The following is a 72,089-nucleotide window of genomic DNA, read 5'->3' as shown; positions in this document are numbered from 1 at the left end:
ACACTTTCCCCCAGCCCAACTTTATAAAGGCTTTACTAGAGGAGCAATTTTCAACTTTAATGTGCATGTGGATATCTTGGGGGATGAAGATACAATGCAGATCCTGATACAGTAAGTTTGCATATACCCTGGAAAGATTCTCCAGTTCTAGGAGGCTCTGATGCTGATGACCCCTGGGCTGGCTGCATTTTGAGTAGCAAGGCACCAATTTGACTATCCAAATTGACTAGCATTTTCTTTTTTTCTGGGCCATTGAATGATTGAGTGCTTCGGCTTCATCGCATTAGTGCAAACTAAGGTATTGGTAAGGAATGACACCTTAAAATGGGACCAAGTCAGGGAGTAATTTTACATCTAAAGAAGACTGATCCAAAGAAGGAAAAATGTGAGGCTGGAAATTTTGGGCCTTGACATATGTAGGGAAAAGATACTTTGTTAGCTGCCCTGATATTACTAGATAGGCAGTTTGCAATGTCAAGTGGTCCAATGGCAAGTTGTGAATGGTGAATACAGGAAAATATGTTTGCCATCATTTCTGGCAGAATTCATGTCCACTCAGAGCCTTATGTGAAAACAGGGTCTTTGCAGATGTAATTAGTTAAATTGAGGCAATATTGGAAGAGAGAAGGCTCTAATCCTATAAATGGTGTCTTTATAAGAAGTGACACACAGAATCACAGAGAGACAGACGCAGAAAGGAGTAGATGGTGAGAAGACACAGAAAGAAGGCCCAGTGACAATGGAGGCAGAGATTGAAGTTAAGCTTCACAAGCTAGGAGTACCAAGGATTGATGGCAAGCTTGGATGAGAGAGACATGGAACAGATCTTCCCTCTGAGACTCCAAGAAGAAATTAATCCTGCTGACACCTCATTTTTGGACTTCTGATTTCCTGAACTGTGAGAGAATAAATTTCTGTCATTTAACCACCTCGTTGGTTATAAAATTTGTTATGGCATCCCTAGGAAACTAATACATCATCTGTGAGGAGTCAAGGTCAACTCAGGTGCCAAGTGATTCCCTGGAACCTAACGTTTAAAGGACATCTGTCATTTTCATCTCTGGCAGCTGAGCTGGCACTGAAGTCATTCACTGAATATATGAGAATAGTGCCATGATGGGCATCCTGGCCTCCTTTGTGCCCTTTGGTCAATAGGGACAGAGGGAGGAGAAGGAGTAACCTATTCCCATTTGGTTCAAGGACTAGTCCCTTCAGAGTAAAGACAATTGAATTCTCCTAAAAGAGGATTCAACCAGTCATTCCATTTCTCATCTAGCCAAACTCCCTAAACACAAACCCCTTGCATGTGGCAAGGTCTTGGGTGAGGCAGATAGCAAAGAGAAATCAGTAGTGGAAGATGCATTGGATGGATAGCCTCCCGGGAATTATTTCCTGGGACATGATCTAACAGACAGTGGTGAGAGATGTTCAGGAGCTAGGCGAAAGGAGCTAGGGAGGATGTGGTTAGTGAAAAGAATGAAAGTGGTCCAATCTGTCAATGCTATTTTAACCTCCTTGCAGGCATACTTGCTCTGTGTTTTTTGTCTCACATGGGCACCAAGTCTTGCCTCCTAGGTTTTCACAACCTCAGACAATTTGGAAATTTTTGCTTTGACTAGTTAGGAGCCTGAGATCCACATTTATATCAAGAAAACATATTCAATTAAGGAAAACATACTCCCCACCCATGATTATTCTATATTCAGTAACACTGGTTAAACATAGGCCTCCTGCCAAAAAGAATCTTCAGTCTGTTTAAACAGAATGAGGAAAATGCCTAAAATTATTCTTTTCCCATTTCCAGCCCAGTGCATTCATATCTTCTTTATTCCAGTCCATGGTTTAATGTAGTATGATACATTCAGAAAGCACACTTTATTTACAGAAATTAAAAGATCCTATTGAGATGCTCTAAACACATTTCTAATCCACTAGATTGGATGAAAAGTATATCACCAAATGTTTAATGGAATTGTCAAGTTCTGAGGAAATTCAAGTCCCAAGCTCTCTATCTAATGTTGACAATAGCACCAGATTTGGAGTTGAAATAACTTTTTTTTGTTCAAGATCTGCCTGTTACAAGGAACCTTGAGAACATATCTTCAAAATTTCTGAGCCTCAAGGTGTTATACATAAAATTACCCTCAAGTTTGCAGAAAAGTTTTAATAATAGATTTATAGGTCATATTGTGTCTGGAGTTGGTTCCTGCTGGTGGGTTTGTTGTCTCACTGGCTTCAAGAATGAAGCCGTGGACCTTTGTGGTGAGTGTTACAGCTCTTAAAGATGGCATGGATCCAAAGAGTGAGCAGTAGCAAGGTTTATTGTGAAGAGCTAAAGGACAAAGCTTCCACAGCATGGAAGGGGACCCGAGTGGGTTGCCACTGCTGGCTGGGTTGGCCATCTTTTATTCCCTTATTGTCCCCTCCCATGTTCCATTTCTGTCCTATCAGAATGCCCTTTTTTTCAATCCTCCCCACGATTGGCTACTTTTAGAATCCTTCTGATTGGTGCTTTTTATAGAGTGCTGATTGATGCATTTTACAGAGCGCTGATTGGAGTGTTTTACAATCTTCTTGTAAGACAGGAAAGTTCCGCAATTCCCCACTCAGCCCAGGAAGTCCAGCTGGCCTCAATTCTCAATGTCCCCTCTAAACAGGGCACCCCAACTGCTGTTGGGAATTGGGCGATGACCACTCTATCTGCTTCCTGCTGGTTGGGGTGAAGAAGGGGCCCTGCAGTTGTAGTCTCTTCCCATGGGGAACTCTCTAGGCCAGTCAAAGGGCCAGTGGGTGGGTCTAGGATTCCTCAGTAGAAGTGGTGAAGTTGAGCTCATTTGTGGTTCCATTTGTAAGACCATCTGTAGCTTGGTGGCCTGGATCCTGGAGGAAACAATATTGACAAGGAAGCTAAAAATACAGGGCCCAAAGGTGAATAATCGCAAGATGGCTCTCACAGGACCTAGAAAGGGGAGTTGTCATCCAACTCCAGAGGTTGGTATAAGAGTTTGAAAGGCATTATCTGATTTCAGAAGCCTTTTCCTGTAAATGCTGGGTGGCGTCTCATACTATCTCTGATTGGTTAGTGTAAAAGCAACACTCTTCCCCTAAGAAGGTGCAGAGTCCTCCTTTCTCAGCAATGAGGAGGTCTAGGCCTCAGCAGTTTTGGAGAGTCACTGCTGCCAAGGAGCCTATTTGGGATTGTAGATAAGGATAGATTTTGTTATTTCTTGCCAACTGTCTGAGAAATCCTTTTAGAGTGTGTGGTAGTAGGATAGTGAAGTAGATAAACTGGCTATTCCAGTTCCTGTAGCAGTGGCCGTTCCTAATCCTATAAGTAGGGGTATTAGTTGTATGGCCATGCACTGATGGACTTGAGCTTTGAGGGGCACTGATAGTGTCTGATTTCTTGGGGCAATGTCAATGTCGGGACTTAGGAAGACTAAGGTGCAGGTGCCTGTCCTAGTTGGTGGGGAGGCAGATATAGGTTGAAGTTCCACATAAGAAGAATATGCCTTCACTGGGTAGACAGAACTGGTTGTGTATGTTAAAAAGGTGTGTGAGTTTGTTGTTTTCATTTTCCCATACTCCTAGAATACTTACCAAGATTGCTCTGGTGAACGGCTGCAAAGGGGTGTTGGGAGCAAACTGAGTGGCTCCCTGTGTTCTATTTTCCCATTGGAGAAAAACCATTTTGTATCTACTAGGAACCATTCAAGACAGTAATTGAAAGAGGGGATGAGAAGGCATTCACTAGTGGTGGGTGTGCTGCTGCAGGGGGTCTGGGGTAAATGGTCATACAGGGAGTATGTTTGCCATTACAAAGGACTTTAACCACTTCCTGAGCCTTCTCTGTCTTGCAGGCAGGGGAAGGCTTCAGTCCAATTTGTAAAGGTATCAACACAGACCAACGAGTATTAAAATCCCCTTGACTTAGGCATATGGGTGAAGTCTAACTACCAGTCCTCTCCAGGATAGTGCCCTATTCTTTTTTCCCCCAGAGGGGCCTTACGATGGACCAAGGTATTATTCCTTTGGCACACCTCACAGGCCTTGACTACTTGTCAGATGGTCTGGAGGAGATCTGGCCCTGTAAATAGGGATTTGGCCGTTTGATGAGTGTTCGCAATACCCATATGAAAGGTTTGTTGGAGGGTCTTAAGTATTTTGTACTGGCTGGCTTTAGGTATGAGTACCTTTCCCTCTTTTGTCATTAACCACCCCAAGGGAAGAAAACTATGCCCCTGTGAAAGTCTCCATTCTGTTTCAGTCAGGGAATACTGGGGTTTAATCTCTTGTAGAGGGTTGTTCCATACCAAGGGTCCTTCCATAGGTATTTCTAATGGGAGGTTCTGCCTGGCGGCAATTTTGGCCTCAGCATCTGACTGACGGTTTCCTTCTGCCTTTTCTCCTTCACCTTTTTGATGGCTTTGGCAGTGTAAGACTGCCACCTGCTTGGGTTTTTGCACTGTGTGCAATAACTCCATGATTCCCTTGTGGTATTTAATGGGGATTGTTCTCCCAGAGGTTAGAATGAAGCCCCCCTAATGGGGCTTATCTCCCTTTCTTTCCATATTGCAGCATGGGCATGTAGGATTAGATAAGTGTACTTGCTATCCATATACACATTTATTCTTTTTTCCTTTCCCAGTTCTAAGGCTCGGGTAAGTGCCACTAGTTCTGCTAACTGGGCACTGGTCCCTGGGGGAAGAGGCTTACTTTCCAGTACTGTTACATCACTAACTATGGCATAACCTGCCCTTTGTATCCCATTCTCCACAAATGAACTTCCATTGGTATATAGGTTAAGGTCAGGATTAATTAAGGGGACTTCTAAGAGATCCTTTTGGGTGGAACAAGTCTGGGCTACAACTTGTTGGCAGTCATGATCGATTGGTTCCCCATCCTCTGGAGAAAAGTCACATGTGTGTATTTGAAGCCACTGGTTCCTCAAGGAGTAGCGCCTGGTATCTAAGCAGGCAATTGTCTGATAGCCATAAATGTCCTTTGGCCTAGTATGTCATTTACATCATGAGTAGTCCAGATGGTGAGATCCTTTCCTTGTATTATTTTGATAGCCTCTGATACTAAAATGGCCACCACCTCAACTACCCATAAACAGTGAGGCCAGCCTTTTGCTGCTACATCAGTTTCTTTACTTAGGTAGGCCACTGGTTGTGGGGTTGTCCCATGAGTCTGAGTAAGGACTCCAAGGGCTATTCCCACTCTCTCTGTGAAGTATAAATAGAAGTTTTGTCCTGTGGGAAGGCTTAAGACTGGAGCTTGTACTACGGCCTGCTTGAAGGTTTTGAAGGCTGTTTCTGCCTTTAGTTCCCATTCTATTAGATGAGTATTTGCCCTCTGGGTCTCCTTGATTATAGAGTGACCTTGGCCATCTCACTGTATCTGGGGATCCATAGTCGGCAAAAGCTGATGATCCCAAGGATCCCTCACAACTGTTTTAATGTCTTAGGGTGAGGACAAGCCAGTATAGGCTTGTTTGCTATACTGTTCTTTGCTGAGGGCCCTGGTTCCTCTGGCTAAGATTAGGCCTTGATGTTTGCCTTGTTATAAGCAGAGCTGGGCCTTTGATTTAAACACCTTGTACCCTTGATTAGCTAGAAAGTTCAAGAGATCTAGAGTAGCCTGCTGGCATGAGCCTTTCTGAACTGGTAGCCAAAAGTAAATCATCCACATACTGAAGGACCAGAGTGCCTGGACTTGAGAAGTGGCCTAGATTTTGGGCCAGTGCCTGACCAAACAGATGAGGGCTATCCATAAACCCTTGAGGCAAGACCGTCCATGTAAGTTGGGATGTGTCATCTGTGGGATCCTCAAAGGCAAAGGGAAACTGGGAGTCAGAGTGCAGGGGAATACAGAAGAAGGCATCCTTGAGGTCCAGAACAGTGAACCATTCTGCTTTCTCTGGTATTTGAGAGAGCAGGGCATAGGGCTTGGGTACAGCTGGATATAGAGGAATTACTGCCTCATTGATGAGTCTAAGATCTTGCACTAGTCTTCACTGACTGTTCAGTTTATGTACTCCTAGAATTGGGGTGTTGCAGGGACTGCTGCATTTTCTTACTGAGCCTTGAACTTTTAAATGTCTAATAATATCATGTAATCCTTCATGAGCTTCAGGCTTTAAGGGATATTGCCTTTGATAAGGAAAAGTGGTGAGGTCTTTTAGCCGGATTTGGACTGGGTGGGCATTTTTTGCCCTTCTGAATTGTCCTTCCAATGCCCAGACTTCAGGGTTGATTCCTTCCTCAAGTAGGGGACAACAAATGGGTAACTTGTTTCCCATATTCATATGGATAATAGCTTCAGCTGTGGCTAATATGTCCCTCCCTAATAAGGGTGTGGGACTTTCAGGCATAACAAGAAAGGCATGTGAAAAGAGCAAAGTCTCCCAATTACAACTAAGCAGATGGGAGAAATACCTGATTATAGGCTGCCCCAGGATTCCTTGGATGGTAACAGACCTTGGGGACAGCCATCTGGGGCAGGAGATTAACACTGAGAAGGTGGTCACACCAGTGTCTAGGAGGAAGTCAATTTCCTGGCCCTCAGTGGTTAAACTTACCTGGGGCTCAGTGAGGGTGATGACATGAGCTGGTGCTTGCCCTGGGGACCCTCAGTCCTATTGTTGGATCATCTGGTTGGAGGCTTCTGGCCCAGAGAACCTTTGGCCTCTGGGGCAGTGTGCCTTCCAGTGATTGCCTTGGCATAGTGGACACGGGCGAGGGGGCAGCTTGTTTCTCATTGGACGATCTTTTTTAAAGTGTCCTTTCAAACCACACTGATAACAAGCCCTACGAGGTGATTGGCCTGCTCTGTTTTCTGTCCTCTCTGAACCACCAAGGTTTGTTTGTCTGAGGGCCATGACTAAGGCTGCAGCCTTTCTTTTATCTTGCTTTTCCTTTTCGGCCTGTTCCTCTTAGTCCCTATTATAGAACACTGAGGTTGCCAGGTTTAATAATGCCTCCAAATTTTGTTCAAGGCCCAGAGCTAGCTTTTGGAGCTTTCTCCTGGTATCTGCAGCTGATTGGGTAATAAACTTGTCTTTTAGGATCAATTGACATACAAGCGAGTCGGGCAACAGGGGAGTATATTTTCTTAAGGCCTCTCATAGTTGCTTGAGGAAGGTGGTAGGATTTTCTTCCTTTCCCTGAGTTATGGTGGACATCATTGAATAATTCATGGACATTTTCCTAATTCTCCTTAGTCCTTCTAGAACACAGGTCAACATGTTTGTGACTCTAGTCCCCATGATCTGAGTCTAGGTCCCAGTGGGGATCCATACTGGGGATGGATTGCTGACCGGTAGGGAATTTGTCCCTTTCTTCAGCTGTCATTCTATCATTTACTTGACTAAGATACCAGGTATCTCTAAACTCTCAGGCTGCAGCTAAAGCCACATTGTTTTCATCAAAGGCCAGGGTTTGATCTAACAAAAGCATGACATCTTTCCAAGTGAGGTCAAAGGTTTGCCCTAGACCCTGTAGGACATCTATACACCTATCAGGATCATCTGAAAACTTCCCCATGTCTACCTTGATCTGCTTTAAATCAGAGAGGAAGAACAAGATATGTGCCCGGGTTGGGCCAAATTCCCCTCCCCTTACAGCTTGAAAGGGACATAACCAATAGCCCAGGTTGTTGGGGGAAGTGGTTTGTGGTCCCTTGGAGATTTCTTTGCTTGTTTCCTTCTGGGTAGGGGAGATTAGAAGAGGCTTATCATTAATAGGAAGGGGAGCTGTAGGGAGGCTAGGATATGGGGGTAAACTGAGAGAGAGGTCCTCCTGTGGAATGTAGATTGTGAGCTTTGCATAGTTGTGGATTATCCTTCAATGAAAAGAAAGATTGAACTTAAAGTATTTCACTCCATTTGCCTTTCCTCTTATAGAAAAGGTCAAGCTACAGGATGGTATTGTAATTTATACTTCCCTTAGTTGGTCATTTTTCCCCATTAGAGAGAGAATATTGGGGCCAGGCCACAGTACAGAAAAAAAGAAGCTGCTTCTTTTTCAGGGTTTGTGGGTCAAATCAGTCCCGCTAGCTTAGGATGCATTTCAAGGGTAAGCTTGTTGATGCCTGAGTGTTTCCCATCTGAAAGAAAAAAATGCCTATGGTTTTGGTCTGTTTCCATCCCCATCGCCCAAGCCCAAGAATCCACAACAATCCCTGGACCCTGCTGATCTGAATAGTCGCACTCACCAAAGGAGCAGTGGAAACATTGTTTTCCTCCTTGACCACAAAGAGGACTGAGGAAGGTTGGATTTAGTGGCCCTTACCAACGCATTCTCGAAAACCTGTTAGAGTCCTGACACCTGTTGGTATTGGCATCTTACCCTTGTCCTATAAAGATGATATGTCTTCAAATAGAGTGGAGGGCCATACCCTGAGGTAGGGAAGGGATCTCTAGGGTTGGAAGAGTGAAGCCTTTTGTCCTCACTTCTCATCAAATGAGTAGGAAGGATATCCCCCCAATTTTAGAGTCTATAATTTCTGAGGCTCCCCATATCCTAGCTTCAGGAATAGCCTTTGTTAGGCCTGCTAGTCTGAGGAGGAATCCTAAAATTCCAGATGGTCCCCCCAATGACAGGGCTTCAGGCAAAAATTATGTGCCCCAGGGCGCCTATTTCCCATTGAAGAATTTGGCTCTTTCTGATTGGTGAGCCTGGGTGCCTAAGGAAGGGAACAGAGTCTCAAAATTTATATTAGAAATCACTCTTATAGGAGAAACTAGAAGAGCATCAGGGACAGGGAGTGGTTTTTAGAAGCAGGACTAGCCTTGGAGAAGAAGGGTGGGAGGAAGTTTGTCTGACAGGCATTAGGACCCAGAAGGCAAGGGTCAGGATAGATAGGACTGATGGGCGAGTCTCACTTGGGCGAAGTAACTTTGAGAGCTCTGCTTATGGCTGCAGGGTCAACCAACTTTTGTTGGGACCCTGGAGCTGAATGGCTGTCTTCTCTGTCGACCCTTGGCTCAGCCTGGAAGTGCAGTAAAAGCAGAAGCTGATTCAAGGCAAACCAACCCTCCCAACTCTGAAGAGTAGGGTGTTGTTAGAGAGCCCTTTCCCAGAAAGCCTGACACCCATGTCTTTAATCCAGTGGCCACATTAGTCACTTTTAACTGGCCAACAGGTGCCTTCTGTTTAGCCCCCAAATTCTAAAGAAAATTAGGACAGAATAGCAGTGAAAGGGGTCCAATGGTACTCACTGCATGGCAAGATCCCAGATAAACCCCCAAGATGTGTCTGGAGTTGGTTCCTGACGGTGGGTTCGTGGTCTTCCTGACTTCAAGAATGAAGGTGCGGACCTTCATGGTGAGTGTTACAGCCCTTAAAGATGGCACGGACACAAAGAGTAAGCGGTAGCAAGGTTTATTGTGAAGAGTGAAAGAACAAAGCTTCCACAGCATGGAAGGGGACCCGAGCGGGTTGCCACTGCTGGCTGGGATGGCCAGCTTTCATTCCCTATTGTCCACTCCCATGTTCCATTTCTGTCCTATCAGAATGCCCTTTTTTTCAATCCTCCCCATGATTGGCTACTTTTAGAATCCTTCTGATTGGTGTGTTTTACAATCCTCTTGTAAGACAGGAAAGTTCCCCAAGTCCCCACTCAACCGAAGAAGTTCAGCTGGTCTCAGCTCTCAATATAATATGTGGTTAGGCAATAAATCGTTCATATTTATTGTCTGAATGCACAGCTGAAGAATGTCACAATGAGCAGCATCCTCATCACATTGTCTTATGAAACGATATTCCTTTCTGTATTAATTCCTCCTCGGATTATTGATGTTGCCTAAGCTTTATTTATATGGCATAAGCCCACCTGACTTTTTACCAAATATGCCCTTACTTACAACATTCCTGATACCTGTCATCTGGATTTTGCATATCTCTCAAATTCTGTGCTTACCTTTGACTCTAACTAGTTAGACAATCAGGAAACTTGGGAGTCTTCATTTCAGGAGATTGTGGTGTTGCTGGAGTTTGAAATGCTGCCTGAGCTTTCTGTGGTGATTCACACTGACCCACTGCTTGTGTGTTCATTCCCGTGATAGGCTCAACTCTCCCACGTGTTCCAATCATCTCAGGAATGGTCTATAAGGTGAATTATCACTCAACTACATGAAGTAGAACAATAAAAACAAAATATTTTCATTGTTATATAGATAAAATGAGATATTATATTTGAATATTTATTTAAAAATGCTAAAGTTCCACAGAAATGTATTCAAGATGGAATGTTTTCTTCATTTAATAAAAAGTTTTTAAGCAATAGAACTTGACTGCGAACTCCTGTGGCTTTTCAACCTTCTGGGTTTATCTTCAGCACTTCCATTTTATGGAAGACTGTGTCTTCAGGGCACTGAAGATGTGTCTATCTATTCCTTCAATAAATGTTTTTGACGACTTACTATGTAACTAGTACTCTTCTAAGCACTGGTTGTGTCCCTAGCAAGCAGACTGAGAAAATAAATAAACACATAAATAGGCACTGATTGTAACAGAAATAAGTAAGAAAGAATCTTCACCCTCATAAAACTTTTATTCTAGTGTTAAAGACCAACAATAAACAATTAAACTAATATAATCACTCTAAATTGGATTCGTGTTACGAAAAAGGTCATAAACAATAACAAACAAGAGAAGAGCAACTTTAAATGGTCAGTCTGAGAAGGCCTCTCTGAAGAGGGACATTTAAGTTGAGACCAAAGGATGAAAAGGAGTCCTGTGTGTGAGTGAAGCCTGAGTGGAAGAACTTTCTAGAAAAACTTGTCTGTGGTGTGAAATAGCAGCTGAAGGAAGAGAAGTGCAGCTGCAGTGATGCAGGGAGGATAAAGAAGAGGAACCAGATCCTACAGGACCCTGCAGGGGCCAACTGTCTGGATTTTATTCCAAAACAGCAAGCCATTGAAGGAAGTTAAGCACAAGAGTGGCGTGATTTGATATATATGTTAAAGGATGACTTGAGTTTTGGTAGGAAAATTAGTTGGAAGGGGACAAGAATAAAAACAGGAAAGCAGTTGCAGCATGGTTGTAGTGCACCAGGCAAAAGGTGATGTTGGCAGCAGAAGAAAATGGAGAAAAGCAGATAGAGTTGAAATATTTTAGAGTTACACTAAACAGGACTCATCAAGGGATTAGATGGAAGTGGGGATGAAAAGAGGGAAGAATAAGGACTTGTCCATTTTTACAGCCCCAGCCCTTAGCACAATGCCTAGCACATAGTAAATGCTCAATATTTAGAGTTGATTTTATTTTTTTCCCCCCCATAAAAGCTAGGTCTTCCAAATTGATGATCAGGGAAAGAACAGAGTAGTGTCAAAAAAATTAAATAAGTAAAAGGAGACTCTAAAGAATGCATAAAGGGGGAAAACAGACAAAGCCTTCGTTTTGGAGAAGCTGGTTAATGACTTTACTGTCAGTCAATCAAGGTTAAAGTCTTTATGTCTTTTCTTTCAGGCAGATTTCCAATAAATGTCTAAGGAAGTCCTAGGCCAGCAGAGGCAGAATTGAATATTGCATGGTGAATCCAGGATGGCGCCGTATATGGAAAAGATATTTTTAAAGTGATCTTGTGATTTAGGAAATAATTTTTCATCGTCTCCTTGGCTGACTTTGAAGAGAGAGCTTAAGAATAAAGAAAAGACTATGAAGCATATAGCCCCAAAATTATAGAGCTAAGCAATTCTGTCTTGGTACATTGATTCAGATATTACAGAGGGCATTTTGTTAGCACTCTGTTTTAGCATTAATATCTCATACACATACAGACACATTCTTTTTCAATACGGAAATAGACAACATAATCTTTGCAAAATTTTAAATAGGAGGTACAAATATTTCTGTGCTTTAGATTGGTGAGGTTAGGCAAAAATAAATGAGGGCTATACATTTTAAATATTAAAACAAGTGATTACAGACAACCATACTTGAACTGGCACCTCTTGTTAAATTCAAGACCTTTTAGAAATTCTGACATTCTTGAAAAGGGATTTCAGGCCCCCTTAGTCTTTCTTTCAAGATTCAATTTATGGACCACTTTTAAAAAACCCTGCTGCTCCTTACATAGTTTTGAGTGGTGCCTTCTAAATTCCCTGTAAGTGAACTTAGAAATAAAATACACTTGCCTTTATGTTAATACTATTTCAAGTCTAAAAATGGCATTCACAAGTTTCGTCTTGCTCTTTCTACCCTTTTTGCAGTATGTAGTCTCCAGAATATGATTGATGGATGGGCTACTCCAGGAAGGAACACATCACACACACCTCAATTCCATTCTATTAGTACAGTGATGTTTTCGGGTTCTATTTATTCTCTGTCCCTAACCATGCCTCCTTCACTACCCTTGCAGCCAAATGTTAACTGAAATATCAACAGCTTCAAAAAAATATGTTTATTAACAGATGACCCAGTTATTGCGGGAATGAAAGAAAAGAATAATGGCTTTTAAAGGGAAAGAGAATAATTCGAAAGCAGTGGCAAATCACACCAACAAACACTAACATATAGGCTGAAGGGTCTTTTGGAGGGTCTCTCAGATCAGGTGTCTGGCTTTCTCTTCTCTTTATGTTATGGTCAGCTCTGAACCTCAGATCTTCTCCAGAGGTGCATTGACTTCATAGATAAGCACAGTGTGGGAAACACGTCCTCTGCAGGATACACAAGAGCCAACCCACTGTTCCCAGTGGTAAGATTTCTAGAGAGGCACTGAGCTTCTTACTTTATTTTGCAACTGCTCTCTCTCTCCCAACCTGAAATGGAAGGATTAAATAGCTTACATAGCCCGTTTATTTGGTGGGAATCCTGTAACAGATATTTCAACTATTTTGAAAGTTTATTCTAACTCCCCATCCCTTCTTTAAATGGAATTCATGGCTCCGTCCTTTGGCTCACTCAGCACCTATTCTTATTCCCTTACCCTCCTGAACACAATACTTTATTATACTTAATCATATACTATGTTGTCTGTTTCCCCCCACTAGTCTCCTTGAGAGAAGGGACTTGCTTTATTTATACTTGTATTCCTGAATGCATGACAGAGGTGTTATTTCAGTGTCCTACCTAAACGGAAAGATCAGGAAAGCATTTCCACTGTATTAATCCCTCCTCCCTCAGGGCACCATAAAGTAGTGATTCAAAAAGCAAAACAGGTGTTCAAACACATCCATTCCTTGCTGGATGTGTTCAGGTCATCAAGAGAAGTGTGGAAGGAGGTTTAATGGAACCACACATAACACACAATACTCATCCATGCCACGTAGTACCAGTAGTGGAGAAAAAAGGAGAAATGTGACTGGGTTTGGGGCCATTTTCTCCCAAGCTTCTGGCTTAGGAGGAAAACACTATTGAAATTCTGCACAGTCAGACACCCTGGACACAACTCAAGGCTGTGCAAGTGACTACTTGTCTATTATTATTATTGTCACTGTCAGGTAACACCTTATCTTAGCATTCCTACATCTGCAGCCTTAGAGCAGAGGAGCCACTGGATTTCATTGATCTTAAAAGAACTTTCTTGAGTTCAACCAATACTGTTCATAAATTTTAAACAGGAAACTCAGAAACCTAGAAGTCAATGCTATCATTTCAAAAGAATGGTCTTAGTCAATTCAGCTTATCACCCTTGAATGTTCAATCCCTGAAAATGCAGCATACAAACCTTCCCTTCAGGCTCCCTTGTTGTATTACCAGGGCTACTAATATAACCTTCTATTCTAGTCAACATTACAAAGTCTTTGGCCAGGAACCAAGTGTACTTAATAAAATAAACTTTCTGGTACCACTGAAGATGATGCCCAATGAATGTTTGGTGAATTAATAAATGAACTAATGAATGACATTTAAACTGGCTCAATTTCCCTTCTTCCACCCAGTATTCTTCATAATCACTTCCCTTGACGTCATGTGCGAGACACCAGTATCACAATGTGAGTTTAGTTCTGGAAGATGACAAATGTAAAGAAGCAACTTGGCTACCAGTGTCACAAAAATGCATCAGAAAAGTTATAGATGACTCCCAAAAGGAGACGTGGTAAAGTTACTACTTTTTTTAATCAACAGAGCCATAAATTCCAAAGACTAAGCATTGATAGGAGTTACATAGAGTCCCTGTTCCTCAAGAGTATCAAAATAGATTGAGAGAAAGTCATAACACCAAATATATTTTTAAATTTACCTTTCTCCATAATTTCAAAAGATGTAATTAGGAGAAACCTATGAATGATTTCTAAATAGATCATTTCAGTCATGGTACTATCTGCAACTTTTGTCATGATGTAATTAATTTCTCTCTACAAATCTTTCCCTCCTTCCTTCCCTCCTTCCTTCCTTCCTTCCTTCCTTCCTTCCTTCCTTCCTTCCTTCCTTCCTTCCTTCCTTCCTAGTACCAGATGTTGTTCCAAGTGCTTCGCATGTGCTATCTCAGTTAATCTCCACAGCAACCCTGAGAGGAAGGTACTATTATAGCTTCATATTATAGCTGGGGAAACTCAGGCACAGAGAGATTAAGCAACTGGCTACTGTTACAGGGCTGGTGAGAGGAAGAACAAGACTTGAGCCTCGGGGGTAGATTCCAGAGCCCATTATTCTCTCAGGCATTGGCTAAATTATCTCTCTTAGGATGTCCTATCTGCCCACTCCTGGCATCCTTCTCCTTGAAGCATGCCTCCTCATAAGTTTTTGTGAAATTATTTGTTTTTGTCTATCTTTCCTACTATAATCTCTATGAGAGTTCAATCACAACCCCTGTATCTAGCACTGTGCCTGGAATGTAACAGGTGACCAATAGATATTTGAAGAGTAAAAATTAGAAGGTCAAAGAGAGGGACAGATAGAGGAGCAGATGGTCTTTACTGGTGTATGCCTTTAAAAAATGGTGCCAGTCCATCTTGGCTGCTGAGCTTTATTTGCACACAAAAAAGAACCCTGTCCCTGGGTCAGCAATATTATCATTGTTTACAAAGAGCAGGGTGCTTAGGGCTACATATTTTGGACAGACCAGGTCTTGGCCCACCTTAATTTGATTTTTTCAACAGGAAGTACTACTGTTGCAGGATGCCCCAGACCTAACCAAACTTTTAAGAGGTGAAGAGGTCAACAATAAAACTGGTATGGAGCAGAGGAGTGGAATAAAATGGTATAGTATTTTTAAGCTGAAAGAGACCATACACATAGCCAGTGCAGCTTCATGCTGCAGTAGTTGATGTAGCAATGATTCTTAGTCGCTTGAGCCATATTTCTTCAACCATATCTTCATCTGTTTTTGGTATAGGCTAAGGAATTCAGGAGTGTTCTGACAGTGCCCTCCTATCTGGTGTGCTCTGCTGCTGTCAGACAAACATAAGATGCGGGACATTTTAGCAAATCCATGTGACTGTGATGCCAACCCTTTTGTCCAGTCTATGAATGAGACAGTGACTGATAATACCTTCAGAAACATCCTCCACTTACCAAATGTCTAAATTCAAACACAAATCGACAGTCTTAAGGCATAAAGCAGTTCTTTCACAGAAGTGTGAGGTTTGAACACAGGCTACTGAGGAAACAGCAAAGGTTTCATATTTGAAAATTGCAAGGCAGTTTTGGTGAAGATCAAAGGCTGACTTCAAAGAACAGACCTTCCTGAATATTTTTCTTCATTCTGGTATCTAACCTACCTAGAAGTACAACTCCAAACCCAAAGGTTGCATACAAAATAATTCTTGGAGCACAGATATGTAATGAGAAAACTGCCCTCTTGCTAGCTGTGACCTTGGGCAACTCAGTCGACCTCTCAGAGTCTCAGTGTTCTCATCTGCAAAACGAAGTGAGTTCTTCAACCAACACCTGGATAATGACTTCTGTGTGCAATGTATTGTAAATGATGGGAGAGCTATCATTTCTCAAGTGCATACCATGTTTTGGGGGCCTTACCTCTATTATCTAACTCCATTCACAACAAAGCCCTTTAGTGGAAATATTGGAAACCAAGGCTTAGAGAGGTAAGCAACACAGTGAGTGGAAAAGCCAGGATCCAAATTCGAGTCTGGACCCCAAAACCTTTGCTCCTTTTGCTCAGCTTCACACAAGCCCATTGTGGGAAGGGGCTCTGAGAACTGGAAGGGCAAGATATTGATCACTATATGTATATGATCACAACATATCATTTATATGTAGTTTTAAATGGATTTATGCTCTCCTCCTAAATTCTTTTGTCTCCCATTGTTAGAGTGAAGCAAAATCCTTGGGGAAACTTTATTTACCCCATGGAATGCCATAGAAAAATGTAATGGGGCTTGCAGTAGATTTGCCTGCCTGCCTGTGGCTCAGCCTAACCTCCATATTTTACGGGGTAGGAGAGTGGTTGTGATGAATTCTCTAGAGACCCCACAGGCTGGGGCAAGGGACCCAGACCTCCTTTCCTTCCTCTTTTCCGAAGCATCAGAGCATCTACATGCAAGATCCCTTCAGCCCCCAGCATAAGTGTACACTTGGGGAGCACTTATTCTCTTGAAGATGATTTATCTGTAAAGGCTTCGAATGACGGAAGTGTTGGTAAACTCAGATGCTATTGTCTCATGCTCTTTTTTCACTTCTGCAGCTGCTGTTTGGTTTGAAGAGAGGGTTAGTGCTCCCAACAGCAATGGCCGGCATTGGGTCAATATTCAGCGGCCAGGAGACGAACTGGGTTACTACTCATGCTGCTTTGTTGTGAACTGGAATTGGCATCATGTCTCCAACATTCTGAAGCCAAGGCTGAGGGTGTACAAGGTCTAGAATCATTAAGGGTGTGATAAAGTGCTGAAAAACACAGGAGAATGCGTTGTTTAGTGAATGAAAATTGAAAAGAGAGATGGAGACAGATAAAGAAAAAGACTGAATAATTGAATAGCTGATTTTTTTAAACCCTCAGGATGTTTTCTCCTCCTTGGATGGACACAATTGTGGTGTTACATGATAGTATTGCCTGGGGTGACCATACAATTTACCAACCGACACAGGAGATTTTGAGAGTAACTGGAAGTGTTAATCGTATTCCCATACTCCAACTGCCTTGAGCAAGCCTGGAATGTCAGTCTCCCCAGTATTGCCCAATAAATTTATTTTGCTAGCCAGGATCTGTCTTCAGAGATGTGTTTCTGATGAGGTGTGATGCATCCTGGCCTGCACACTTGGCCTAATGCATAATTGCTGCTCATTAAATTATGGTTCCGCTTTCATCCCAACCCTGCTAGGCTCCTCATTAAGCTACATTTTCTCAAATGTGAAGATCAAGACTAGAGCTCTGCAGTCAAACAGACTTGGGTTTGAACTCGAGCTTTGTCAATTTCCAGCTGTGGGATTTGGGTAAGTTACTTAAACATTTGCAATTCTCCAATTCTTCATCTGTGAGGAGGGGAAAACAATAGTACCTGACTCCTATGGTCATTGTAAGGATGAAATGAAGTAATGCAGGAAAAGTGACTGACAGCACCTGTCACATAGCAAGTGTTCAATAAATGTTTGGTATAATGATTAGCTATTATTCATTATTAATGAAAAGACAGGGATGATATAACTCCTGATGTTTAACTCCCCAAGGGCAATAAATACCTAGAACAACATCCTTCTGCCCTCCCCATAAAATTAATTCCTTTTCCCATTTGACTCATACTCTTACACTCCTGGTGTAAAGTTGATAGTGCATTATGGCCAACATGAAATGTACTTCCATCTGTATTTCCTCCCATTCTTTTCTTCTTTGTATCACTGGGTGCCTGGCGCTGCCCAGCACCTGGTATATGCTCAGTAAATTTTTATTTATTTATTTTTATTTTGAGATGGAGTCTTGCTTTTGTCACCCAAGCTGGAGTGCAGTGGCACGATCTCGGCTTACTGCAACCCCTGCCTCCCAGGTTCAAGCTATTCTCTTGCCTCAGTCTCTTGAGTAGCTGGGATTACAGGCACCTGCTACCACGCCCGGCTAATTTTTGTACTTTTAGTAGAGACAGGGTTTCATCATGTTGGTCTCAAACTCCTGACCTCAGAAGATCTGCCTGTCTCAGCCTCCCAAAGTGTTGGGCTTACAGGCATGAGCCACTGTGCCCGGCCAGTAAATATTTATTGAATTCAATTGAGAGTGTACATGTTAGGCTGTTCTTGCACTGCTATAAGAAAATACCTGAAACTGGGTAATTTATAAGGAAAAGAGATTTAATTGGCTCACAGTTCTTCAGGCTGTATAAGCATGGCACCAACATCTGCTCAGGTTCTGGAGAGGCTTCAGGGAGCTTTAACTAATGGCAGAAGATAAAGTTGGAGCAGGTGTGTCACATGGCAAAAGCAGGAGCAAGGTGGGGGCACTGCCATACACTTTTAAATGACCATGCCTCATGAGAATTCACTCACTATGGCGAGGACAGCACCAAGCCATGAGGGATCTGCCCCGGACCCAAACACCTCCCACCAGGTCCCACCACCAGCAATGGGGATTACAATGAAACATGAGATTTGGCGGGGACATATATTCAAACTATATCAGGATAGTTTGAAAAAGGCTGTTCAAATTCTTTTCAACTTAGTAAGTGTATTGTTTTGCATCATGTATGAAACAACCCATTTGCTCTTTCTGATGGGGAAGTATGCACTTTATTTTTTTTATTTTATTTTATTTTTTATTTCTTTTGAGACGGAGTCTTGCTCTGTCGCCCGAGCTGGAGTGCAGTGGCCGGATCTCAGCTCACTGCAAGCTCCGCCTCCCGGGTTTTACGCCATTCTCCTGCCTCAGCCTCTCGAGTAGCTGGGACTACAGGCGCCCGCCATCTCGACCGGCTAGGTTTTTTTTTTTTTTTTTTTTTTTTTGTATTTTTAGTAGAGACGGGGTTTTCACCGTGTTAGCCAGGATGGTCTCGATCTCCTGACCTCGTGATCCGCCCGTCTCGGCCTCCCAAAGTGCTGGGATTACAGGCTTGAGCCACCGCGCCCGGCCAGTATGCACTTTAAATTGAAGTTCCCAGCCGGGCGCAGAGGCTCATGTCTGTACTCCCAGCACTTTGGGAGACCAATGCAGGAGGATCACTTGAGGTCAGGAGTTTGAGACCAGCCTGGCCAACCTGGTGAAACCCTGTCTCTACTAAAAATACAAAAATTCGCCTCATGTGGTGGTGGTTGCCTGTAATCCCAGTTACTCAGGAGGCTGAGACAGGAGAATTGCTTGAGCCTGGGAGGTGGAGGTGCAGTGAGCCGAGATCATGCCACTGCACTCTAGCCTGGGTGACAGAGTGAGACTCTGTCTCAAAAATAAATAAAATAAAATAAAATAAAATAAAATAAAATTAAATAAATAAATAAATAAATAAATTGCAGGTCCCCAGAATAGAGGTGTAGTTTTCACCTGAGGTTTGGGAGCTAGGTCAGCAGACTTGTGGTTTGTTGTGCTGGGCCTGGGTGGACTCAAAGCCACCGAAAGCGGAAAGAATGGTGGCTTGAGAGACAAACAAACCTGGATTACATCCTGGCGTGACCACTAACTTGGAGGTTTGAGGTAACTTTCCATCATTCATTGAGCCTCAGCTTCCTCAGCTGAGGAGTGGAAATAATAACAACTGTAATATGTGTCAAGTGTGTTACATAAGTGGGAGCCCCCCAAAAAAATGATGAATATTTGGGCATCCGGACATAAGTCCAGTTATCCAGATAAGAATTTCCTGCAGGGCTGAGAAGATCGATTTAGAAGGTCAATAGAAAAATCACTTAGAAAGAGTCAGAAGACAGGAGAGGGGAGCTTGTGTTAAAAGTTGCCCAGGCTCTGGGTAAGGGGCAGATTTCTGCTGTAAAATAGGCCCAAATCCTCAGCCAAATATGGGAGCGCAAGTCAATTTAAGTTTTTGCCTTATGTTTTTATGTTTTGCCTTATGACCCTAAGTAGCATCAGCAGCACCTGGAAACTGGTTAGAAATACAGACCATCAGGCCCCATGACTAAATCAGAATCTGAATTTTACCAAGACACCTGGGTGATTCACTTGGCCATCAAAGTTGAAAGAGTACTGACGTACCGGAACTAAGACATACCAGACTGAATTTTCTTTCAAATAAAATCTGCTTAAGTTCAATATGCCAGGAGTCCTGAATTCTCTCCTGGCTTTCCAGGGTCTGAGGCAGAGTAATCTTCCTGTCCACGTCCCCAACTCTTAAGGCCACTGACTTGTCAATGTCACATTAGCCCTCATGGGAAATAAGGGTCCTTTGCTGGGAACCTGAGGCTCTCTTTCTTTGGAAACCTAGAGTTCCATGGAGATGGGGCCAGGTTCTCACAGAAGAATCTTTTATCTGCAGCTTTAAAATCATCTATTTTTCCTGCCACTTCCCTGTAAGATTGCCCAGCTCCTGTCTAGCCAATTTTCTCAATCTTCCTGAAGCATCTACCTCTCATTTATTTGTTCCACATCTTTTGCTTGGGTACCTTCCCACACTGCCCCAATTATCCAAATTTGTCCAAACCTTCATCCTTCTTTAAACCAGTGGTTCTGAACCTTCGCTAGATGTTAAAATCATCTAGGTCCAATCTGCTGATGAGATTTTTGAAAAAGAAAGAAAGAAAAACAACAAACAACAAAAAACAATGCTCTGGCCTTACTTTTGACCAATTCTAAATATTTAGAGGTAGTTTCCACGCATTAGAATGTTTTTAAAGCTTCCTGGTTTATTCCAACATGTAGACAAGGGTGAGAACCACTACCTTCAGCTTTTGGCATTTTCTTTACTTCTAATCTGTCTACAGTTTTCAATGCACAAGAAAACTTAACTATGTTTATTTTATGCTGTTCTCTTATTTGTCAATCGTCCCTCCAAATTAATTGTTAGCCCTTACCAGTGGTGCTGGGGGTAGGCTCCTATAGGCTTATGAAAGACAATTGTCATGTGGAAACATGTTTTATAAGGTGGGCTACTCTGCATCTCTTCCCAGCTCCACCTTTAGTGAAATTACGTTGACAGCTTGGAAGTGGTTGTGCTGGGAGTATTTACCACACAGAAAGTTGGCATGTACATCAGGGTGTTTTAAATTTATTTATTTGTTCCATAATAACCAATCTTTGGCAAACTAGAAATTTCCAAAATTTATAAACTTTAAGGAATATCCACAAAAAATCAGATTTTAAGGTGAAATAGAAACATTTTTCTTGAAATAAAAAACAAAACGAAGAGGCTCACTCTTACTGCTTCATTTAGCATTGGTACTGAGGATCCTAGACAGTGCAATAGAATAAGAAAAAATAAAAGTAGGCTGGCACGGTGGTGCATGCCTGTAATCCAGCACTTTGGGAGGTTGAGGCAGACCGATCACACATGCCCAAGAGTTTGAGACCAGCCTGGCCAACATGGCGAAACTCTGTCTCTACTAAATACAAAAAAATTAGCTGGGCATGGTGGCACATGCCTGTGGTCCCAGCTACTTGGGAGGCTGAAGTGTGATAATGGTTTGGACCCAGGAGGTGGAGATTGCAGTGAGCAGAGATCATGTCACTGCATTCCACAGACTCTGTCTCAAAAAAAGAAAAAAGAAAAAAGGGAAGTATACATATTGGAGTGAAGTAAGTAAATCTTTCATTATTCCCAGATGACATACAATTATATATGTTGAAAATCTACGCAAATTATTTGTATATAGACTATTAGAATTAATACGTAAGCAAAGATTTCTTTTTAATTAATTAATTGATTAATTTTTTTTCCAGAGAGCCAGCTGTTAAATATTTACCAGCCTACCACTGCTCTTCTCTTTTTAATTTTCCCATATTGAGCCCAGTGCTAGAACTGGGGTAGATATTTAATAGGTTATTACTGGGGCAGCAGTTTTCAGGGCAAGATTTGTTGAGCCTAGAATGAAAAGGAAGGTAGAGACAGGGATAGCGAGGGAGGGAGGCAAGACTGTGTAGAAGAGAAGGGTGCTGAGGGAAAGGGTGGTGTGGGCTCAAGGGAGAAGCTGATACAGATGTGCTTTAACAAGCAGTTATTTTAGGGAACATCTTGTCAGCAGAGAGTCCAGGTGCCACCCATGATGAAACTTGAACAGAGACTTCATAGAAGAATATATGTCAGTGACCAATAATGATGCTCAACATCATGGTTCTCAGGAAAATTAAACCCACAATGAGAGGCCATTTCACTCCCAGCAAATGACTAAAATCAAAAGACTGATGAGGCCAAATGTTAGAAAGAATGTGAAGTAACTGGAACTCCCATACATTGCTGGTGCGGGTGTAAAATGAAACAAACTCTTTCAAAACATCTTTGTCAGTTTCTTATAATGTTAGATGTGTATTTATAATATTATCCAGGATTTCTGTTCCTAGGTATTTACTCTGGTGAACTGAGAACTTATGTCTGCGAAAAGACTTGTGCAATGATGGCAGCCTTGTTTATAACAAATATAAATCAGAAACAACCCAAATGTCTATCAACAGGAGTATGAATAAACACATCATGGTATATTCATAAAATAGGATACTAATCAGCAATAAACTTAAAAGGATAAAATTACTGATATATACAATAACTCAGTTAAATCTCAAAAACATTATGGTGAGCTGGACACAAAACAGTACATACTGGATGATCCACTTATGTGAAGTTCAAAAATAGGCTAAACTACAATGATAGTAACCAAAATGGTGGGTTTTTTTTTTTCTGATAGGAGAGAAGAGTATGAATTAGTTGGAAAAGGAGACAAGGGAGTTTTCTGGGTGATGGAAATATTGTATGTCTTTTTTGAGTAATGGTTACACGTTTGTATACAATGATCAAAGCTCACAGAATTGAACCCTCCAGATCTGTGTGTTTTATCTTACGTGAATTACACTAAAAAAAAAAACATAGACATAGATACTGTATCAGTTGTCTATTGTTCATAACAAATTACTCCAAAACTTAAAGTTTAAGTCAGCAAATATTCATCATCTCACACAGTTTCTGAGCATCAGAGATTCAAGAATAGTTTAGCTAGGTGGCTCTGGCTCACGAAGTTGCAGTCAAGCTCTCAGCCAGGACTGCAATCCAAAGACTTGATAGGAGCTGAATGATTTACTTCCAAGCTCACTTGCATGGCTGTTGGAAGGAGGTTTCATCTTTCTTCCACATGGGCTGTCAATGACTGCTGCAGGGTGAGTGCTCCTAGAGACAGAACAATCAAGGCAGAAGCCATAATCTCTTACAACTAAGCAAGGCATCTGTCACTTCTGGAGTCTTGCACTGGCCATGCAGACCAATCCCACTACAATGTGGAAGGGTACTACACAAGGGTGTAGCCAGGAGGTGAGGATCATTGAGGGCCATCTTCAGATCTGGGCCCCTTATATATATATATTGTAAGAAACACTTAAGCAGCGCCTGGCACATAGCAGCAGTCCAACGAATATCAGTGGTCATTACGTGGTGTCCCAGACATATTGGAAGAAAGGTCACACCACATGCATGAATCTTGAGTATGAGCAGGTCTCAGTAAAATCAGTTTTAGCTGAGTGAGGTGCGGAAGGCAGGGAAGAGCACACCTTTCACTACCTATAAAGGTGCTGAGGATTTAGTTTGCCAAGAAAAGAACAAAGCAGTAAAAACTTTGGCCATGCAGGGAAGAGGAGAACTGGGCAAAGGGTTGACATGAAGCAGAGACAATGGATGATATTTGGGGGATAGGAAGATTTGAGCATATTTACTAGCTATCATGATACTTTCTTGGTTCTCCTCTTCCTTCTCTGACTGAACTTTCTGGGACTTTTTGACTGGCTCATTCTTCTTTCATCCTGGAATGACCTTCTCCCCTCCATCTAACACCCATCAACACTACCTCTTCTTAGCAGAGGCTCCTTCTCTGCCCTCATAGTGCATCCTTTGTACATGTGTCTTAGCTCTTATTTTATTTCGGTTGACTTTATTGCTAGTCGTTCACCTCTATCTCTGACACTGTATTTTGAGTTTCCTGAGAACAAGGACTGTGGCTTATCTGTTTTCATACTTTCCGCAGTGTCTTTTACATAGTAGGTACTCTATAAATGTTGGTTGACATGTGGCATGTGGCAGTGATTTGAATTCTGTGTCCTCTAGCCCAAAATATATAAAGCCTCATATTATCTCTATTAACCACCCAATTAATTAGCAACCTCCAATAGGAAAGAATGACTCACCCTCTTCACATACACATTTCATTTCATTTTTGAAGCCCATGACCAAGTGGGTGTAAGGCAGTCTTCATAACTTTGTCCATGACAGTGACAATGGATATTGAAATTGAAAAGAGCACAGAGGAACCGATTACCTCAATAGACAAAGAAGAAGCCTGGTTCAAAAGGAGAATATCCCAGACAGCTGTGGGCAATTCAGCAGCTGAACCGAACATTCCACGGATTTTTGCTTACAGGTTCCAGTTCTTGCACTTTTCCTATTCATACATCCAAAGCAACGTGCTTCTAATACTCTCTAAGTCCCCTTTTTCATCGCTGTTTCTGGTCATTTCCTAATTAAAACTCCATCATAATATTCGATCTTTTTTTGTTGTTGTTGTTCTAGAAAGAGGATTTTACCTGAAGTAAATACATTTCTATTACACACTTGCAGTTAGTAATTTGATATCCTTGTCTGCTTCAAGGACCATCTGAGTCTCAGGTACTTCTGTTAAGTGTGGGTCCAGTCATGGGCAGGTATCACATGGTACAGCTTTAAGAGCTACAGGGGTTTTCTAGGTTAGAAGAAAAAACCATAATGATCTCACTCTCAGAAGCACAATTAGGCTAAGCATCCCAGCAGAGCCCACCAACAGGACACAATTCAGTATTTGCTGGCCCTAATCTGTCTCATCACTGAGGTCCATGTCCTGGGACTCAAACCAGCCCAATTTGTGAGTCAATCTTGACCTAAGTCAGATGTACAGGGCTCTGGGCTCTACCCATGGGTGGACTCTGGAATTAATTAGTCTTGGCTGCTTCTCCTGGACATATCCATCTGCCCTGAGTCAAGCCCTTTCCCCAAAACCAGCAGGGCATTTTACTGGCGTCATTTAGCATGAGTAAGAAACTAGGTATGAGGGTGGGACTTTGTGCTACTGTTTTCTCAGTCAGTCCTTTAGTTGGGTCCAGTGAAGTGTGGGGAGAAGCAATGTGATTTGTTTAATAATAATATCCCCAAATCTGAAATCAAGCTAACCTAGATTATTTTTCTTGGTTCCATTTCTTATTAGCTATTTGGTCATGGGCAAATTACACAATGTCTTTTCCCATTTGGGAAATGGGGGAAATAATACTTGTGTTACAAGTTTGTTTCAATAATTAAATGAGCAGAAGGTGTGAAAGCTTTAGCATGTAGTAAGTGCCCAATAATGTTATTTCTGTTTCCATCTTCCCTTAGACTGGAGTTCTGCCTTTCCGGCCCAATGAGTTTATTTCAAGCATCAGCCCAAAGATTCTATACTCTGCTGTGATGTCCACACACCAACCTAGTTCCTTGGAAGTGACATCAGTTCAAATCAAACACAAGGTTATTGTGTTCCTTTGGATTTGCCATACTGGATTGGTGGTTGCTTCCCTTGGAGTACAACTTGGCAGCTGATTCAGTTTTCCCTGTCTTGACCTTACCTGTTCACAGACCTTCCCATCCCTATATCTGATGCCAGTAACACAGAGGTAAGCAGAGTGGAATAGTGTTTAAGTGCATAGGCTTTCACATTGGACAACCTGAGTTTAAATCCCATCGCTATTACTTCCCTGCTGTGTTACCTTAGGCAAGCTACTTAACTTCCCTAAAGCTTCAGTCCTTTTCCAAGACAATGGAGAGGATCACATGAGATCATACATATGAAGCTCTTAGCAAACTACTTGGTACATAAGGAATGCTCAGCTAATATTGGCTATGATTTTATGCTTTGCAGCTGAACCTAATCATGCAAGGATGCTATGCACTAATCATTAAGTAATGGTTGTGTCTTGAATACCATTCACCTGTCAGTAGTTGGCATCAGGCCACAACTGTTCTTGCCAAATTAGGCAGTTCCAGTTTTTGTGTGATGAACTTTGGGTAAAAGAGGCTGAGTGGTTCATTAGCCACAGGTGTATTTGATCATATTTTTATTTGCTTTATCTTATTTATTCACAAGTAGCCTCAGAATCTGGGTCTGAAAGAGGGAGAAAATGATTCTTCACTCACCTATGTGTATTCCTGAGCCACAAGGAGAAACTGAGTCTAGAAGAAATGAGGCTACACCTATAATCCAATTGAGAATCTCTAAAGGCCTGAGCCAATAAGAGGTATATGAGAATAAAAGTCCCCATGAATTCCAAGCCCTAGAGTGTCCTGCATATAGCAAACCCAGAAACGCTACATTTATCAGCGAACACACGGAGGCCTCTACGACTTGGAGTCTTGTACTCGGAGCCATCACAGCATTACTGAAATCCTACAACATTCACTTCTGTTGTGCACACCATTCAGGCCCCAGGGAGATACTTCTCCAAATCAGTTGACCTATGTCCTAAGAACAACAACAAAAAGCTACATCCACATGCCATGAAGATTTGTGGATTGAGCTTCTGCTAATGTGGAAGTCAGAAACCGCTTAAGAAGAGAGGGAGCATTTGAATGACAGGCACATTTAGATAAAGAAAATAAAAACAAATTAACTTGTCCAATTCTTCCTTTGTAAAGCAGGTGTGCAGAAAGATATTGGTTCTTTACATTGGTAACTAAATGTACATTGCCCTGTGGAATTGTGATTAGTTTAAGTTTTATAAACATATTTAATGACATTTAATTACTTTTTAAGAAAATAAAACATAAGCTTTATTTAATAATCTTTATTCATATTTGTGATACCTCTTAACTATAATTCATATTTCTCTTTTCGTGTTATGAAATAATTTGAATGTTTGAGAAGAAAAAATAACTTTGAAAACAAAAAATGATTTTTATATTTTAGGTTTGCTTTATTTTATATTTTTGATTAAAGTATACCCAAACTTTGAATATTTTGGACATAATCACATTTTAATTTTTGATACTTTAGATCATCATTATCAATAGAATCAAACTTGTGATTTACTTAAATAAAAGCAAAGAAATACATTTTAAGAAATGCATATGAAATACTTTTTGAATTATATATGTTTTTACTTAATTCTTCACCCAAACTTTGGCAGTCATCTTTGATACTTTATAGGTTTTCAAATGTATAAAAACAATAGCTTTTATATTTAAAACAATTTGTCATTAGGAAGATATACTAGCTTAGGAAGGGGATAGAATATATTTTATTGGGCAGTCTGTATGCTTCTGTTATAACTTTAAAATATTTAGACATAAGGCATGTAGGCCTCCTTCTGCACTCCTGACTTGGGCCCTGAAGAATTGGGAACAGCCTGCCCGGGGTACATTCATAGTCCTCTCATTTAAGATTGAGGAGGAAGAAACAGAAAAAAATGAAGGCGGTCATGATCATTTGAAAACCAACCAACCAATCAACCACCCAACCACCGAACCAACCACTCACCCAACCACTGACCCACCCACCCACCCATGCAACCAACCACCGAACCAACCACTCACCCAACCACTGACCCACCCACCCACCCATGCAACCAACCACCGAACCAACCAAAGACAGAGAGTATATACCAGCAGGGAACAACTACTGCATCTGTTTCTGGCTCCTCATACAACGGGCTTTACAACTTAAACACGGTCAGTCTGCACTCTGAATGCATTACCCATACATTTTAGGCAAATCTGTACTTTTCAAAATTTTATTTTTGAAAAGAAAGGTACAGTCTACAGAATCTTTCATTCCTGATTCGATCATGTTCAACCCATGGGCCACCTGCTATTGTTGAAGTGGAATTCAATTGCGATATACGTAATTCAAAAAGTCAATATCCAGGTATTTTGACCTTTTTAGAATCTAAAGACCCAGTCTCTAGGTAACAATTAGAGAGGACCCAGAGACCCAGTGCTCCAATCAAGAAATATTGACCAGAAACTCAGAAGGGTGAGTTTCTTATCTTATGTTTCCCCACTGACTCAATGAAAAATGTTACCTGGATACTACTGAAATTCCAAGTAACTACATGCTGCACCACTAAGGACAGCAATTGCTTTTCTTCCAGAATAATCAGGTTGTCATCAAAGTGGAAGGCTGCTGAAATGGACAGCAAGCAACACGCACACATACACAATATCACCTATTTTGTTCAGAAAGACATAGGTCTGGGTTTGGGGTTCAGAAAGACCTATGCCAACACATTATTAGGTTTTTAAAAATATTCTATGGATCAATGAATAGAGAGAGAATTTATTCTTCCTGAGGAGTAGATATTTAAGAAATTAGTAAGGATTAGGAAACTTTTAAAAACATCTCTTTGGACTTACTTTATAAGGTTCTATGAAACAATGAAATCATTGTTCTGTATAGGAGTCTAATCTCCTTGGGAGTGACATTTTACTACCTGGTTCTATTGCTTTGTAGTTGAGTGTGTATTAAGTCTGATATCTACATACAAGCCACAGGAACAAATGGGTTCCTTTTGTAAATACTCCCTGCCACAGTCTACATTTGTAATCAGACGATCAATATGGTTAACATGTGCCAACTTCACTGGAGAAGGGTGAGTGAGCCTGGTTGAGATCCATGATACTGGAGAAATAATGTGAAGAAGCTGTATGAATGGGGCCCATTGTTTGTCTGTATTTTAAATGTTCTCATTTTCCACAACATTTTATGGAGAGCTCTTAAAAGGCCTTTATTGATAGAGATAATCATTAAATGTCAGTTTAAAAAGAGGTGTTGTTGATGTAAATGTAATCCAATCTGCTTTTGCACCGGGCCTTTTTATCCTTGTGTACTGAGGAGTACTTTGCCAACCCAATCCTGTCACCAAAATCCAAGATGTAATTCATAGAGGCTTAGAGAACCCCTTTCTAGATTTAAATTTAGAGGCATGGGATATTTATTAGATTAAATAATTTATGTTAAAAAGTTGACATAAATTTGGCACAAGACTTTCTCTGTGACAACTAGACCCCGAATATTTACTCATTAAGTGATCATGCGTTGAGCATCTCCTCTACACCAGGTGCAGTGCTCTGTAATGCGATAAAAAAGCTAATGTCCTCACCTTCAAAAGACAGAAATAGACATGCAAATAAGTTGATGACAATGCAGGGTGACAAGTGCAATGTAAGGAACCTGTGCAAGCTAACCAGTTTGAATAGAGCATTGATTCTCAGAACCTGATCCCAGCAGAATCAGCCTTATCTGGGAACTTGTTAGAAAGGCAAATTCTCACTGCAATAAATAAATAAATAAATAAAATAAAATGACATGCATGTAAGGTAATGCATGTATCAATTAGCTTGATGTAGCCATTCCATAATGTGTACATATATTAAAACATTGTGTTGTACACCATAAATAGATAAAATTTTTGTCTGTTTTAAACAAATAATTTTTTTTTTAAAAAAAGGAAACAAAATAATGTGAATACTAATAGTAAAAACATCAGCAAGTCCCTTAAGAAACAAAAAACAAACAAAAGAAAACTTGGTATGCAACAAGATTAAAAAAAAAAAAAAAAAGTAGAAACAAAACAAAACAAAACAAAACAAAACCTAGAAAACAAAATAAGAAAGAAATACAATTTCTCAGGGCCCAGAGCTACTGAATTCTACACTCAGGGGGTGAACCCTGCAATCTCTGCCTTAACAAGCCCTCCAGCTGGTTCTGATGCCTGCTCAAGTCTGAAAACTGCTGGCCTGAAGCAGTGATTGTCAAACTCTGGTGCAGATTAGAATCACCTGGGGAGCACTTAAAACTCCCAGGGCTCAGGCCATATCCCAGACCAATTAAATAAAAATCACTGGGGGTAGATGAAGCGATGATGTCTGCACCAGTTTTTAAAAGTCAAATAAGATATTTCCAGGAAGACACAGTAAGAAGGCATTTCTGGCAGAGGGAAGAGTCCACAAAGTCACAGAAGCATGAAACAGCTCTGTATTTTGGAGGTAAAATCAACACTATTACTGAAGCATACAATTTCAAGGGGTGGTCAGGCGTGGCGGCTCAAGCCTGTAATCACAGCACTTTGGGGGGGCCAAGGCAGGCGGATCACTTGAGGTCAGGAGTTCGAGACCAGCCTGGCCAACATGGCGAAACTCCGTCTCCACTAAAAATACAAAAAACAATTAGCCAGGCGTGGTGGCGCATGCTTGTAATCCCAGCTACTCTGGAGGCTGAGGCAGGAGAATCGCTTGACCCCAGGCAGCGGAGGTTGTAGTGAGTGAGATTGCGCCACTGCACTTCAGCCTGGGCGACAGGGTGAGACTCCGTCTCATTAAAAAAAAAAAAGTTTAAAGGGGACAGTAGACAGAGGTCAGTTCACAAGGAGCCTCCAGGCTGCTACTACGTGGAAGATGAATTGAATCTTACTTATAAATATATTTTGTCTGTTTTTTATTGGAAAACTGGCGTGGGTTCCATTTTGCTACCTACCCATCTTGCATCCTGGTGTTGACTTTCCTATCAAAACCATTCCTCTAAGCTGAGGCTGTTTATAATTAAGATCCGTGATTATCTAGCACTCGACAAAACTCAGCCACTGCTGCTCCGAGCGGAAGGAGAGACAGACTTGGTAGCAGATAACTCAGAAAAGAGGATGTGAGACAAAGCAGAGGAGCTACAGAAAAGGAAATGGTTGCTTTAGCCTTTTATTCCAACCCCCCTCCCCCAGCTGAATCAGGGAGCGACTCTGGAATAAGTGCAATCTGCCCTTTAAGAAATCAAAGCCAGACTCAGGAAGTGGGTGGGAAGCCTCCTAAAGAGCCTCAGCTGCCGCGTGCCTTCTGTCTGCTGTGGGCCCAGCAGCTGCACAGACCCCTCTTGTTGGGAGACAAGACAGGGCTCTTTCTCTCCCGTGACCTCAACCTCATCTCCAATGCTGGGGAAGAGAGACACTGAAATTCTTCCTGTGACTGAACACATGAGAATGTGACAGTTATTTGGGGTAACAGGTTTCCTGTGGGTCCTGTGTTCAACAAGGACTATTGCGTGAAGAGTATGCATTCGTTCCAGTGTCAGGGGAGAGGAAAAGAATGAGGAGGAGGTAGGCACGTTCCATTCTTTGATTTGCATAATACAAATATTTCCAGAGGGCAAAGATGGGCAGAAGCTTTAAGCCACAGCCATCTTCCATCTTGACAGAGGGAACCATGGTAGTTGAACAAAACGCCTAGCACCCTCTGCCCACCTCTCCTCCCTTCCACCTCCCCTTGAACATTTTTAGGTTTTCAAGTGTAATAAAGAAGTCTACTGTTCCAGTTTGATTCAAGGTCTGCTCTAACTGGGTGTTCACATTCATAGCCTGCTGACCAGATCGGAGGTAGTTTAATAAACAAAGCAACTATAAATCAGCTATGAAGATGGTGAACACCCTGGCCTGGACCAACTTTATGAGGTTCAAGTCTCTACTTTTGCTAACCCATGAAATGGGGAGAAATTGGGGATGCATATGTTTTGGACAGATGAGTCAGCAAGTTGAGCCTGAGATTGTGGTGAGCAGTTTAGGCACAACTTCAAGGTCAGCCTCATTTGAAACAGGAGGGAAGGGAGTTCTCTCCTGAGGGAATTTGTTAAGGAGCGCATCACTGGTTTCTGAATTGAGCTCTGTCGGCCATCTCAGCATCACCTCACACCTGCACACATCATATCATGTGATACACTTGGGAGAAAGGGCCAGGTCAATTTCCTCCTGGTGGGTGATTTGGTTTTCCTCTTCAGCGAATGTTTAATGTTTCTCTTTTGGCTTGCATGTGGAAGCCTTACTCTATGCTAAGCTATGATAAGCACTTTACATGGCAATATGGTAACATAGTCCTGTAACCACGGGCTTTAGAATCACTCTGCCATGTTCAAATCTCAGCTTCAATCATGAAATATACCCAGGGAAGAAACCTGCATGCATACCCACTGAATCTAAAAGCTGAAAAAAGTCTCTATGCTACATGAAACAAAAACAAAAACAAAAAAATCTAAACTTTATCCCTTTGGACAAGTCACCTAATCCAGTCAAACCTGAGTTTTCTTAAATACTAAATAGGAATAGTAATAACAGTATAGGTACTTGTTGGATTGGGTAAATATGAGGGTTCATAAATTTATTCATATAACATCCTTACACATAGTATGTACTCAATAATGCTACATACTTTTACTATGAACCATCCTTTTCACAACCTTAGGAAGTATATACTCCTCTCCCTATATGCAAAACAAAAGAGAAATTTAGAGACTTTAAGATCTGCTTCCATGTCACAGAACTTGTACATGGGAGATTCAGGTTTCAGACTCAATTCTTGGGATAGAGTCCATGCTATTAAACATTGCACTAGACAGCCTCTACTGAACAATGACTTTTTATTACTTGACTGTTTAAATTCACATCTCCTCTCCTTCTCAAAATGAGTACCAATTTGTCCCATGCATAATTTATTCTCAAGCCTTAACGCTTGCTTTTCTGCCCTTGTTTGATTCCTTTTCTCAGTTTGCAATGTCACTGTTGGGTTTCTACATTGTACTTGCAACATTTTTGAGTACCGCCTGTTATAAACTAGTCATTTTGCTTCCACATATTCATTCTTAAAGAGAAGACTGTTTCTTAAGAAAAAAGAGAATAAAGGAGGAACAGATTCTCAGATGTAATCATCATGGTGTGCAATGAATACCTGGGCACTTGCAGGGCCATTGCACTTTCAAATATTCCTTTTCTTGTCTGCATAACAAGGACTCAGCCACACTCTCCTAAAGACAGCTGGCTATAGTAGTCTGGGTGAAAAGCCTGACCAGTAGATCTGTGCTCCATACTGAACAGTGAGAGAACAAAAATGGTATATTTCAAGTTTCAGATATATGTGTGTGCATATGCATATAAATTACATATATTCATATATTTATGTGTGTATATATACATTCATGTAATCATGTTGGAGTATTAGAGAAGATTTAGCTAAGCTCTTGTAGGCTGGACCCACAAACCACAACCATAAACTGAAAAAGAATTCAGCTACCTAACAAACTATTGAATTGAAATAACTGAAATTGAATCATTTTTCTGGGACTGTTTAGGTGTAGATAATTTGGAAAGTCAATTATTGAAAGTCAACTACTGCCATATGCTTCTGATATCAGACAGGTTCACTTTAGACCTATAGATCAAATAGGTCCTTCACAACTGTGGCAGGAATGGTTGTATAATATCCAGCAACGATGAATATAATGTATATGTGTAAATTTTTGTCAACTGATATGCTGTTTTGTTTGAGTTTCCACTTAACCACACTGCTGTGGTTTCTTGGGGGTAAGAGCTGTAATACACTCAGACTCCTTACACCCCCTCCAGGGGCATGGTATTTGGCATATGGTTTTTACTCAGTAAATGAAGAAGTATAATGAACTGAAATGCTTTCTCCCTGTTTCCTAAGATGCTATTTAACTAGTTAAAAAGTTACAAGTTACAAAAGTCTTTTTAAAAGCCTTTTTAACTAGATAAAAAACACTTATTAACACCTTTTTATGTATAGGCCACTAGCATGTAAATGAAACTGGCGTAACAAGGTAAATGTGTATAAAATAAATGACAGAAAAGATAGAGTTCTGATGAGCTGTTTCAGTGATGCAGTAGATAGCAAATGATGATTTTGGAGTGTTTTTTGAATTCCCCAATTTAATAATTGATGTTATCAAGTATGTTCACAATGATTATTGTGTCCAAGATGTACCTTAGAAGAATGTAAAGAAGTGTTAGACAAAATATGGGTAACCTATCCCTGCCTTCAGGGAGCTTCTAGACTGATTGCACATAGGTCTGTATTTAAATAATTATCAAGCTACAGATCTTGTTTCTTGCCTGTGAACTGTAACCATATTCTAGAATCAGACATAGAATCACTTCCTGTGTTAGTCTTCACAAACAGAACTCTTATTGTCTGTACTGTGCTCTTTACTTTTTAACATTAGCCCTTCTAGGTTGCATCAAGAATTCAGGAAAATCACATAGGAGAAGGCCCAACATTTTCTGGGTTTTTAATGTGTAAACATACTTGATAACATCAGTTTTTAAACAGCTCCCCATTGATGCAAACTCAGCTACTTACTTACCCTTTCTCTAGCTGCTCTGCAGGACTCCATATTTTATGCATGGGGGCAGTGATCACAAAGTTAGAAGGTACCAGGAATGGCATGCCCATTTACAGATGTACAATAGCCATTCAGCAATCACAGGTATATCACAGTGATCATTTCTGGAGGATAAACTGGGGAAATTGAAAATTCTACATTAGGGATCTAAAATACTCCAAAATCATCACTTGCTATCTACTGCATCACTGCAATAGCTCATCAGAAATCGATCTCTTCTGTGATTTATTTTATATATATTTACCTTGCTGTGCCAGTTTCATTTACATGCTAGTGACCTATACATAAAAAGGTATAGTGCCTGTACCTAATAAATTTTATGACTGACTAAATTATTTGAAGACTACAGATATGCTACATCCACTTCTAACCCTTCTGAAGGAACAACTGTTAGGTTCTGAAACTATATACACTATTTGCGTTAAGAGACTACGGTATAGGAAGTCCTGAAATGTACCACAGAGTATGAATAAGTTGTGAATTATATATTATGCTGAAGCTTAATGGGTACTGTAGCTGAGGGCAAGATATCTCATAACTAATTATATTCATTTTGCATTTAGTAGTACATTTGAAATACAGATATTAAAAATGTGTAAGTTGAACTTTTGTTAAAATTACTCTCCCTAAGAGTTAAAATTACTCTCTTGCTATACTTTAGGCTACATTTTCAGGCTGCCAAAACACTTCATTTGATTTAAGAAAAAGTCTGTCCAACTGTTGTCAAGGATCATGTAACAACCAGTTGTATTTTTTTTTTTTTCAGCCTTGTAACTGTACATTTTGTGTTTGGTGACCCAGGCTCAGGCTACTTGAGAGAGATAGAATTAAAAGAGTTGATTTAAATAGGGAATGAAAAGGAGAATATGCATTCATACAGAGCTTTGGTATTTGGAGCCCTTTCACATACATTATCTCATTTAATCCTCCCAGATGCTCTACAGATAGAGGTACTATGATTATCCCTGATTTTCAGATGAGATTTTATTTGAAGAGAAGAAGTAATGGAGACTAGGATTCAAACATAGGTGTTCCGACTCCAAATCCTGGTATTTTTCTAGGATTCCAAAATCTTGAAAAAAGGAACGTATTTCTAAAATCCAGTATGTGCTGGGACAAATCTTTGTCAGACTACATTTGCAATCTGATTGTTGATATCATAATGCCACTGTAGGTTTTTTTTTTTTCTTAATGTGTCATGTGTATAAACCAGAATTCTAAGTCTGAGGTTCTCTAAAGGAACCTCACGTGTTTCAGATATCAATAGGAATTAGATTCAAAAGTCAATATTTGAATCTAAGGCATCAGGGAAACAGTATGGTATTTATTAGTAGCCTCAGAGTCTTCTTTCTAAGGCTAGAAGTAAGAAGTATCTTTAGTTCTGGACTTGATCTGCAATTTATCTTACAATGGGTCAACAGGGACAACCAGTTGTTGTGGACAAAGCAATGGAATTGCGACTTTAGTGAAGTTTGAAATACTTTTTCAATAGGAAGTGACTTAAGTTCACATAAGCCAATATTCAAATGGCATCTAAAATGTGCAGGACACTGTGGAGATGTTAAATGGAAGTGGGGAGGGACATACACCTTCTTTTGCACAGAACAATCCTGATTTATGCCAGTTGCCCTGTCTGCCTAGAGCCACTGACCTCTTCATCCTCAAAAATTACATGGTCAGCCTAGAAAGACTCTGTCAAGTCTCAAGGAGATTGTATTATAATGTAATGGGGTCCAGTAGAAGAGGGATATAAGAAAAGCATGCCTATACATATAAAACAGGGCAGACGTTTCCAAGTGTTATATTTTAAAATAACATAAAGCAGGCTAGGTGCAGGGGCTCACATCTGTAATCCCAGCACTTTGAGACACTGAGGTGGGCGGATCTCTGGAGGTCCAGAAATCAAGACCAGCCTGGGCAACGTGGCAAAACCCCGTCTCTACCAAAAATACAAAAATGAGCCAGGTGTGGTGGTGCACACCTGTAGTCTCGGGTACTCTGGGGACTAAGAGAGAAGGATTGCTTGAGCCTGGGAGATGGAGGTTGCAGTGAGCTGCAACTAACCACTGTACTGTAGCCTGGGTGACAAAGCAAGACCCTGTCTCAAAAAAATAAAAAATAAAAAAAAAAGACATAAACAAATGATTTGGAAATTTAGATAGAAAGATATATTTAGTAGGAGTTAATGAAGAAGGAAAATATCATCCTATGTCATTTTCAACAGTAATGATGAAAGTTATAAAAAATGCTGGGATATATATAAAATGTATATTAGCACAGAGAACTCGTGTTTCACATGTCACTATCCTTGTTACAAGAGAATTGTAACTTGATCTACCACTCTGGGCAGAATATCTGATTAAAGATAAAGTTACCTTTAACAACATTTGGAGCGACTGTTTGAATTGAGGCCTTAGGAAAAGATAAACCCCTCTTACCAGCGTCAGGGGTGCTATGTCCAAGACAAGTCCCTAATATTCCCTTTGTTAGTGTCCGGTTTAGAAATAGTCATGAGGTCAATTCTGGCCAACGAAATATCAAAGGAAGTCATCTTGGAGAGTTCCAGAAAAGTTTTTCCCAAGAAAGAGACACAGGGAGAGAAGGTACCAACTTTTCTTCTGCCTGATAAAATGTCTTTATGTCATAGCTGAAATGGTGACATGTATGAATCTGAGGATATAGACAAAACACAGAGAGGAGCAGAGGGAGGGGAATCGGAGACATGGAAACTTTATGGAAGAGCACTAACTGCAGAGAATTTATAGTGTCTTGATTATAAGTCTATTTTTCTATCTGATTCTGTCCCTGTTTCCTTTTGCAGAGTCCCATGTGGATGTCGGTGTGATGATTAGGATGCCTGATGCTTCTGAAACAAGAATACACTTTACAAAAATGCCCAGTCGAAAACACTTTTTACTTTCTATCTTGTGCTAAGAGTGCCTTTTTGGATCCCACGGCTTCATAATGGTAAGAACATAAATTTTAAGCTGGTTTCTACTGTGAACAGTCTTTATCTGATTATTTAAATCCTTCTACCTTGTGGTTACTTCCTATATTGAACTCTTAAATCTCCCACTAGTAGGAACCAGTTCACATCTTCCACCTATTTTATGGCTGTTGTAAGAGGAATTGTTTGTTGCTTTGCTAAGCTACTTCTTTTTAAGAGTCTGATGTCCGTTGGCATGTGAATTACACTAGACCCTGTGGGTGATCAGAGAAAAGCAGTAAATAATGTCCTTTGACCTTAATAGAGTTGCCACACATATTTTGCTCAGACAGTTCAAGTTTGTGGGAGGTGTGCCAATGTAATTATTAATAACATCTCTTTTTATTCTCAAAAGTGTTCCAATTTGGATAATAAATTACATGGTTCCCTAGACCTTAGAGGCCTTAAATTCAGTTAGGGAGATGGGAGACCCAAACAGAAAAAGGCAACTAACCCAACAAAGAAATGTGTGATGAATACCAAATACATGCTCTGTGCTATCAGTGAATGGAGTCATATTTTAGGAGAGACTGCTAAGGCCTTCAGCGATCTGGCAAACTACCTGGAGATGAGACAAGATGGCTCTTGAAGAACATGTAGAGTTGAAGCCAGCAGTGAAGAAAGGAGATCATGTAATCAACCTTTCACATGAGAGACTGCTAAAATCAAAGTAAAGCATAATTTTTCAACCTGAATAAGTATTGGCAAAAATGATTTCCTCCCCTCTTCTGAGCAAGCTGATACTACAGGCAAACCAGCTGGCAGCTTGAGCAGAAAGCTCATTTTGGCCCATTTAAATACATGGGTGTTTTCCAAATGTTCAATCTGGCCCCCCACCACATTAATGAGCCATTTGCCTTGCTGACATAATCACTACCCCGTGGCCATGAAGGGGACGAAAGAAATGAGAGCTGGATGGGCTGAAACCTGTGCCCAGTAGAGGACCTCCCAGAGGGCAGCCCGGGCTTTAGTGACAGCTCCAAGATGTGGCGCTGCACACACCACCCACTTCCTGTTTGGCTGCATTTTAACCCTGCTCTTGGTCCAAGTGGGTACAGGCACACTGTGAGAAGGAACTGTTGAATGAAAACATGCTTAAATATACTAACTCCATTTCAAAAGCATTTTCAAAATATACTAACTTCATTTCAAAAGGGTGTCCATGGACTATAACTTATTATTCAAAATGTTCATAATGAACAGAGTTGTTTAACACTTTTAAATCTAACCCGTGAATGTCACCGCCACTTTGCCTTCTTTGAGCATCACACCATTGAGTTAATGGTATGATGAGCCTTCTTGTCCCAGAGTTTGATTACATCAAGTTTTTAGGTTTTTTCTTTAAAGATTAGAACCTTTTATGCAAACAAAATCTTAGAAATAATGCTAATTTGTAAGTGATAAAGCATGCTAGTTACCAACTCAATGTTTCCTCTCCCCTTCTTTCTTATTAACCAATCCCCAACTTTTATTTGGGACAGCAGTATGGTCAACTTAAAGCAATAAAAGCTAGATTCCCCACTTTTCTTTTGTATCTGTAGTTATATTACAAAGACCTAGCCAAAAGAAGATACAATATGAGATGTCCAGAACAGTTCTTCTGAGAGGTCTAAATCAAATAGCATGCACCTTTTTGCCCTTTCCCTTTCGCTCCTGGCTGCGTGAATTGTCAACATGAATGGCCGTAGCTCTGGCAGCCTTCTTGAAAACATGAAGATAGGGCTGGACTCTAAAGATACAGGAACAGAACACCAAAAGGAACGTGGGTATCTAATAATTTAGTGGAACTATCATACCAGAGCTTGCATGGCCTACTTCTGGACTTGGTTATGTAGGAAAAAAAATTGTCTCAATTTCTCATGTTATGTATTTGAAGATTTCTATGTTAGCACAAAAAGTAATTTTTACTGTTGATAAACCGATAAATGTCAATCTGTTGAATGTGAAAACTGACAAATAGGAAACTTCTCTGGTTGAAGTAAAGGTCAATGGAGGCCAGATTTCCATCTACCATAGTATTTGAATTATAACACATTTATAAAGCAGTTTTGGATTAATATGGTATTTCTAGAGGTACTAATAGTTAAATGCAGGACCATCTGTAAACTATTTAATCTTATTAGAGTCATGACCCTTCGCATTGACTGTAAAATGTTATATAAGGTGAAATAGAAGAAACTTTAATTTCTTTCTCTATTATTTCAGAACAAGTGCTAGTAAATCTGGAGTGGTCTAATCCAGACCTTAATCAGCATTGAATAATATGCCTTTTTCTCAGTTTAAGTGGAAAAGACTGGTGCAAAATATAAAAAGGTTTTTTTGAGTATCTACTAATTGCTTGGCATTTTATCTGTATTATACCATTTAACCATCACTACAAATCTATAACAGAGAGAGACCCTATATGTTGCCCATCTCCAGCAGGCCTCCAAACCTATATGTTGACCAACTCAAGGAGACACTGTTCACATTGAATACAGTAAGAGTGTCCTCTGGAGCAGTGCAATGTAGCACCTCTTAAATTAGAGGACATAACCTGTTTATATTGTCCTGTGTTCCTTTCTTTACAGAAACAGCCAGCCTCAATTCTATAGCAATTCTTATCATTCACAGAGCTGGATGGGCCTGACTGTTCCCTTTACCCAAGGCCTCAGCATGGTCATTTTGAAATGGGAATAGTCACCTTATTCCCCTCATGGGGCATGCGACAGGGGCATGGCTTCTTCAGTGCCCATCTGCTTAAACCCTTAGTGGGTACATGCAGACAGGCAGGTCCTAGGGAGCATTTTTGGGCTCCAACCCCACAGCAGCGTCTCGGGTTGAGTGTTTACAGTTCCTGAAGACCCAGTGGGCATGGGTTACAGGGTACTCTTCAGCTTTGCCATCTGTAGGCGGCTTATGTTAATCAGCTCAATTAGATCCTCTGCCTTATCGGAAGGACAGAGGTTTTCTGTATCCCAGGTTCTTGCCCTAGTGTACCAGAAAAATCGGATCACATGTGGGCTTGGAGGTTGAGCATAAGATTTTATTCGGTGATGAAGGTAGCTCCAAGTACGATAAATGGGATGCCAGAAGGGGGATGGAGTGGGAAGGTGGTGTTCCCCTGGAGTTAGACTGCCCAGGGGCTGGAGTCTCCTCCAGCTGCCTGCAGCCATATTCTCCTCGGCGTATGCATCATTCCACCATCACTGGCCTGCTGGTGTCTGCTGATGTGTTCTTCTGCCCCTCTCGACATCCAACCACTTGTGTGTGTGTCCGCTCGGGTCTTGGGTTTTTATGGGCACAGGATGGGGGATGTGGCTGGCCAAAAGACAACTTTTTGAGTATGAAAACAGAAATGCCTGTCCTCATTTAGGTCCGTGGGCACAGGCCCAAGGGTGGAGCCCTCGCCAGGGACCCCGCCCTTCTTTACCCAGCACTTCCCTGCCCCCTCTCATATCAATTTGATCCAGGCTTGGCTTATCTGACCACTCATATCCTAGCCACAGTTGATTCAGTGATGTTCCTGACTAAAGACAGATCAATGACAGTACCCCCTGGGATGCCGCTAGAGTTAAGGGAAAGCTCTTTTGTTCCTCTTGGATCCTGAGTTGTAAAGAGCATATGATCCTGCAACTGCTAGTGGCCATCTGACTATTATGCATCAAGAGTTTGCCTGAAAATGGAGCTATAACATTAATTGAGCAACTGGATCCAGTCATGTTGAAGACTCCTTCAGTTACATGAGTCTATTAACATTTTGTTCTTTAAAAAAGGTAGTTTGATTCTATTTCTACCATTTGCTATCAAGGAGTTTCAACTAATGCAGGTAGCTATTACCACCTCCATGAGGCTCTGAGAAATTAAGTCACTTGGCTAAGCTGGTCAGTAATTGATGAAACGGGATTCTGAAGTAGGGTAGTCTGGTACCCACATCCATCTTCTTTTCATTACACTATGCTGCCTCCCAAAACCAATGAAAATAAATTGATGGAAATCATGATTTATCATTAGGCTTTCTAAAATATAATATTCCTACAAACAGTTTCCCCATCCCAAATTTCATGCTAATTCCAACTGGTAAATTTATGAAGCAAAGTCATTGCTCTTTGTTAGAAAAATGTTTTCATATTTACAAAACTTTAAAGAATATTTCAATGAGGCTTGTCATTATTTCTTGAATACCTACTATACAGGGATTGGGATTAATTGTTAACAAAGAAATTTAATAAAGAAACAAATGAAAATAGCAGTCTATACAGAGCATAGCACATTTTTAAGTCACTCTGTTCCAGAATGGGAGGTAGTAACACCGTAAGACCAACATCAATAAAATGCCATGACAGAAAGGGGTGGTGGCACACCAGAAATAGGGGTAGTATTTCTAGGCAAGAGAAATCATATTGATTCTCTTGAGGACTGAACGTGAGGCAATGTGAACAGGAAGTTCTAGGGCAGTGCTGTTGAATAAAACTTTCTACAGTAATGAAAATGGTCTGCCAGGTGCAGTGGCTCATGCCTGTAATCCCAGCACTTTGGGAGGCTGAGATGGGCAGATTGTTTGAGTCCGGCAGTTTCGGGAACAGCCTGGCCAACATGGTGAAACTTTGTCTTTACTAAAAATACAAAAATTAGCCAGGCATGGTGGCACATGCCTATGTTCCCAGCTACTCAGGAGGCTAAGGCTGGAGAATCAGTTGATCCTAGGATGCAGAAGTTACAGTGAGCCAAGATTGTACCACTGCACTCCAGCCTAGGCAACAGAGGGAGGCTCTGTTTAAAAAAAAAAAAAAAAAGTGTTCTATATCTTCTCTGTCTAGAAGGGGATCTTATCTTTCCAGTAGCTACATCTGGCTAGTATCTACCATACTAGTGAGTTCATGAGGTAGCTACTGGGCACCTGAAATGTAGCTAATTCTACTGAGAAACTGTATGACTAATACCTACCATATTGGCCAGTGCAGTTCTAGACAAATAGGCAAATAATACAAGAAAATATACAAGGTGGGAAGAATGGAAAGCACGGGGTTTATGTAAAAGATAAAGTAAGTTGTCTACTTCAGCTGGAATTGGGCTTATAAGGCAGTCAAATGAGAAATAATATTTGGTACAGTTGAGTGGATCCAGATTATGAAAGACTTCGACCATTGCTTTGGGACAATCGGAGCTTATAATGTCTCCTGCGCTAAGAAGTGTTATGTTCAATCCTGTGCTATGGGAAGATTAAACAGGCAGGGGTAGCTATGAAGAACCAGAAAGGTTACAGAAGTAGAGATGCTACGTATGAGACCACAGTAAGAGTCCAGACAAGTTAATGAAAACCTGAATTAAGACAGTAACAAAGGAAATGTAGGGAAAAGACAGATATGAAACATATCTTAAAAGTAGAAACAAGAAAGTTAAGAACTAATTGGAAGAGTTGGAAAGCAAAGAAGAGAAATGCACTTTGGAGAACAAAAGGTGAAAGAGAAATTATAAGACAAATAGATTTGGTAGTACAGCATCTGATTTAGAAAGATATTCCGATTTTTGTTTTAGATCTTTTAGGCTTAAGGTGCTAATGTTAGAAATATAACTATACGATTAAAGAGAAATGTTAGAAAATGTGGTAGAAATTTAAGGACAATCCGCATATAAATTAGGGGTCAACAAACTATAGCCCTCAGGTCAAATCCAGCCAACTGCCCGTTTTCTAAATAAAGTTTTACTGGAACACAGCTTCTCTAATTTGCTTATATATTATCTATAGCCGTTTTCTAGTATAAAATGAAGAGCTGAGTAAATGCAACAAACTGTTAGGCACACGAAGCTGAAATTACTTACTATCTAGTACAGAACATATTTGCTGCCTCTGATATACACAATAGAAATCACCAGAACACATGAGATCCTAATAATTTTAATATAAGAAATTTTAGTATTCTTGTTGCAACTTCACATGGCAGGAGGGTTGAGGGGTGCTCTCTGGGATCTCTTTTATAAGGTCACTAATCCCATCATGAGGTCTCCATTCCCATGACCTAATCACCTCCCAAGGACCCTACCTTCAAACACCATCACATTGAGGGTTAGGATTCAACATATGAATTTGAAGGGACACAAGCATTCAGTTTACAGCAAGTATAATTTAAAAAATGAAAGAAGGAAAGAAGGGAGGGAGAGAGAGAGAAAAAAAGAAATACAGGAAGAAACAAAGAAAAGATGGATGAAATAAGCATGAACTTTGAGGTCAAACAGATTTAGCTTTAAAACGTTCTCCTACCACTAAAATATGTGTGAACTTGAACATGTTATTTAACCTTTCCAATGTCAACTTTTTTACAACTAAACTGTAAATATCAACTATTCTGTAAGTTTGTTCTAAGCACAGTTTTTTCAAATAAAATACTATATCCAGTTAAATTTAAATTTCATAAAAAGAAGAATTTTTAGTATAATTATGCCCCATGTATATTTGTCATTTATCTGAAATTCCAGTTTAACTGAGCATGGTAGGCTCAATAATAGCCCCAAATATGTCTGTGTCTAATCCCCAGAACCTATAAATGTTACTTTACATGGCCAAATGGACTTGTAGAAATGATTAAGCTAAGGATCTTGCAATGGGGATATTATTCGAAATTGTCTGGTGGGCCCAAATGTGTCTTTATGAGATGGAAGTTGCAGGAGGAGTCATAGAAGATGATGTGATGATAGAAGCAGAGATTACAATGATACTCTTTGAAGATGGGGCAAGGGGCCATAAGCCAAAGAATGCAGGTGGTCCCTAGAAGCTGGAAAAGCCAAGGAGATGAATTCTCCTCTCAGCACCTCCTAAAAAAACCAGCATTGCAAATACCTCCCCTTGAGTCCAGTGAAACTGATTTTGGACTTCTGACCTCCAGAACTGTAAGAGAATAAAGTGTGTTGTGCTTAAGCCACTAAATTTGTGGAAATTTGTTATGGCAGCAATAGAAAACAATTATACTGAGACCTCCTGTATTCTTATTAGCTAAATCTGGCAACCTCGCTAATGATTAAATGCAGTAGGCTAGCACGAACTTCCCCTTAAACATGGCAGAGTGAGCATGTTCATTTATCTTTGCTCCCTCCCAAACCCTCACCACAGTTAAATTAAAAGAATAAATAATCTATAAATCCATAACGAAGGGGGGAAATGAGAAAAAAACAAATTATAGCTGCCAATCTAATTTTAGAAACTGGAAGGGTAATAACTGATTTAAACTGTGACCATGATACTGATTAAAATAGGGAAAGAGCTGAAACTTTAGAAAATAGATGATAAACCTAACAAGGAGTAGTTAATTCATATTGCAAAACTTGGAGAGGCTCAGACATTAGAAGCATTAGGTACTACAGCAGGCAATACTGGAAGCTTGTTGAAAATCTGCTTAAGAACCAATCAGTTACCAAATCCTTTCCTTTACCCCTAAACTTCAAGTGACTATTCCTTACTCACTCTGCAAGAGGTACAATGCTCATTTTCTGAATACCTTATAAGAGAATCCGGAGTCAGAGAGATGAGGCACAGGAGGGTAAATGTGATGTCTTCCCGTAAAATGGTGCAAGAATGAAGCATTACATAAAGGTTGGTACATGGAAGAGTAAAAATGAACCTCCTTCTTTGAGAGTATTTCAAGATGCTAGACATGAAGATTATACTGCTTAGGTGGGAAATTAGAGCATCCTATCCAAGAAAAAGTATCTATAGATATTGAAAATTTGGTTTCCCAGAGCAAAATACTGGATCCCTGCCAGATTAGCCTGCTGTAAAATTGACAGGTTAAAATCCTCTTTCACACACAGAGTATGTCCAGGTAGCTATTTAGTCCCTCACAGATTCAGAGAGACAACAGATACCTCCAGAAGTTTGAGAGAGAAACATAAGGAACCAAACCAAATAAACAGAGAAAAAGGAAATCATAGAATACAGAAATAGTGCAGAAAGTAGAAAAAAATCTTTACAACATCATAATTAATGTCCTCAGAGAGAGAAAGAATGCTTTATAAAAATGCAATCATCAAAACAGGAATGAACATAGGAAATTTAAAATATGCTAGTTGAACTAAAACATTCAATTAAACATTTGCAAAATAAAATCGAGAAGATCTCCCAGAAAGTAAAACAGTATAAGCATATGAAAACGTTAGGAAAGAAAAGAAAATCTGAGGATCAGTCCAAGAATATCCATGAGTTATGACAAGGATGAATCCTAGAGGGACCAGAAAAAACAGAGGGAAGGAATTTATCAAATAATTTTTAAAATGATGATCATGAGGCCTTACATAAAAGAACAAACAAAAACAAGATATGCACCAAGCATATTATCATGACCATCTGGATCACCACAGCCAAAGATAAGATTCTAAAGGTGTCCAGAGAGAAAAAAACAGGTCACATTAACTAGGTTGACCATCCATCATGGTTTGCCTGGGATGATCCCAATATATACTTGTTCTAGAATCATATTTGCCTTTTTATTTGTCTAGTATTTATCAGCTCTTATCAGCATGGTAGGCTCAATGATAGCCCCAGATACGTCTGTGTCTAATCAAATTACGATTATTAATTGCATTAAAATCATCCATGATGGTTTTATAGGCCTCTGTTTTGTAGTTGCAGCTGCTGCTGAAAGTTTCATCTAAAGCACATGAGATGCATTTGTAATAAGCAGTATACTCACTTTAATACATGGTTAAACCTGAACGACCATCAGCAATTAACCCATCTTTCTCTTCCTTGCCCTTTCTTTTTTAAATTTTTGTCTTTAATTTTTTTTTTTTGAGACAAGGTCTTAATCTGTTGCCCAAGCTGGAGTGCAGTGGTATGATCGTAGCTGTCTGTAACCTCAAACTCCGGGGCTAAAGCCATCCTCCTGCCTCAACCTCCTGAGTAGCTAAGACTACAGGTATGCATCACCATGCCTGCTTTATTTTATTTATTTATTTATTTATTTATTTATTTATTCATTCATTCATTCATTCATTCATTCATTCATTCAGTAGAGACGAGGTCTCTCTATGTTGCCAGGCTGGTCTTAAACTCCTGACCTCAAGTGATCCTGCTGCCTTTACCCTTTTTGATGCAATATAACTATTTTTTTCCTTCAGAGGACAGCATTTCTTGCTGACAAGAAAAGGAAATGCATTCTGACAGTCACATTTTTTAGTCAGAGGTAATATTGAATGCCAGGGCTCTGCTAGCCATCGTGTACCACCTAGTTGTTCTGTTTCTGCAAGATGTGTGAAGTCCCCAGAAGGTAAGGCAGTGGGAATGTGCAAAATATAGGTTAAGGGTAGGCCAAATATGTGTGGGCAATAGAGTCTGCACTTATGTGGAGAGCACATAAAGAATGGTCTTAATACATTTTCTACAGTGGTTTTGTCATTTAGTTTATTTCAGAAATCTAAAACTATTTATCTTGTTGTTAGATAATATGTTTTTATTTTATTTTGCAATAAGCTCTTTTAGCCCTAGACAACTAAACTAAGAAAAGTTTATGTTTAATTAAAAATGATGTGCTTAATTTCCATTTTTCAGAAAACTTGAGAGGATGAATAGCTAACTTGCATAAAATGTTTGTCAACATTTCCCATCTGTATTAGCACTGTCACCAGAATGTTGTGTATAAACCATTTTGAAACACGGTGGCTTTGCAAACAGGCATTTATATTTATCCTCAAGAGTCTGCAGATTGAGATTTGGCCGACTGAGAAAGGAATCAGCCAGGTTATTTATTTATTTATTTATTTATTTATTTATTTATTTATTTATTTATTTTTGAGACAGGGTCTCACTCTGTTGCCTAGGCTGGAATGCAGTGGTATAATCTTGGCTCACTGCAGACTCATCTTCCTGGGCTCAGGTGATCCTCCCACCTCAGCCTCCCAAGTAGCTGGGACTACAGGTGCAGGCCAACATGCCTGGCCAATTTTTGTATTTTTTGTAGAGACAGGGTTTCACCATGTTGCCCAGGCTGGTCTTGAACTCCTGGGCTCAAGCGATCAGCCCACCTTGGCCTCCCTAATTGCTAGCATTACCAGTGTGAGCCACCATGCCCAGCCTGTCATGATCTTTTCATGGAAGATTATAGGAGAATGCAAACAAGTGAGATCACATAACATGTAAAGATTTGACTCCTGTCAGGTTTGCCAACATTCCATTGGCTAAAGCATGTCATATGAATAATCCAACATCAATCAGGGGAGAAAGTAAATGTGGACTGAACACTAATCCACACTATCACCTTTTTTTTTCTTATCATAGAAGCCATAGTAATACCATTAATCACATGACAGCCAGAAGACACAAACCTAGTAAATACCAGCATCTATTTCAAAAGTTATTAATTAAACCAAACCATACCTGAAGATGACAATTTAGCATGTGCAACTAAAGAAAGTGCATTTGCGTATCACTCCATGATGCATGACTTTTCATTTCGATCAAATGACTACTAAGTTAATTTTGCTCATTTATAATTTCAAATCTTTTTTATACATGTTAAAGATGAAAGGCTTTTTAAGTACTGGCTTCGCTTCATTAGCAGAATACAAACTTCCTAGAGTTCAATTATGCCAATTTTATATCAATATCATTGAATGTTAAACAAAAATTAGTGAATTCCAATAATAGAAAGGTTTCTTTCATGCAATCAAAATGAAGCATTTGCAATTGCATTTTATAATATTATAGGCAAAATGCCAAATATTATTAGGAATATTATTGTAAAATCAATTAAAAGGTTCCACACTGAAGATACAATTTTGCTTCTGCAGTAATAATGTGATACGACATTTGGCAAAACAAATAATGGAACTCATAGAGCAATAATTTACTTGGAATTAGTTATAGTGTGCATTAGTACATTTTCATGCTGCTGATAAAGACACACCCGAGACTGAAAAGAAAAAGAGGTTTCATTGGACTCACAGTTCTGCATGACTGGGGAGGCATCAGAATCATGACGGGAGGCAAAAGACACTTCTTACATGGTGTTGGCAATCATAAAAATGAGGAAGATGCAAAAGTGGAAACACCTGATATAACCATCAGATCTCACGAGACTTATTCACTACCATGAGAACAATATGGGGGAAACCACCTCCATGACTCAAATTATCTTCCACAGGCTCCCTCCCATAACACATGGGAATTATGGGAGTACAATTCAAGATGAGATTTGGGTGGGGACACAGAGCTAAACCATATTATTTCACCCCTGGCCTCTCCAAATCTCATTTCCTTATATTCCAAAACCAATCATTCTTCCCAACAGTCCCCCAAAGTCTTAACTCATTTCAGCATTAACCCAAAAGTCCACAGTCCAAAGTCTCATCTGAAACAAGGCAAGTCCCTTCTGCCTATGAACCTGTAACATCAAAAGCAAGCTGGTTACTTCCTAGATACAATGGAGGTGCAGGTATTGGGTGAATACAGCTGCTCCAAATGGGAGAAGTTGGCCACAACAAAGGGATTACAGAGCACATGTAAGTCCAAAATCCCGTGGGGAAGTCAAATTTTAAAGCTCCAAAATGATCTCCTTTCACTCCGTCTCACATCCAGGTCACACTGATGTAAGAGTTAGGTTCCCACAGTCTTGGGCAGCTCTGCCCTGGTGGCTTTGCAGGGTATAGCCATCCTCCTGGTTGCTTTCATGAGCTGACATTGAGTGTCTGTGGCTTTTCCAGGTGTACAGTGAGAGCTGTCAGTGGATCTACCATTTTGAGGTCTGGAGGACGTTGGCCCTCTTCTTACAGCTTCACTAGGTGGCGCACCAGTAGGAACTCTGTGTTGGGGCTCTGACTCCACATTTCCCTTCTGCACTGCCCTAGCAGAGGTTCTCCATGAGGGCCTGACCCCTGCAGCACACTTCTGCCTGGGCATCCAGGCATTTCCATATATGTTCTGAAATCTAGGTGGAGGTTCTCAAACCCCGATTCTTGACTTACAATTCAAGATAAGATTTGGGTGGAGACACAGAGCCAAAGCATATCACAGTGCATACATAATCCATAGTTGCTTTTAAATAAGCAGCAGGAAAATCAAAGCTATAGTTGTCAAAACTTACAAGTAGTTTAACATACATCTATTAAGTAGTTTATATATTTATATATAGTTACATATCTGTGGTCTGAGCACATATATATACATATATGTAGTTTATATATTTATAATATATATTTATATATAATATATATTAAGCAGTTTAATATAAATTAAGTAGTTATATATACATAAATATATATATATTTGAAGTGAACCATAACATATTTGTTTATATGAAGCTGATGTTAAGAAAGTTAAACAAAAAATTATATTCTGGAAGTATCTATTTTCTCTCTTTGTTGCTTATCTTAAATTAGATTTTATAAATATTTAAGCCTTTGAAGAACTTTTTAAAATAATGATATCAAATGAGAAGTCTAAATTTAATGATACCAAAATGAGAACTCTAAGTTTTCAAAAATAGTTTAGAAAAACTTTAATCAAAATATTCAAAAGAAATGGAGCACCAAACGTTCTCGAACTATTTAGTGATTATAGTTATTAAAAACAAATTTTTCAGATAGAAAGACATAATTTATTCCTACAAAAACAAGGAAGAAACAGAACAAATTAAACAATGGTACCTTGCCTGGTGAACAAAATTTAATTTTGAAATTCTGTAATTGTGTTTTTAAATATCTCAACTTGCAAGAAAAATCTTTTCAAGGACCTCCACTTTAAAATGGTGATTTATATTACATGTGAGAATAAAATAAAACTAAGAAGGCTATAATTTTTGCAGGGTCGAAATTGGCAAAATATTAAAATAATCGCAGATAGAAAAAACTTATTCAATGTTTTGTGTCTCCTAAAATGTATTTGAAAAAAAAGGAGGCACTCTGAATAAAGGGTATGATATAGTACCTTTAAAATAACTAGACCAAAATATTTATACAATTCAATAACTCCCTTAAGAATATCCTTCATTGAACAGAATTGACTCTGCAGTTACAAAATACCTCAGCACATATGAGAGTATTTTCTCAGTAAAAATATTATGGCTTTTATGATCAACAGAGAAAAAGTCAATACAGGTTGTCAGAAATGTCAAATTCATTAACTATTTAAAATACAGCTTTAAAGAAGATTGTAGGCAGTTTTGTGGAAAAACATAATAAGAGCATCGCTGGATCACAGAGGATTTCTAGGGCAGTGAAATTTCTCTGTATGATACTGTAATGATGGATGTATGTCATACATTTATCTAAACCCATAGACTGCACAACACTAGGAGTGAAACCCAATGTAAACTATGGACTTTGGATCATGATGTGCCAGTGTAGGTTCATCAGTTTTAACAAATGTACCACTCTGGTGGGAGATATTGATGATAGGGGAAGCTATGCATGTGTAGGGGAAGGAGGTATATGGAAAATTTCTGTACCTTTCATCCAGTATTGCTATGAACCTAAAACTGCTCTAAAACAGTCTCTCTCTCTTTTTTTTTTTTTTTTTTTTTTTTAAGTTAGGCACAGTGGCCCATGCCTGTAATCCCAGCATTTTGGTAGACCAAAGCGAGGGGATTGTTTGAGGCCAGGAGCTTGTGACCAAACTGGGCAACATAGTGAGACTCTGTCTCCACTAGATAGATGGATAGATAGATAGATAGATAATAGACTGTCTTGAGGCCAGAAGTTCAAGACTAGCCTGGACAACATAGCGAGACCTCTTCTCTACAAAAAATTTAGAAATTAGCTGGGCATGGTAGTGCCTACTTGTAGTCCTAGCTACTTGGGAGGCTGAGATGGGAGGATTACATGAGCCCAAGAATTCAAGGCTGCAGTGAGCTGTGATTGTGCTATTGCATACTCTAGCCTGGGCAACAGAGTGAGACCTTGTCTCAAATTAAAAAAAAAAAAAAATTCTTCAGAAAATTTCTGGTGTCACGATACTAGATCTACATGTAGCTTTTAATGATTAAATTACATAAGTAGTACCAAGATTCATTGTTGTCCTTATATTATTTGTAGTATTAGGGAAATCAACATAAAGAAGAATTCTTTTTTTTAAAATGTATAGATTTAAAAAAATTTAGACAGAATTTTAAAACTGTACATTATAGCCCAATCAATATATACTAACAGTGTATTAGCTCTGGAGTGCTGGCGTGGTACTAATGCTTATCACCATCACCAAGGCCAGCTCAACAGCAATGACCTCACAGCCTTGCTGGGTCTGATCTAGAGGAGTCCTCACAATGTGTGGACTGCCAGGACCTTGAACCCAGGCTGCACCTTGGGAGAGGAACCAAGGGAGGTACCAAGAGCCAGGGGTGATACATGTATAGCCTGATGCTTAGGTGGATCTTTTGCATTGCATGTTTGCTGCTTTGATAGTAATTCCAAGGATACACAACTTTAGCCAAAAAAAAAAAAAAAAAAATCATTATTCTCTCCAAGTTCTTGGCCTGGAAGAGCCTTTGTGGCCTGTCCTAGTTCTACTGATTTAACTAGAAATTTTTATATAATCACATTCAGCCTATGGGGACAGGAGTTGATGTGAAAGAAAGATATCCTCATTTTACCTGGAGGAGGCCATTATTCAGTGGTCAATAAATTTTCAAAATAATCAAGAAATAGCTATATATATATATATAAAATATACAAATATGGAAATAAATAGAAGAAACTGCTGAAATGTTTGAAAGTAAGGAATGGAATTGGGAATGAGAGGGTAAGAAGTTTATATTAAAAGTTTTGTTATTGTATTTGCGTTTTTAGAATTGTGAACATGTATTGTGTTAATTTTTAAAAAGTAAATAAAGTTTTAAATTAAATGCCTCATATACCTAGTAGGAAGTCAAGGTTTCCTTTTCCTGTTATTCCCAATTTCTATAAGTTTCTAGATATGCATCTGATTTCCTCCTGTTTTTTTTGACAGTTTCTGCACAAGAAATTACTAATCCACTATGATCTGAGGGCCATGCAGACTGCCCTAGATAATCTTGAAATTTGCTAACCCATTATGAAAGGTTTTCTTTTAGGTATATTTCAATCCCTTTATCACTCAAAATGTTGCTATCTGAAAGCATTTTTACAAATACACAGTTGATTGAAATCTGGAAAAGTAATGAGCTTATTTATTTGCTTATATTCAATTCCCAGTATCACACACTGTAATTTAAAGATTACCTACTACCTGCGGATATTCTTCTTACCACGTTAAGGCAGAGACCACCCTCTTCCCATTTCCCATGCTGGAGATGAGACAGAAGGAAGCATTAGTATAAATTAAGATCAGTGGTGGGTAGAAATTCGGCAATTCAATAAGGAAAATTGCACACCAAGGTTAAGCTTGTTACCAAAACTTCACCAAAACTTCTTTTTTTGCAAATCACCAAGTTCTCCTTCCTCTAATTTTTGGGTAAACAAATTAATGCTGAGTGTTGTGGACTGGCCCACGGGTTTTCCTGCAATATATTATCTGGACTCTGTTAGCGAAATGCACGTCATTGTCTGTACATTAGTCCCTGAGACTTGCAGGAGTTGTTGCAACTTGTTCATTCCAGTGTTCAAGTAGTTCAGCCGTTGTGTCAACATGTTAGGGGCTGGTCTCTGATCATGATGGGCCAGGCTCACTCTTTATGATTGCTGGTGGATTCCCTTTCATTTGTGCTCAGACTACAGATTAGCCTCTACCAAAACAGATCGGCAGTGAAAGGTAGAATATTTCTTGTTGAAATTACCAGGGGAGTCAGTACAGGGTCTGGATAGGATTTCACAGAAGATTGGAAATGGTATCAGGTAAAAAATGTGAGTTAATATTGAGGGCGATTCCACCAGCTTGCTCCTGCCTCTGCTTTAAGAGTAAGGAAGTATAGTCACTGATGATAATCATGGCTGTAGTCACTGAGGCTTACGGTGTACCCAGACAGGCATGGTTTTAATTGCTCTGTCTTATCTCATTTAGTCCTCATCACATCCGTAGGTGGTATTTCCCTTTCACTGGAGTAAGTAAAAGAATACCTTAAAAGTGCTTAACACAGTGCCTGACAGTATGTAAAGAAACATTAGCTTGTTATCATTGCTAATCATCAATAAAGGCTCAATAATGTCTTTTGGAAAAGCTCCATCTTTTGGAATCCTGCCAGTGCAAGGTAGACTCTTTCCCCTTGGGGGAAGAATGCAAACAGTGGAATTGAAAACTCTGATGCAAGTTTACATTCCTATATTTTAGTGGCTAACACTCTCAACAGATGAGGGAAAGACAAAATAAATTTTTCAACACTAATCCTAGTAACTAAGTCACATGTCCAGATATTGATTCCATATGACTTGGCTGGGCCAACACCTACCTTGCCAATCTAATACTAACATTTTTTGCCTTGTAACCAGACACTCAGTATTACAGCCCCTACTTTCCGAGGAGGGAATGAGATGCTTTGTTCAAACAGAGGTGAGCCTTGTTAGATGTTGCAGAGGAAATTTAGACATCAACTAAATGCCCTTTAATGCTGCTTGTCACTCAGAATGTATGATGCTAAGAACACATAATGTTTTAACATTTTTTTAAGGAATTAAATGGAAGACTCTGTTACTGTATTGCTAAAAAGATGTGACCAAAGGCAAGTGTACATTTTGGAAATAAAACTTAATTGAACTTTAATTAAAACCTTTAACTGGGCCGGGCGCGGTGGCTCAAGCCTGTAATCCCAGCACTTTGGGAGGCCGAGGCGGGCGGATCACAAGGTCAGGAGATCGAGACCATCTGGCTAACACGGTGAAACCCCGTCTCTACTAAAAAATACAAAAAACTAGCCGGGCGAGGTGGCGGGCGCCTGTAGTCCCGGCTACTCGGGAGGCTGAGGCAGGAGAATGGCATGAACCTGGGAGGCGGAGCTTGCAGTGAGCTGAGATCTGGCCACTGCACTCCAGCTTGGGTGACAGAATAAGACTCCGTCAAAAAAAAAAAAAAGAAAACTTTTAACTTTGCCCCTCCCCCCCAAAAAAACTGCCATAAAAATAGACATTAAATAGTCAAGCATTTGAGTCCTGAGTGGTTACAGTTGTAGTGGACAAGGGGCATGATGGAGGCCTGTGATTAAATCAAGGGCTTTGGCCCAAGCAGATAACACTGGGATTAAAACACGGTCCTGACCACACCTACCTGTGTCACTTTAGGGAAGTTATCTCTTTATGTGTGCATTTTCACATCTGTAAGATAAGATACTTTGTGGAATTGAGAGACAGGACTAGCTGGATTTCCTATGCTGACTAAGAATTCCTAAGCCTAGCTGGGGAAGGTGACCCCACCCACCTTTAAACACGGGGCTTGTAACTCAGCTCATACCCAACCAATCAGGTAGTAAAGAGAGCTCACTAAAATATAAATTAGGCTAAAAGCAAGAGGTAAAGAAATAGTCAATCATCTATCACCTGAGAGCACAGGGGGAGGGATAATGATTGGGATATAAACTCAGGCATTCGAGCCAGCAGTGGCAACCTCCTTTGGGTCCCCTCCCATTGTATGGGAGCTCTGTTTTCATTCTATTAAATCTTGCAACTGCACAGTCTTCTGGTCCGTGTTTGTTCCAGCTCGAGCTGAGCTTTCGCTCGCCATCCACCACTGTTGATCGCCACCATCGGAGACCCGCTGCTGACTTCCATGCCTCTGGATCTGGCAGGGTGTCCACTGTGCTTCTGATCCAGGGAGACACCTGTTGCTGCTCCCGATCGGGATAGAGGCTCACCATTGTTCCTGCATGGCTAAATGCCCGGGTTTGTCCTAATCGAACTGAACACAAGTTGCCAGTTCCACGGTTCTCTTCTGTGACCCACAGCTTCTAATAGAGCAGTAACACTCACCGCATGGGCCCAAGGTTCCATTCCTTGGAATCCGTGAGGCCAAGAACCCCAAGTCAGAGAACAAAAGGCTTGCTGCCATCTTGCGAGTGGCCTGCCACCATCTTGAGAGTGGCCTGCCACCATCTTGGGACCTCTAAGAACAAAGACCTGCCAGTAGCAGAATCTTTATGAAGATTCTATGAGATTACAGCTTTGAAGTACTTGGAACACAGAAGATACTTAATAAATGACAGTTATAATGATAATGGTCATGAAGAAGGGATTCAGGAAGTACCCTGGATTCCATAAATTTGGTGTAACAGAGGAACCATTATCAAGTCACCGAAGTCAATGATTTTCTTTTCTTGCCCAAAATGGGCCTATCCAACCCCCATTATTTTCACAAATCAGTGTAGGGAAATGCAGTACCAGACAGGGAAGGATAGAGAGACAGGTTAAATGTTCCTCACAATAAAACACCTCAGAGGTGGTACATATTTTCATCCAAGGGAATCCCATACAACCTTTAACACATAATAATCACAAAAACAAAAACCAAGTAAAACAGGAAGCACATTCAGCAGAAACTCCATTCCCGATAGGAAAGAACCAGCATTCCAGAGTTTCCCAAAGGACACCAGGAATGTGGAACTTGCCAATGCAAATTCCATGGAATCCAGAAATTATCTGTAAAGTGCAAATGGCCAGATATAGGGAACTAACCATTCCAACCAGTCTGGTAATTATAGGAAACACAGAGGCCAAACACTAAGAGATATGCAAAATTGGGAGATGGAAAGAGAAGGGTTCCAGATCCCATAAGGCAGAGAAATGGCCAACTCTCCAATGAGGAGAAATTGAATGCTAACACCAGAACTACACTTATTTGTTACATAATTAACTTAGGGTGAACTGTTTCTTGTTTTCATTCTATGGTATATACACTGTCAATCATCCATATCTTTAAAAAACCTCCTTCAGTTGCTGTTAATAACACCTAAAATAATTGAACCCCCAAGTGCCAATTTTAATAACAGTGTTGATATGAATAAACCAAGCCAGGTGAACACCACAATTTAGTAAAGCATGGTCTAAAATGGGTGGGCTAGGCATTATATTTCACATCAATTTGCTCTCTTGATCTCAACACTACTTTTGTTTTCAGGAAGGGAAAGTATTGTACCCATTTTACAGATGACAGAATTGAGCTCCTTGAAATTTAGTTAATTTCCCAAGTTTACAGAGTTTATATTAAAACTGGGAGTAAAACCACCCAGGACATCTCCTCTTTATCATCTCGCCCTCTGAGAAATCCTTCTGTGAATAATATGATGTTTTTATTTGCTTCTGGTTTTGAAATGTTACATTTCAAAATCCAGTTTGGATTTCAGTCTAGTATATGTTGAATATGGAATCTCTGCTCTGTGAACAACCTTGTGATATTTCTAAGGCTTCAAGACCTATATACAGTCTAAAGGAAAATCAGTTATGATGGAAATGATGGTTGCACTGAATGGGCTGGATCTTTAAAATATTCATTTTCCACAAGGAAATATTTTAGAGTTCTACTCCATGTTAATACCGTGCAGAAAATATTAATATCAGTAGCCCTCTGGGATGAAATTAGAGATGAACCTAGCCCTAAAATTTCTATGTTTAGCATTTATTGAAGCAACCATAGTCACATTCTGAAGATTACAACTCATTTTGTTAAATTCATATGTATATGTGTGTGTGTATATATATAGTGAGACAAGCTAAAAATGTAAGTGTAATATAGTTTTCACATGTTATGTGTGAAAATGTTCTCCTTTTGGTTGATTGGTTATGGAGACTTTGAATTCACAGACCCTGGCATCTGCAGATATATGCACATTTGCAGATGGTAATTAGAGCTACACTCCTGCATTTCCCCTCACCCTCCCATATCCTCCATTTCTCTTGTTTACTTTTTGTTTACCTTTGCAGTACTCCCAGGGAGGAAGAGGCTACAGCACTGGTGCGCTCCCAGGTATGAATCTAATGTTTTAGAACAGCTAGACTATGAGGTCTTGTGTATTTGGTTTAGGAAGATTGGAGTAGGTTTCATTTCATCCCTAACCTGAGGATGTTGCGAAGATTTCAACCCATGAATGAGTAAGCTTTGTGGTCTGGGATAAGTCAATTATTTTATACCAGAAGGAGTAGATCCATGTCAACAGTCAAAGGTCTTTGATGTCCTTACTCCATATCCTCTTTTCTGATTTGCCTTTTAATGATGCTAATAGAATAACAGCTTTAAATGACTTATTGAATTTTCCATCTAGGAGAGATGTTAGGGATTACTGGATGTCATTCCTCTCATTTTATGAAAACAGAGGCACAGAGAGGTGACAGGCTTTTCCCAAAGCCACACAACTGGTAGTGGCAGCTGGAACCAGAAACCAAGTTCACTGACACCTATTGCTTCAATCTCTGCCTTCTAACCCAGTCAAATAAATGATTTAACTGAAATAGTCACTGAATTAAGCAACTGTTTTGATTGAACTGGTGTAATAAATTTCACGTTCCTACAACTAGGGTTTATTTTTCAGTTGAGCTGCAATGCTGATAAACAGACTTGAAGCTGATTAAGCATTTCAGATTTAATTCTTTCTAGATTCCTTGGGCCATGTTCCCATCTGGCTCAACCTCAAAATAAAGAACCCCAGAACATCTTATTTCCTAAAAAGTACAGTTAGGCCTGCCATATAAAATGTATATTCTTGTGCGATTATAGGAATTTTGCCATTATACCCTCTCAGCCAAAGATGATTTTATTATGTGGGATTTAATTAAAGTCATGTAAATGGAAAAACAGTATTTTTTGAACACTAAGAAAGAACAAGCACTGCAGAGAATGTGATAACATCTTCATCACATAAATGTTGGGATTTAATGAATACGTAATGTTACTTGGAACACAGAATAATGGAATCCAAGAAGGAAATAATAAGCACCACCTTAACATTTCTCAAACACATCTCAGGAAAAAATGTACCACGAAACAGGCACAGTAGCAATCACTATAAAACATCTAACAGTTTTCTTTCAGTTGTAGGACAAAGGAATTTGTGTCAACAAAGATAGGAAATAGGATGCAAAGATTAATATTTTTTTTCTGCAGCACTTGGCCTGGTGTTTTAAAAGTCACAAAGTACTCTTTTTATTCATGGCACAGCAAGGTATAGTTTAATTGATCATAAAATTGGTTAAACAAAGGCATTTATGAAAGCATATAAAATTGATGTGAACCGAGAAAGTTAGACCATTAGTGTGTTTACCATAAAAGTCTGCTATGTCTAAGTACATATGCTTCAGTTATAGCCACATTGATTGACTTTTTGTTTAATCTGCTATTTCCAGCAGCAAGTTCCTTCCCTGTTTCATGCCAAGTTCCTTTTAGGATTTCCATGTGACTTGCATTAGCATTTTTTGGCTTCAGAATTACCTCTAATGAACCATTTATAGTTTTTTTTTTTTTTTTTATATAAAGAATGCTCAAAAAATTAGGCTATGACAGTTATCCAAAACATAATTTGTTATGCTGTTTAATTATTTAATGGCTGTTTAAAAATTTAAACATGGTCCCTGGTTGATTGGTTGATACAATACCATTAAGGTAGATTTGAAGCGCCTATAAGACTATAATTATCTGGTGGGTCCTTCATGGTTCAGATTTATAAATTAGATTGTGTTCTAATAAAACGTTAATTCAAAAATGTCAGCTTAAGTGTTTTAAAAACTATTTCTTTAACATGTTACTAAACACCTACATCTTTAGAAAATAATTACTAAGCAAAGGAAATGGAGTGAAATTTTCTGTTAAAGTGAATGTGCTCTAAATCTATATACTGTTTATTTATTACAAGTATATGCATTCTCTTATATATCCATTTCTACATTCTCAAAATGCATGACTCTTTTCTACAAAAATATTTTTGACCATTAGCATGGCTCAAATCTTCATAGTAATGGTGGGTCTTGAGGCAAACCCTTTGATAGCTCAACAAATGATTATTGAATATCATGACAAAAATCTCACACTCTTTTTATGGGAGAAAAATAAAAGTGAATGATGGATTTATCTGTAATGCAGTTATCAAATTGTGCTTCTCATTGCAAAAAGAAAATAATTAATACTGCATTTTGGTTTTCAGGAATAACACATACAGGAAAACAATGCAGGCAAGATACGTTTTTTTTTGAAGAGTACTCTGAAGATCTCTGCATTAGAATCACCTGTGATACTTGTGTAACATGAAGATTCTTGGCTGCTTTACAGCTACAGAATTAAAGAGTTCCCTAAAATTTGAAAACCAGTGATCAAGATACCAAGCTATTTTGTTTGTTTGTTTGTTTGTTTCAGAACATCTTCCCTAATGTCCAGTGCAGTGATTCAGGCCTGTAATCCCAGCACTCTAAGAGGCCAAGGCAGGAGGAATGCCTGAGCCCAGGAGTTTAAGACCAGTTTGGGCAACATGGCAAGACCTCATCTCTGTAGAAAACCAAAAAACACCATCTTCCCTAATCTTCCTCGTGAACAGATTTGCTGCCTTTCCCATATTCTTCTTGTATTACATTACCTTTGCATTGTGAGGACTGCCTAGAGGGCAGGGGCCATGTCTTTTTTACTGTTGTATTCTCAGAGCTTAGTACAGTAACTGACATAGGGTAAAACTGTAAGAAACTATTGAAATAATAGATGAATGCATGAATGGATGTATGACTAATAAGTAATACATAGAACTTTGTGGCCGGGCACACTGGCTCACACCTGTAATTCCAGCACTTTGGGAGGCTGAAGTGGGTCGATAGCTTCAAGCTAGGAATTTGAGACCAACCTGACCAACATGGTGAAACCTCATCTGTACCAAAAAATACAAAAATTAGCTGGACACAGTGGCACATGCCTGTAGTCCCAGCTACTCGGGTGGCTGAGGCAAGAGAATTGCTTGAACCCAGGAGGCAGAGGATGCAGGGAGCTGAGATTCAGGTGACTGCACTCCAGCCTGATAGAGTCAGACTCTGTCTCTCAATAAATAAATAAATAAATAAATAAATAAATAGAACTTTGTCCATTATTAAGCAGAATTGATGATAATCCCATTTCCCAAATCACAGACAAAGCGATTTTAAACAAAGAGTAATTTCTTCCTTCTCCCATCACTAATTTCATCACCACTTCAGGAAAGAGTGTAATTTTAACTATAATTTTCCAATCCACCATCTTTAAAATGGAACTGTCACCTCAGTAGTGATATTAAAGTGTCTACAGACCTATAACTGTTCATGGCTGATCTTTTGCAAATTCAGATTTAGAAGTGGAAGTAAGTGCTCACCACCCTCGGCACTGAGATAAAAACGTGCTCTAAAGTCAGGGGAATCGGGAGAGATTTGTTAAAGGATAAAAAGTTAGACAGAAGGAATAAATGCTAATGTTCTATAACACTGTAGGAGGACCATAGTTAACAATAACATGCAGCTTCAAATAGCTTAAAAGAGGGGATTGAATATTCCCAACACAAAGAAATGATAAATGTTTGAGCTGATGAATATGCTAAGTACCCTGATCTGATCACTATACATTGTATGTATGGAAACATCACTACTCCATAAACATGCACAGTGATTGTGTCAGTTAAAACGATTTAAAAAAAATAAAGTGTTTCTGGAACAAACAAAAAAAGAATGCTCTAAAGAAAAGGAGTTAAAAATGCAAGATAAGAGAAGTTCAATGCAGCGAAATGGTTGACTCGGAGTTAAGGGAAATAGAAGCCACACACACTTGAAACCTTGTGTAATTCTTTGAGGTTAAATCTGGAAATAAGTTAGAAAGCCATAGTTAGAGAGTTTTGCAAATGTTGGCCAAACATTCAGGATTAAGGAGAGTACCTTATTTACTTAAATATAGGGTACAGTTTGTGTTAAAAAATCACTTCTTAAAGAGAGAGCATGGAGGGCTAATCTAGGAAAATGGCCCTAGGGCACCTGCCCTCACATTTATCTCAGAAACCACACTGCTGGGATAAAAAGGAGCAAAATGAGGGAGCCGCCTGGAACATTTTTTAATTTAAATTACACATTTAGTACAAAGTGTCAGTGTCAGAAGGCAGCAGACCATGGCTGTCTCGAGGTCAGAGATACGACATCTTTACTTTTGTGTATTCTCACTCCTAAAAGAGATCACCCTCGTAGCAGAAGCTCCTTGGCCAGTGCTTGCTGAATATTGAATAAAAACAAAAGGAAAATGCACACAAGGCAAAGAATAGAGTGTTAAGCAACTGTATTTCTTTCTATCATTAAAATCTTTTTCTAGGGTACTAAACTTAAGTATGGACTATACTAAAAGTACCTCCACTAAGGTATGGACTCAGATGGGGTGTGAGAGTTACGTATGAATCAGAACAGGGCATAAAACCAGCGTGTGAGGTGGAAGTTTGGCCACTGGAAAGATATGTACAATTATTGAGGCCAGGTGTAATTCTGAATAGCTGAGATAATGGCCTGAGGTTTCTCTTCCTTTGCTTTTTTTTTTTTTTTTTTTTTTTTGAGGGGATGGAGTCTCACTCTGTTGCCCAGGCTGGAGTGCAGTGGTGCAATCTCAGCTAACTGCAACCTTTGCTCCCAAGTTCAAGCGATTCTCCTGCCTCAGCCTCCCAAGTAGCTGGGATTACAGGTGCACGCCACAATGTCCAGCTCATTTTTGTATTTTTGGTAGAGATGGCATTTCGCCATGTTGGCCAGGGTGGTCTCGAACTCCTGACCTCAGGGAATCCACGTGCCTCAGTCTCCAAAAGTGCTGGGATTACAGATGTGAGCCACCATGACAGGCTGTGCTTTGCTTCTCAAAGCCTGATCGAGTTGAAGACTTTCAAATGGCTGTTGAAAGAGCCCAGTGGTGAGACAAAGTCTGTGAGAGAAAGTTGGAAAGTGGTTAAGTGTGATAAGAGATCTAGAGGAAGTTTTCATAGTTTGACTTGTAGAATCTTCCTCCTAGAGCCCACCTCTTAACATCGCCCAGGCAGGGCCAGCTTCATGCATGTAAGACCTACAGAGTCACCCAGAGTCTGTGCTCAAGGGGCTACTTGATTGGTTTAATGCTCTAGTGTCATCAACTTGAAACTCTCAGTAATTTTATTGTACGATTTGTGTTTTGCAAGTGGAGTCCCATGAGACAATGGAGCATGCACATGAACGAAGACAGGCGCAATATATGTGTCTGCCATTTCTTGCCACCCTACTCTCATAGAGTGTTTGTGGTGCCCCATAAACACAATTCAGGTGGTCCCATGAAGCAGGCAAGATGAGCAAGCTGGAAAGTGAGTATGAGATAACATTTAAAACTGAGTGAGCTGAGGATGCTGACAGTCCCAAGAGCCCACACTTTCTGTCTGAACCAGAGTGTACCTTGAACAGAAAAAGAAAGCAAGGGAATTCTAAGAAATGTTGGCAATCTGGGAATTCTATGATACGATTTCTTACCCATGTGACTTCCCTGTATTAGCTACTTTTGCAGAAAAAGACATGGAAGGAAAGGGGAAGATGGCTCAAGCCATAGTTTCTTCTGCTTTCAGTCCTTCTTACTCATCAATAAGCCAGAGATAGAGAGTATTGGTAGAATGTGCATATATCAAGAAGGGAAATAAAAACAGGCCAGCCTTTCCTCTCTTGTGGAAAGAACAAAATACATATGCATATACAAGCCGCAAAATAGAAATTGTGTCATTTCAGTAATTCTGCATATGCTCTTGCATTTGCATTCAAAACTGGTATCACACAATATAAAAATGAACAGCAAAATTTATGCTAATAATTTAAAATTTTAATTTTTCTTTACTTAGAATGATGTTAAATAATAAGCTATAATAAGTCAAAAGAGAAGAAAGAATAATGGAAAAGGTTTTATATTTTAACAACTTTAAGGGTACTTTTTTTTTTCTGCTTTTTCAACAAAGAGCTGTGTTTTTATTTTGCACTGGTCTCAGCAAGTTATGTAGTTAGCCTTGCTTTCAGGCCAGTATTCCAAGGAAAACCATCATGGAAAATGTTGGAAAGGAAGAATGCATAGCAGAGAGCTGAAGCCTAAAAGATAGCTAATTTCCTTCCCAGCTGCAGGGCAATCAAAGGGTATTGTCAGGAACCCTGGAAAAATAAACAGAGCCAGGCTCTGCCCCTTAGCCTGTGTGGACTAGTGAAAGTTGCCTTACCTTTCTGAGCCTCAGTTTCCCATCTGTAAAGTGGAATAGTAACTTGCATTGGTGTTATCAGGGATGAACGTAACTTACACAAAGTGTCTACCACATAGAAAGCTTGCAGTATTTGACAGCTATAATATTGTTCTATAATTATGAGTTGTGTTCTTTCTAGGACCCTGTTTTAGTCAGGGTTCTCCATAGGGAGAGAACCAATAGGATATATGTATATACAAAAGGGAGTTTATAGCGAGAACTGGTTCATACAATTACAAGGCAAAGTCCCAAGACAGGCCGTCTGCAAGCTGGGGGAAGAGAGAAGCCCATAGCATAGCTCATTCCAAGACCAAAAACCTCAAACCAGAAAAGCTGACGGTGCAGCCCTCAGTATGAGGCCAAAGGCCCAAGAGTCCCGGGAAGGCCCCTGGTGCAAGTCCCAGAATCCAAAGGCTGAGGAACCTGGAATCTGATGTCCAAGGGCAAGAGGAGAGGAAGCAAGGGTCTGGTATGGGAAGAGAGAGAGAAAGTGAGAAGACTCAGCAAGCTGCTTATCCCTTCTTCTATCTGCTTTGTTCTATCTGTGTTTGCAGCCAATTGGACGGTGCCCACCCACTTTGAGGGTGGGTCTTCCTCTCCCTGTCCATCGACTCAAATATCTGACAATACCCTTCCAGACACACCTAGAAACAGTGCCTCACCAGTCACCCTCAATCCAGTCAAGTTGACACCTATATTATCAGTGACCCATAGCACTGACCTTATATATATGGCAGATGAGGCTTGCTTTTGTGGAAGGATTCAAAAACATATTGTCTTCCTCTCAAGGCCTAAAATAATCCAGTCCTGATTATTCCAATTTTCCTTCCCACAAGCCTATCAGAAAAAGGTCTGATACAAATCCTGAGCATTTTGGTGTGAATGTAACAACAAATAGAAGCCACGCCTGCAAGAGCAGTGGCCACCGCGAGGGAGGCTGAAAGACGTTTCTAAAAGGGAAAAGAGAACCTGAATGAGAGAGTGAGGGAAAGAGAGAAGAAACACGAACAAATGCCACTTCTTGGAATCTACAATTTAGAATTGGGATCATCAATCTGGGAAAGCTCAAATCAATGAAACATCTTACAACCCATTAGTCTCAATTTCATAGAAAAGAATGGGCTGATTACTGCGAAAGTGCCTTTCATAATCCAAGGTTTAAAAATTCAGCAAGTATTCATTAGAGGCCTGCTCTATATATGACACAGTGCTAAGCACTTTGAGAGACACGGAGAGGAATAAGGAAAGGTCCCTTCCCTCCAGGAGTTCACAGGAAAGAAAGGATTAGATCAGCATACCACTGTGTATAATGCAGGAAGCAACAAGTACGGTTGGAAGAATAGAGATCGGGAGATACCGAGGAAAAAACAGCTGTCTTTGTATCTTGAGGCCTGCATGCCTTTCTCTCTACTCTTTCTGTCTCATGCTAACCTATGCAAACTTTTTTGTTTTGCTACATACTGATGAGAACTACAATAATTATTTTTTGTCGCCTAACAGTCTGTGTCAAATGATGTGCCATAATCTTTCAATTATGTCATATCAATTAATTCATGTAAATACTACTAGAAAAGAAAATGGGCTAAAATATAATCTGAAGACTTGCTCAAAGTCACCCAGTTAATCTGCATGAGAGTCAGGATTCAAATCCAAGTGAGTTTGCCTCCAAAGCCCATTCTCTTTCCATTTCACTTTTGTGAACGTCTACCTGAGGTTCCCTGAAGAGAACGCATGGTTATGTCCGTCCCTTTTGTACGTGCTGTTCCTCTGGAGTGTCTTTAACCAGTTTGTCACCTTGATAAACTTCTATATATAATTTCCAATCCCCCTCAGTTATTAATCATCCTTTTCCTACCATTTCAGCCCCTCCAAAATGTTCACCACTCCCTACTCTGTGCTAACAGGTATCTCCTCTATGGACTGCTATTCATCTATTTGGCATATTGTAGAGGAATTGGGTCGTTTTACAGTTGTGTCATCACTTTCAGGTGTTGCGTTCCTTGAGTGAAGGGTCATAACTTTTCTGATTTTGTACATTTACCACATGGTAGGAACACAACAATTTTTTGCTGAAACATGTTGAATTAGATACACAGAGAAATCAATATTGGCTAAGGATATATTGCAGAGTTCAGCACACATGTTCTATAAAGGACTATCTACTTTTTTTTTTTTTTTTTTTTTTGAGACGGAGTCTCGCTCTGTGGCCCAGGCTGGAGTGCAGTGGCCAGATCTCAGCTCACTGCAAGCTCTGCCTCCCGGGTTTACGCCATTCTCCTGTCTCAGCCTCTCGAGTAGCTGGGACTACAGGCGCCCATCACCTCGCCCGGCTAGTTTTTTGTGTTTTTAGTAGAGACGGGGTTTCACAGTGTTAGCCAGGATGGTCTCGATCTCCTGACCTCGTGATCCGCCCGTCTCGGCCTCCCAAAGTGCTGGGATTACAGGCTTGAGCCACCGCGCCTGGCCTTTTTTTTTTTTTTTTTTTAAGACAGAGTCTTGCTCTGTTACCCAGCCTAGAGTGTAGTGGCGTGATCTCCGCTCACTGCAACCTCTGCCTCCTGGGTTCAAGGAATTCTCCTGCGTTCAAGTAATTCTCCTGCCTCAGCCTCCCAAGTAGCTGGGATTACAGGTGGCCACCATACCCAGCTAATTTATTGTATTTTTAGTAGAGATGGGGTTTCACCATATTGATAAGACTGGTCTCAAACTCCTGACCTCAGGTGATCCACCCGCCTCAGCCTCCCAAAGGGCTGGGATTACAAGCGTGAACCACCGCGCCTGGTCTAAAGGACTATATACTTAAATGAATGGGTGTAAGTTACGTTCAAACAAGACTTTGTTTACAAAAACAGGCTGGTAGGCCAGATTTGGCCTTTAGACTATACTTTGCCAACCCTTGACATATTGTATGCCAACAAGCGCAGATTAGGAGTGGGAATACAGGAGCCCTTCCAAGCAGAAGAAACTGCATATGCTAAGATGCTGGTGGCAGTATATGTTCAAGGAAAAACACCAACTAGCATGGTTGATTCATGGTGTACATGGTAAAGGAGTAATCATAGCTAAAACTACAGCAGGTGAGGTACTGCACATCTGTAATCCCAGCACGTTAGGAGGTCGAGGCAGGCAGATCGCTTGAGCTCAGGACCAGCCTAGGCAACATGGCAAAACCCTAGTCTCTACAAAAATTACAAAAATTAGCTGGACATGGTAGTACACATGCCTATAGTCCTAAATACTCATGAAGCAGAGACAGGAGGATGGTTTGAGCCCAGGAGGTGAAGGCTACAGTGAGCCAAGATCATGCCACTGCACTTCAGCTTGGGCAACAGAGTGAGACCCTGTCTCAGAAAAAGATAAAACTGGAAAAGTGGGCTATGAGAATGGAGGACCTCAAATGCCAGAGGAAGGAGTCTATTCTGATCTCAGTAGGTATGGGAATGTCACTGAAGCTTTTGAGTGAATTAGAGGCCTGACAGTTGCTGACTATCAGAACCTAATCTGTCCACAGTATAGTAGGAGCACAGAGATCAACAGGTTTATGAGATCACCTAAGCACAAAAGTGATGACAGTAAAAATGGAAAGACACGAATAAAAATGAGAGCAGAAGAGGCAAAATTGTCAGGATTTGGCAATTGGTTTGCATGTCAGTGTAGAGAGAATAAAAGATGGCACTGAGTTCCTAGGTGGGTGCCTGGGAATATGGCAGATCCAGTAATAAACCAGGAAGGCAAGAGAAGGGACTTGTTTTAGAAAAAAGGAGGAAAGGAAGGAAGGAAGGAGAGAGAGAAAAAAAGAAAAAGAAGGAAGGAAGGAAAGAAAAAGAAAGAAGAAAGACAAAGAAAAGAATGAAAGAAAGAAAGAGGAGAGAAGAAAGAGAAAAAGAGAAAGAAGAAAGAAAGAAAGAAAAAAGAAAAAGAAAGAAAGAAAGAAAGATGGAGGGAGGGAGGGAAGCAAGGAGAAAGGAAAGAAAAGGAAGGAAAAAAAATGAAGGAAGGAAGGAAGGAAATTTGTTTCAGACATGTTAAGTCTGATTTTATTTAATACTTGTTTTGCCTGGTCAAATGCTGTAACTAATGACAGCATTCTTTTCCAAAAGTGGATTAAAGTGTTTCTGACATTTGGCAGGGAAAAGACTTTTAAGCTCTTTTCTGAAACATACCTTTCCATGATATTTAATTTCTGCTTTATTTTTATTTTAACCTGCACTTGTCCTAACAACTAAAGAATACCTAGAGACCCAGTTCTCCCTTGTTCCTTGAGTCTTTTAATTTTCCCGTTATGTGCTATGTAATTCTGGACCAATTACTTTAGGTTTCTGTATCCTCCATAAAATGGGGAAAATCAATGGTCAGAGCAGGAGATTTGGGTCCTTCCTATGAACTGTGATTACTGGGATAAGTAGAGTCAGAGTATAATCTTATGATAAGAACACAACAACCTTAAGGCCAAGCTAGAGGGACAATTAAATTCCCATTATAAAATGTGTGCTGAAGGAAAACCAATGTGGCATGTCAGGCTACCAAATTTTGATAAGAAGAAATAGCTAAAATCAGAGGCAGAGCAACCAAGTTGAATCACAAGGTTGAAATTCATGTAAAGAAATCCGGTGAGGTTGGCCAGGCGTGGCCACTCACACCTGTAATCTCAGCACTTTGGGAGGCCAAGGCGGCTGGATGACCTGAGCTCAGGAGTTCGAGACCAGCCTGGGCAACATGACAAAAGCCCGTCTCTACCAAAAAATACAGAAAAAATAGCCTCGTGAGGTGGTGTGTGCCTGTAGTCCCAACTACTTGGGAGACAGGAGAAACACTTGAGTCCAGGAGGTAGAGTTTGCAGTGAACCAGAATCTTGCCACTACAGCACTCTGCCTGGGTGACAGAAGGGAAATCATGTGTCAAAACAAAACAGAGGGAGAGAGAGGAAGGAAGGAAGGAAGGAAGGAAGGAAGGAAGGAAGGAAGGAAGGAAGGAAGGAAGGAAGGAAGGAAGGAAGGAAGGAAGGAAGGAAGGAAGGAAGGAAGGAAGGAAGGAAGGAAGGAGAGAATAAATCTGGTGAAGTTGAAAATACAGAAGATTAGCAGAGGAGAGAGTGGCAATGTGCTTGGGGTCCCCATTGTCAGTCAAGGGCAGAGCTGGTTTAATACATAACTTAAGACAATTGGAAACTACACTCAACCACCTGTAATATAAACAGACAAACAAAAACCCCATAGAGCCTAAAAAAGGATGATCAAATCAGAAGTTACAAGAAAAATTGCAAATAAAAACCATTCCACAAGCTGAATAACGTCTGCAGTTGAGTTCATCATAATTGTATCAATGATGATTTCTTAGTTCCGACAAACGTAGCATGGTTATGTAAGATGTTAACATTAGAGAAAGCTAAGTGAGAAAGTATATGGAAATTCTGTACTATCTTTGCAACTTTTCTGCAAATCTAAAATCATTCCACAATTTTAGAGACTTGCTGAGTCTTCCTGCCCTTGAACATCAGACTCCAAGTTCTTCAGGTTTTGGACTCTTGGATTTACACAAGTGGTTTGCCAGGGGCTCTCAGAACTTTGGCCACAGACTGAAGGCTGCACTGTCAGCTTCCCCACTTTTAAGGTTTAGGGACTGGGAGTGATCCACCACTGACTTCCTTGCTCTCAACTTGCAGACAGCCTATCATGGGGCTTTACGTTGTGATCACGGATCATGGTGGATGGGAGGCAGGACTAGATTGCAGCTCCAACTCGGATGGACAGAGTAGCATGTGGAGGCTTGCATTGTGAATTTTTGCTCCAGAACAACTGCAGGAATAAATCAGGAAACCCAAGAGGCCCCACAGACCCCCTGAAGGAAGCAGATGGCTCCTGCAGGACCTGGGAGATGCCCCAAATACTGTGAGTGCTCAAACTGTGGAAGTGAGAAAGGGAGAACATCTGGCTCCAAACACACACCCCCACTGGGGACACTGAAGGCCTAGATTGTGGGAGATTTTGATCTTACCTGGAGCTGAGTCAATTTAAAGAGCCAAGCAAAATGCAGGAGTAGAAGAAGCAGTGAGAAAAGCCCTGGGACCTTGCTGGACCCCCTAGCAAGCTGTTTTTGCCTGGCCTCACAGGGGTCCTTTGGGAAGGTGGCCAGAGGTGCTGAGCAAAGGCCACAGGGAGGAGGAAATCTTCAGCCTGAACTTTGTGACAGTTTGAACTGATCAAGAAGCCTTCTGGCCAGAACTTGGGGGAGGATGTGAATTCAGTGTGCAGATTCCACAGGTAGGGGAAGAAGGAAAGCCATATTTGCTTTTGCAGCTTGGAGGCGGGTAGCCTGGGGCAAGTTCTTAGCCCTGCTCACCCACTGCCTGGAAATAGACTTGGTGCTGTTGGTGGGGGCACAGTGGGAGTGAGATCAGCCCTTCAGATTGCATGGGAGCTGGGTGAGGCCTATGACTGCCTGGCTTTCCCCTATTTCCCTGACAATCTGCATGACACAGCAGAGACAGTCATAGTCCTCCTAGGAACATAACTCCATTGACCTGGGAACCTCACTCCATCCTCCACAGCAGTCACAGCAATAGTTGTCCAAGGAGAGTTTGAGCTCAGACACAGCTAGCCCTGCCCCCACCCAGTGGTCCTTCCCTACCCACCGTGGTAACTGAAGACAAAGGACATATGCTCTTGGGTTCTAGGGCTCCACCCACCACCTGTTCCTCCGCATACTACCACAGCTGATGCTCTTTGGAAAGTGCCACCTCCTGGCAGGAGGCCAATCAGCACAAAAATTGGGCATTAAATCACGAAAGCTAAGAACCCTCACAGAGTCCATTTTACCCCCCTGCCTCCTCCACCATAACAGGTGCTGGTATTCATGGCTGAGAGACCCACAGATGGTTCACATCATAGGACTCTGTGCAGACAACCCCCAGTACCAGCACAGAGCCTGGTAGACTTGCTAGGTACCTAGATCCAGAAGAGAGATAACAATCACTACAAGTTGGCTCTCAGTAAGCCACATCCACAGGAAAAGGGGGACAGTACTACATCAAGGGAACAACCCATGGGACAAAATAATCTAAACAACAGATCTCAACCCTAGACCTTCCCTCTGACAGAGCCTCCCCAAGTGAGAAGGAACCAGAAAACCAACTCTGGTAATATGACAAAACTAGGTTCTTTGAACACCTCCAAAAAATCACATTAGCTTACCAGCAGTGGACCCAAACCAAAAAGAAATCCCTGATTTATCTGAAAAAGAATGCAGGAGGTTGGTTGTTAAGCTAATCAGGGAGGCAACAGAGAAAGGTGAAACCCAAAAAATGATACAGAAGTGAAGGGAGAAATATTCAAGGAAATATATAGCATAAATAAAAAACAATCAAAACGTCAGGAAACAATGGACACATCTATAGAAATGCAAATTGCTCTGGAAAGTCTCAGTAATAGAATTGAACAAGCAGAAGAAAGAAATTCAGAGCTCAAAGACAAGGTCTTCAAATTAACCCAATCCAACAAAGACAAAGAAAAAACAATAAGAAAATATGAATGGAGCCTCCAAGAAGTCTGGGATTATGTTAAACAACCAAACCTAAGAACAATCAGTGTTTTTGAGAAAGAAGAAAAATCTAAAAGTTTGGAAAACATATTTGGGGGAATAATCGAGGAAAACTTCCCTGGCCTTGCTAGAGACCTAGACATCCAAATACAAGAAGCACAAAGAACACCTGGGAAATTAATTGCAAAAAGATCATCACCTAGGCACATTGTCATCAGGTTATCCAAAGTTAAGACAAAGGAAAGAATCTTAAGAGCTTTGAGACAAAAGCACCAGGTAACCTATAACGGAAAACCTATCAGATTAATAGCAGATTTCTCAGCAGGAATTCTACAAGCTAGAAGGGATTGAGGCCATATCTTCAACCTCCTCAAACAAAACAATTAGCAGCCAAGAATTTTGTACAGCAAAACTAAGTTTCATATATGAAGGGAAGATACAGTCTTTTTCAGACAAACAAATGCTGAGAGAATTTACCACTACCAAGCCACCACTACAAGAACTGCTAAAAGGAGCTCTAAATCTTGAAACAAATCCTGGAAACACATCAAAACAGAACTGCTTTAAAGTATAAATCTCCTAGGACCTATAAAACAAAAATACAATTTAAAAAACAAAAACAAAACAAGGTATACAGACAATAAATAGCACAGTGAATGGAATGGTACCACACATCTCAATGCTGACACTGAATGTAAATGGCCTAAATGCTCCACTTAAAAAATGCAAAATTGCAGAATGGATAAGAATTCACCAACCAACTATCTGCTGCCTTCAAGAGACTCACTTAACACATAAGGACTGACACAAATTTAAGATAAAGGGATAGAAAAAGACATTTCAGGCAAATGGACACCAAAAGTGAGCGAGAGTAGTTATTTCTTATCTCAAACAAAACAAACTTTAAAACAACAGTGGTTAAAAAGGACAAAGAGGGGCATTATATAATGATAGAAGGCCTTGTCCAACAGGAAAATATCACAATCCTAAACATATATGCACCTAACACTGGAGCTCCCAAGTTTATAAAACAATTACTAATAGACCTAAGAAATGAGATAGAAAGCAGTATAATAATAGTCACAGACTTCAATACTCCACTGACAGTACCAGACAGGTCATCAAGACAGAAAGTCAACAAAGAAACAATGGATTTAAACTATACCCTGGAACAAATGGACTTAACAGATATATACAGATCATTCCATCCAACAACTGCAGAATATACGTTCTATTCAACAGTGAATGGAATGTTCTCCAATATAATAGGCCACAAAACAAGCCTCAATACATTTATGAAAACTGGAATTACAC

The 72,089-nt window shown here is 40.2% G+C and overlaps 1 long non-coding RNA gene across 1 annotated transcript; it reads left to right on the top strand.

The window, feature by feature from the left end:
- The first annotated feature begins 30,866 nt into the window (after positions 1-30,866).
- On the top strand, positions 30,867-59,433 carry LOC115900079. Its single transcript, XR_004059758.1, has 4 exons — positions 30,867-31,104; positions 37,015-37,160; positions 56,959-57,001; positions 59,169-59,433. It is a non-coding gene; the product is annotated as an uncharacterized LOC115900079 (long non-coding RNA).
- Positions 59,434-72,089: the final 12,656 nt, after the last annotated feature.

This window comes from Rhinopithecus roxellana, chromosome 10 (assembly GCF_007565055.1).
Source record: "Rhinopithecus roxellana isolate Shanxi Qingling chromosome 10, ASM756505v1, whole genome shotgun sequence".
Lineage (NCBI taxonomy): Eukaryota > Metazoa > Chordata > Mammalia > Primates > Cercopithecidae > Rhinopithecus > Rhinopithecus roxellana.
This window is presented reverse-complemented; position numbering and strand designations above follow the sequence as displayed.